General features: G+C 35.6%; 4 protein-coding genes, 1 long non-coding RNA gene and 3 pseudogenes across 14 annotated transcripts; 4 read left to right on the top strand and 4 right to left on the bottom strand.

The window, feature by feature from the left end:
• LOC120275738 overlaps positions 1–5097 on the bottom strand; it is a 6163-nt pseudogene extending 1066 nt beyond the window's left edge.
• LOC120275737 (flap endonuclease 1-A-like) lies at positions 1513–3072 on the bottom strand. Its single transcript, XM_039282422.1, has 5 exons — positions 2230–3072; positions 2036–2094; positions 1868–1927; positions 1695–1748; positions 1513–1585 (listed from the first exon to the last, which is right to left on the bottom strand). Exons 1-5 carry the CDS (start codon positions 2485–2487, stop codon positions 1513–1515), a joined length of 504 nt encoding a protein of 167 aa, XP_039138356.1. The 5' UTR covers positions 2488–3072.
• Positions 5098–34815: 29718 nt separating the features above from the next.
• On the bottom strand, positions 34816–38507 carry LOC120276425 (serine/arginine-rich splicing factor SR45a-like). Of its 10 annotated transcripts, none has more exons than XM_039283163.1 (7): positions 38073–38506; positions 37946–37987; positions 36718–36835; positions 36528–36639; positions 35978–36342; positions 35761–35824; positions 34816–35271 (listed from the first exon to the last, which is right to left on the bottom strand). In XM_039283163.1, exons 1-5 carry the CDS (start codon positions 38341–38343, stop codon positions 36268–36270), a joined length of 618 nt encoding a protein of 205 aa, XP_039139097.1. In that variant the 5' UTR covers positions 38344–38506; the 3' UTR covers positions 34816–35271; positions 35761–35824; positions 35978–36267. The 10 variants fall into 10 exon arrangements, 7 of the variants coding, with proteins under 7 accessions (XP_039139097.1, XP_039139099.1, XP_039139096.1 ...); XM_039283165.1 differs by having other exon boundaries at positions 36194–36342; XM_039283162.1 differs by having other exon boundaries at positions 35215–35525.
• A 3158-nt stretch (positions 38508–41665) lies between these two features.
• On the top strand, positions 41666–42629 carry LOC120275882 (NDR1/HIN1-like protein 10). The gene has a single exon (XM_039282605.1). The coding sequence runs from the start codon at positions 41697–41699 to the stop codon at positions 42393–42395; it is 699 nt and encodes a 232-aa protein (XP_039138539.1). The 5' UTR covers positions 41666–41696; the 3' UTR covers positions 42396–42629.
• A 2959-nt stretch (positions 42630–45588) lies between these two features.
• Positions 45589–46558, top strand: LOC120275872 (NDR1/HIN1-like protein 10). Its single transcript, XM_039282596.1, has one exon. The coding sequence runs from the start codon at positions 45719–45721 to the stop codon at positions 46421–46423; it is 705 nt and encodes a 234-aa protein (XP_039138530.1). The 5' UTR covers positions 45589–45718; the 3' UTR covers positions 46424–46558.
• A 2005-nt stretch (positions 46559–48563) lies between these two features.
• Positions 48564–49318, top strand: LOC120275972. The gene is made up of 2 exons (XR_005541183.1): positions 48564–48749; positions 48821–49318. It is a non-coding gene; the product is annotated as an uncharacterized LOC120275972 (long non-coding RNA).
• An 11894-nt stretch (positions 49319–61212) lies between these two features.
• On the top strand, positions 61213–62502 carry LOC120276069 (annotated as a pseudogene).
• Positions 62503–71519: 9017 nt separating this feature from the next.
• Positions 71520–72089, bottom strand: part of LOC120276068 — a 1274-nt pseudogene continuing 704 nt past the window's right edge.

Raw genomic sequence — 72089 nt, 5'->3', positions numbered from 1 at the left:
AATGATCAATACTGTTAACCTCTGGTCATTATTTTATATGAGATAGCATAAAAGATGTATTCTATTTTCAACAAAGACGAGTATCCAATTGTAAGAAACAGCTACAACAAGATCATGTATGTGTAATGTAACATAAAGCAAGATGAAAAAAAAAATGACATCTAGATGGGCCAGAGTTTAAAAGGGGAGTCTTAAGTAAATATGAGACGGATAAATTTGCATGGTCTGGAATCATATTGATATTTATTAACCCCTAGGTTATGAGATAGGGACCTCATGGTTAATTAAAACACTCCAAAAGATTTAACCAGTGACTAATAATAACAGCCTGGTAGTCAAGCATTCCAGAAATAGCATGTAGAAATTTGACTGCAAATGGATAACCATGTAAATAAAGTATACTATGTAAAGTTCTAGTCCAATATTCAGTTAACTAAGACATATCCTGCAAAGCTTAATGGGGAATTGACAAATAAAAATCAATCAGCCATAAAATAATCAGTTTATCCATACCTGTTGTGCGACCACTAGCATAAAGAGAAAGAACAGACTGAATGACAACATACATAGCAGGAGTGTTGAAGGTTTCAAACATAATCTGAATAAGATAGGGCTTGACTACTTTATCTAACTGTTGATATGGTTAAAAAGCAAATATCAAACCACATGAACTAAATAAAGTTTACAGGTTGCCATTAACATATAGCAATAGAACTGTTTATTCAATATAAGATCCATTTAGAAGATAATATTCAACTGTATCACATCAATCACTGTAATATCCAATGTTCAAATAACATCAAGCTTTTCTTCAGACTAACATGCTGTTGATATATCATATGGACATAGCACCAACCCGAACCCGCTAGTGTTGGTACTGTTGATATATCATATGGAAACACACACATATTGGCAGGCATTGATATATCATATCCTTTTTACAAAATGACACTTCCTTGAACGTAATTTAATACACTAACATGTCATATCCATTGAAAACCTTTCACCATCATTCACATTTTGTTAAGGAATGGCAGAAGGCCAACTTCAATAGGCAAACACATCAATCTGAGAGAGAAATTAATCATGACAAAATTATCATATATCTTAAATCACAATTTGATATAATGCAAAGACACACTACCAAAACTAGGAACCATAAAAAACTGATTGTCTGGGTGACACAATATGATACAAATCCACTTATCCTAGTCACTCATTAATCGCTAAAAGCATCTTTGTCAGCACATGAGTTTGAATCCAGGAATTTGTGCACATTAACATTTGTCTTTAGCAAGCACCATAATAAGGTTAGCGTACCTTTAATACTGTCACAGTAGTCACATCCAGAAATAATGCACAAGATAATCTTATCTTAATTTTGGCAGTAAACCACACAACCTAAGAATTATTGTGATGAGCAATCATAATATCATTGAGGAATGGGATATGCTAGTATGTCATCAATAAGATAGACAATTCAATCATACTAACAAAAAAACATGCACACCTCTAAGAACAGTAGAGTAAAGCTACCTCTATAGCTGCTGTCAACTCCTTGCTAGCATCTTCCGTCTTTGAGTACCTAAAGGATAAAAAAGTGATCGGATGAAAATACTGCACCTATTGGTTTATTCTGAGCTTGGACAAATCAAATTATTAAACTTTCATAAAGAGAGTCACTTAGGGAGAACCTCTTTGCTAGTTCTTGCTTCTTGAGATCAGGTGGCTGACCATCGAAAACATACCTGAATCAAGACAGAAACCTTAAGATTAAGAAGAAAAATAGAAAACAACAGATGACACATGTATGATTCCCAAGCGAATGAGATAATAAGAATAGAAGTGTTGTCAAGGTTAAGTTTACACTGGTTTGATTCCAGCCTCTAACAATCTTATTGTCCTGTTGAACATACCCTGCAGATGACTACACAGGAACAGCAATGAGAGATAAATGACAGCAGAGAAAACACAACAGCATAGAATTACAACAGCTTAGTTACTTTGACAAGGGGAAAAGGAGTTCTTTATAAACCTTGTGACTTCGCCAGCCTCGTTGGTAGGTGTCTCAGTGCCAATTCTCCCCACTATAATCTACATAACAAAAAAAATCCCAAAAAAAGAAAATAAAAGAGGATTATACAAAAGGAAGTTCCTGATGACATAAAGAAGATGAGAGTTGAAGACTCTAATAAATTGATCAAAACAAAAACAAGAACCCTTCCCCACATTAAGCAGGGACAAAGACAAGTTCTTCGAGATCCAAACCCTCACGCTTCCGCCGGATCCTACAACCCCAGTTTCCTCATCATCGCCGCCATCCTCATCTTCGTCATCGCCGCCTCCGCCTCCATCCACCTCCTCCTCCGTCTCTTCTCCCGGTTCCCCTCTCCCTCCTTTCCACCCATCCCAAACCCTAACCCTAACCCTAATCCAGCTCCGGCTCCATCTCAACAACCGATCACGATGCAAAGGCTTTGATCGCATCACTCCTGATCTCCACCGCTGTAGCAGCACGTCTCTCTGGCGACTGCGCGGTGTGCCTCTCCCACCTCCGTCCTCAGGATCGGCTCCGCATCCTCCCCGCCTGCCGCCACCCCTTCCACGTCTCCTGCATCAATGCCTGGCTCCGATCTTCCCCTTCCTACCCTCTCTGTCGTTCTCCGATCACCACCTCCGGCCTCGAGATCCCAACTCCACCAATCCCTTATCCACTTCCTAGATCCTTCTCGATCGGATCCGAAGAAGAGGGCATTGAATCCGTGGTCGCAAGAGTGAGACGAGACCTCGAGAACGCCATGAAGGAGGAGACGCCGCCACCTCTGGAATCCACCGGCGGGAGGGGAGGATGGCTCAAGGACTACGTCGATCGCTTCGCCTCATCGACATCTTCATCTTTCTCCTCGATGCGGCGGGGGAGCCACCAGAGCTGTGCCGGCGGTGAGCGCGAGGGTTTGGATCTCGAAGACGGAAGCATCTACAACGCTACGCTATACCGATGGCTTGCAGACGGAGATGGAGACAGAGATGAAGACGGAGAGAAACTCAGAAACTGAGAGAAGAGAGCGTGAGATGGGCAGAGAAAGGAGTAACGAAAGAGAGAGGGAATCAAAAGAGGCAAACTTCGAAATGGGCTGGGCCGCATCGGCATAGCCCCAACCCGAACCAGCTAGTGTTGGTAGTGTTTACATAGACTCATCTGGATTTGGGGTGGGAAGTAGTACTTGCTTTCTTTCTTTAGTGTTTTTGATTAAGGAAATATTTTGAAGGTCAAAACTGTCATGATATTCATTCTTTAATTTATGCATATATTAAAAAAATATCTATTTATAAAAATTATAAATAATATATAATTAAGAAATATATCATTTCAAAGTTATAAAATCAGGGTAATCAATTTTTTTTATATTGTTTTTAAATCAATAATTAATTAATATGGATGAATCACATGAAATGATGGTTATCAAATCATGAAATTAACTGAAAATAAATAATAACAATATATTCATTTAAATTCCCAATTATCTAATGGTTATCATAATATTCATATATTTATTTTATTTAATGATTATAAAAAAATAAATCTTTCATATAATAATTTTTAATATTTAATAATATTTAAATAAAATATTAATATTTAGAACCGTTTCTAGTCCCTTTCTATTAGCAACGGATTAGAAACGGATATTTTCTAATATGTAATATTATTTAAATAAAATATTAATTTTTAATTCCGTTTCTAGTCCGTTTCTATTTGAAACGGATTAGAAACGGATATTTCTAATATTTAAATAAAATATTAATTGTTAAGTCCGTTTCTAGTCCCTTTCTATTTGAAACGGATTAGAAACGGATATTTTGTAATATATAATTATATTTAAATAAAATATTAATTCTATTTGAAATGGATTAGAAACGGATATTTTGTAATATATAATAATATTTAAATAAAATATTAATTTTTAAATATGTTTCTAGTCCCTTTCTATTGGAAACGAATTAGAAACGGATATTTTGTAATATATAATAATATTTAAATAAAATATTAATTTTTATTTCTGTTTCTAGTCCCTTTCTAGTTGAAACGGATTAGAAACGGATATTTTTTAATATTTAATAATATTTAAATAAAATATTAATTGTTAAATCCGTTTCTAGTCCCTTTCTATTAGAAACAGATTAGAAACGGAATTTTTTAATATTTCATAATATTTAAATAAAATATTAATTCTTAAATCCGTTTCTAGTCCCTTTCTATTTGAAACGGATTAGAAACGGATATTTTGTAATATATAATAATATTTAAATAAAATATTAATTTTTAATTCCGTTTCTAGTCCCTTTCTATTGGAAACGGATTAGAAACGAATATTTTTTAATATTTAAATAAATGATATTTTAAATGGGTCATTTGTAAGCCGTTGTTATTTAGATTATATTTAAAACGATTGCTTGTCCGTTGCTAATCGGTTGCAAGTAGAAACGAAATAAATTTCGTTTGTAATATTCCGTTTTTAAACAATAACTTTCTTGTAGTGAAGGCTGATACTAAACACATAACTGACATACTAATTATTTTGATATGAACCATGTCCAATTATCATTAGTTTCATTATCGACAATAGCGAATGATAAATGGAATAATCCTTTATTGCCATCCTTGCTGCTTTCACCCAACAAAATACCACCATATTCGCCTAGCAAATGCGTCTCATCTAGAAATAACATGGGCCTGAAACCCCGCTTGAAGTTATCCAATGAAGAGCGGAACAGAAAAAACCATCCTGAAACCGATCAGCGTTACTGTTAATGATAATAATGTACCTGGATTTGTTTCAGCAACCTTACCTGTATACCATATCAACATATCGTAGCTTGCTATATTACTTCCGTTTATAACTCCCCTTGCTACCTTTTTACCCATCCAGGCTTGTTTGTATGACAGATGAACACCATGATCTAGCAATATATCTCATTGTATATCCACTGCTCAATACAGAGGTCAATCCCTTGATTTCTTCATCACTTGCCCGTTAACCCATTTCTTTGAAGCTCTAGGGTGTGATCATGTGGCAATACCCCCGCTACATGTGTGATCTTCTTCTGGTGTTTTTATTCTAAACGTGGGGAGAGTACCATCTTTTGAGGCATGAATACACCATTGACATCCATCAGCGGCACATGAAACAGTAACCCTACTGCGGTCATTTTTAATGAACTAGAAGTTGAAATTCCGTTTGATGGCAATGTCAGACAGTGTATTATTGAAATCATTGGTGTCTTGGAAATGTTGCCCGACGATGAGAATGTCACCTTCTATATCTTGATAGAACATGGATACTGTCAATCCTTCATTTACCCCAACCTAGGCTTCAGATAATCGATTGGATGAAGCATGTTGTGATAATAATGGTTTGCTCACCAAATTGATAATAAATAACCACTTAGTGTAATAAGTAAACAGTTAGGGCGGATAAATTAATACTTTCATAAAGAAACTAAACACTTTCATGTCAAAACTAAACATTTCCATGCAATAAATAAACACTTATGACATACGAATAATAGAAACAAATCAAATCACTATCAATGGAAACTAATGCTAGGACGCGGTCATTAACTAAAGTAATAGTCATCATGTGCAGAACATTAACATACAACTGTGGTGCATCAACCATTTATCAACCAAAGTTTTACTGAATATTTAGTGAATACTGCACATTCTCTGGAATTCATCTTCTGTTGTGAACTTAGTGTCTTATGTTCATCTCGAATAACGTACTTTAATTGTGGTTCCATACTCCAGTATGTACAAATGTTCTTCAATACAATCTCTCAGTCAGTCAGTACAGTAAAGTCCAACACATAGACCTCCCGGTTGTACTTTACAATACTGTAAAACATTTTCATTTTGAATTTGCAACATCAAAAGAAGGGTTAGGTTGGGAACCCATGCAAGTCAGACGTAAACTCCACCACAGTAACATGTATCTTAGTGTTGAGTTTCTTCCAAATGCTACCTTGGCCTCTAGGCAGAAGCTCCAACAAATCGGAAGCTCTCCGCGGACGAGGGAAATTAGGGAAGGTGATGAAGAGAGGACCAGTTATGCTTCGTTAGAAGCTCCACAAAAAAAATAAGAAAAACAAGGAAATTACCCACATAAAGAAGAACTCCTTTCATATGAAGAATGAGGAAAAGAGAACTCTAGTGCCTAGTGTCTTCTCTAAGAAGACAAATGGTGAAGAAAGGTCCTCTTTGCGCATTGAAAAGAAAGGGCTGCCATGCCTTGAAATTGCAAAGGGACAATCTTGGCATTTCTCAAAAATCCTCACGTCCATGACTAACGGAGGGAGATGGAAAGGACTAAAAGATGATACTTTGAAAAATGAAGGACTGCAGAGAAATGTGTTTTGTCAGAGGGTCTATCCGACCATTTTCAAAACGTACAAAGGATCAATAAATAATTTACCCTTAAAAAAATTATATTATTAATTTTTTTATATAATTTATATTATTTTTATAATATTTTTTTTTATACAGTGCCGTGACGTTAGCATAGGTTTTCACAATAGTTATAATTAAAAAAAGATGGAGTTTGGTTTTGGAAGTATGTTATTTTAAGGCATGTGATGTCATTGAAAAAGGTGGTGCTGCTGTTTTTCATTAATTTTTTTTCTTTATTTCTTTCTTCAAGCACGTGGTTCATGAATATCGATCGCAATATGTGACACAGACACGTAACAACTTTGATTTCTTCTCCATGAAACTATTTATTTATGTAATTCACCCCATCGTTTGCAAATCAAATTCAATTACTTACAAACTTATCTTTCTGTAAATTTGGTTTCTTAAAATAAATATATTTAATAATTAATTTTAAAAAATATTAAGTAGTATTTATAGAAATAAACTTTAAATTTTAAAATATTTTACTTGCAATGCTTAAATTAAATATTGATTATCTCAAATTAAATTTATTTTTCAACTCAATATTTGGAAAAAAAAAGTTTAACCTCATCTTCTTTGCTTAATCAAATAAAAACCAAAAAGGCTTTCATCCTTTGTAGTTCCTATCACATCAAATATCTTCTTTTAGCTAAACAAATAAAATAAAATTAGAGTTACGTGGGGGGAAAAACAACTGAATGAATAAAGATGAAAATGTTTGGATCGGTCTCCTGGCCAAATAGATTGGAGGGCTCCTTTTCGCCTTAATCTTTTATAAAGCATTATATGCACAGGAAATAAGATGAATTATCAAAAGGAGAAAATCTATTGATATATAAATTTATTTTGGGAAAATTGCTTGCATACTCCTGCAAAACTATGAAATTGCTTAAATACTCCCATAAAAATACTATTTGCTTGCATACCCCATAAAACTAACATTTTTACTTATATATCCCTGTTGTTAGTTACAGTTAGCCATCGTTAGGGTTTATGGAATTAACCATAGTTCCCACTTAACCCAACTTAACAAAATTACCCAATTTCCTTTAACATCATCCAACCTAAGCATTTGAGAAAAGTTCCCAAACTTCTCAACCACTCAGCCACCATCTTTTGAGGTTCCCTTCTCACCAATCCCTTCAAGCCAAACCATCTCACTCGCCGGCTTTTTCAAATCGGCGTTAGAGACGTCTACGCCATCCCCGGAGGTTTCAACCTAACCCTACTGGACCATTTCATCACCAGCTATGCCCGAGCAGAGGCATCTGTGCATGTGCCGTTACGTTCACCGTCAGAGGTCTTTGCGTGATCAATGCCGTCGCCGGAGCTTACTAGGAGAACCTCCCAATTTTAAAGAATTTTGTGGGGAACTTGTTTGTTCAAAAAAATTGATGTCCTTTAGAGAACTTGATGGTAAAAAACTTGATATTGGATAGATGTTCAAAAAACAATTATCGGACTTCTTTCTTATAAATTTCATATTTGATTATATTTTGAGTAGATGTATGAAATTATTTGTTATATATTGTTACATGTCATAATTTTTACCTATTTTTAGGTTGTGTTTGTAAAGAGCATGTGATAATATAAATTTTTTTAGAGACGTTTATAAAAACCTTAAAATATCAATTTACTCAAAAAATCATGATTTTTAATAATTTTAAAAAATAATTATAGTGTATATAAAAAAATTATAGTGGTTATCTATAATTTAAATAATTTAAAGTCTATAAAATATAATAAAAAAATTTGATCGGTATATTAACGAACCTATAATGATTATTTGTTGAATGAAATGAATAATGTCTACAAAATAAGAAGAAGAAAAATTTAGAGGGGCATATAAGCAAACCCATTTTGGTAATTTACCCTTATTCCATCCATTGATTTAATACCATTAAAAGTCAACTTAACCATAGGGGCATATAAGCAAATAGAATTAATTTGTAGGGTTACACGAACAAATATCATTTTTATGAGGGTATTTAAGAAAATTCATGATTTTACAGGGGTATGCAAGTAAAAATCCCATTTTTTTATTACCTTTTGGAGCACTTGAAGTGTCATATGCAAAATGTTAACTGTAAAAAAAAGTATTCTCAAGCCAAACACCGCCCACTATAATGCAAATTCATGTCTATGAACGTAAGTGGGGAGACAGAGGGATTAGGGGAGGAGTAGTGGAGGAACGAATCCCTCTACCATTTATACAATAATAGTATTGTGCAATATTGTAAAAATATTGATAGTGCGTTATCATTGGGTCATCTGTGGGAGGAGTCATATTCTCCACTCCTCCAGGGTTGTAAAACAGGAGAGATTTAGCATTGTGGGATTATGGGACTACGGTCCCTGATATATCATCTTGGGTGCAAGCGACGGTGATCATTGCCTAATCTGTTGTTAAGCCATAGTAACTAATTCACCAATATATCTACCTGTCCCTTTTAAAACCCCCATGTGGAGTGGTGCTTGTCGCTTTTGTCAATATATATATTATCGATCTTTGAGTATTATGAATATCCATGGACTCACAAGCCCTGTTTAATCAAGAAATTTAAATTATGAATTACTTTTTTTTTATCTCATTTCACTTTTCTTTCTAAAATAAATGGATCGCTCTTTTTCTTGTTGCACATCATCTACCTAAAATGGAACTTTAATTTCCAACCATTAGCATCAGAGGAGCATCACTTGGCCCAGGGATACTAACATCTTGGTGAAGGTCTTCAATATGAGAATTCAGTTTGGTGCAAACACACACTTTATAACTTTTCAACCACGTACATCTTCTTCCTTTGACTATTGTTCATCTTCCCTTAGTCGCTATGGCAAGTGGAGAACCGACCCCTTCCCTGGTTAAAGATAACTTTAACAGTTCATTGGTGGATATATACATCCACTCTTTAGATGGTCCTTCTTTTGCTGAAGATTAAGGAAAATACTATAGATTTTGTTCTCATGGATTTTGACGTTACTTCTAGAGCCAAGATGCATTTCCAAAATTCTCTGTATCATAATTTTTTTTGGAAACCTCCTCCTTTTGACCAAGTGAAGATTATTGTTCAAGCTAAATGGAGTGACCTTGGCGCAGTACATATTTCTAACCTTCCAAATGGCTTTCTCCTAATTCATTGTGAGACCAATGAAGTTATACAAAAGATCTTGTTTGATGGCATGTAGGCTGTTAACAGAATCATTTTACAGCTAGCCCCTTGGCACCCTTTCTTTCAATGGACATGGAGCAAACTCTTGTAATCCTCAGCAACCCGATGCTCACAGGAGATCCTCCTCACCTTTGTGGTTTGACCTTGGTGGTCATCATATGTCAGAGGCCAAGGTTTCTTATGAGCCACTTGGATCTGACCAGGTTGCAAAGGATGGTTCAAGGTCACGAACCTACCAGAGGAGATAAACAAACTGGTGGACTTCTCTGAAGTAAGGATGTTGATATCCCTACGGGGAATCCAGGTGAGTGGTCAGAGCTGGGCTAGTCCTCACGTACTCCACGCGTGACCATGGGTGGGCAACCATATGAGACCTCCAAAGAACATGTGGCACCGACTATAGCTTCTCATATGGCACGTGGCAGAGGGAGAGGGAGATGACGAGGGTGTGGTATCACATCATTTCCTATGCTCGTTACTCTGTTCTAGAAACAACTAAAAAGACTCCTTTCATTACTCCCCAAGACTTGCTTATTGAGAATTTTAATTCTATACCACCTACTAATCCAATGTCTCAGAACCTATCAATATCATCAACTAATCCAAAGGGCAAGAATCCATCTAACAGATCTCTTCGTAGCGTCCTCCACAAGTCTTCACCTAACGCTAGCTTAAGGGTTTCCTCCCTTTCTAAAACCCAAGTCCTTGCACCTCTTACGAAGGAAAAGATAGGGGAAAGTAGCCATTCAAAATCTCCTCACCTTATCTTGTTGATTTCCAACTCGTCCACCTTGGATATATCAAATGCCGCCTCAGAAGATGCCCATGCAATTATAGTTAAGATGGTCTCTATAGCCTTTCATTGTCCTCACCAAACTTCTGAGGATGGCAATCTAGACATGAGTGATACGGATGATTTGGAGGATGATGATATGTCCAAAGTAGATGAGACAGATGATTCTATGACGCTGGACCAATTCCAACAAGCACAAAAGTGTGAATCATTGATCTATAAGGTTCTTCAAGATTTAAGAACTTCTTATAAAAAGTTAAAAGTTGACAAAACTGGTGTTGGATCTTAGGATCTTTTCTTTTTAATTCAGTCATTCCAGTCTCCCATTTCTCTCAAGGAAGTTTCTATCCTTTATTGGTTTTTTCATTCCTATTTCATCTATGAATGTGACTAACATAATTTGTTGGATTATAAGGGGGTAACAAGTCGTGATACCATCACCCACATCTTTAACTTGATTGGAAGGCATAACCAGTTCTTCTCTACCTAGTTGAGACTAGAGCAGATGAAGCCTGTCTCACTCACTTTTGTTCGAAACAAAATTAGAATTGGGGTTGGGCGACCATTTTTTCTAATAGATATTCAGGGGGTATCATTGTTCTCTAGTGGAGTTGTATTGACTTCTCTAGTTGTATCTAGAAGGGCTCTTTATTTGGTAATATCCACTAACTCATCTGATGATTAGATCATCTCTATTATTTATAATGCCTCTAGAATTCAATCTCAAACTTAGTTCTAGCAAGAGCTCTCTGGTACGCCTTTTCTTAATCTTCTTTGGATCATTATTGATGGTTTCAATGTTGTTGTCTCCATTATGGAACATAAAGGTGGTCATCACTCTTACTATTCTCAAAAGGTTCATTTGTTTTCTAATTTTATTGCTTCGTATGAGTTGTTAGATATAGGCTACATTGGCTCTGATTTCACTTGGTGCAATAACCAAATTGATCTAGCTCGGCAATGGGCCAGATTGGATATGTGCTTGGTGAATCTAGTTTGTACTTGTAAATTCGATTCTTACTCTCTTAAACATTTGCCTAGAATTTTCTCAGATCATGCTCCTCTTTTTTTATTTGTTTCTTTGAGGCATTTCCATAAAAACAAGATCCTTTGTTTTGATAATTTCTAGTTAAACTATCTAGATTATCACTTAGCTGTTGGAAACACCTCGAACTTTAAACCTCATGCTAATCTGATGCATGCCTTTTATCATTAACTTGCTCATACTCACTCTAATCTTATTGAATGGCCGGTTAATAGTTTGAATACTATTGAAGCTGATTTAAAAAGCACTGAATTAGAAATCCATTCTCTTGAGCATGCTGATTCCTTTAATGTCTCTGATTATTGTATCCACAATAATCTTTTAGCTTTGTATAATAAATTTGTTGCCCTCCAAAGATAGAATGCTATCAAATGGGCTAAGAGGGCCCAATTAATGTGGTTTTAGTAAGGGGACTACAATACTGGTTTTTTTCACAATTGTGTTCACATTTGCAAGCATTTTAATTCCATTTATATCTCTTATTCCAATGGAGCTATTTCTACTGATAGATAGGGTTTTGAGCACGCTTTCCTTAATTTTATTCCAATCTTTGGTCTGATAATTCTGAAAATACCTTTACAGACTTTTTTAATGCTCTTCTGAATGACCATCCTACTATTTCTATTGGTGATCCGAATTTTCTTATTCACAAAGTTACCAAAAGCCCGGGCCCTGACTGCTTTAATGTTGAGTTTTATCATTTCTTTTGGAATGAAATTGGAGATAACCTTTGTAAGGCTATGCATTATTTTACACTAATTTTATTATGCCTAGATCTTTGGGTAGAAATTATATTGCTTTAATTTCTAAAAAAGACAACCCCAAGCTAGTTTCTGATTTCCTTTTGATTTCTCTCTGCAATTTTGTTATAAAATTATTTCTAAAATTTTGGCTAATCATCTTAAGCATGTTTTGCCTCGTCTCATTAGTAGAGAGCAATGTTGTTTCGTTCCTGGTCGTAGCACTTTTGACAATATTATCACTCTCCAAAAAGTGGCCCGTTCCATCAATCGAGAGTTTAATAACCCCTTTTGGATATTAGTTAAAATCGACATTGATAAAACTTATGATACTTTAAGTTGGGTAGTTATTCTTGCTACTATTACTAAAATGAACTTCCCTAATATTTGGATCTCTTGGATAAAAATATGTCTTAACACTGCTTCCTTTTCCTCCTTGATTAATGGTCAACCTACTTCTTGGATTTCCTCTTCTAGGGGTATTATTCTTGTGTCTTAGTATTTAATGGCTATTCTTAATTTTGTCCTAAAGCAAATATGGTTCCTATTTTTAACAACGATCCTCACTACAATTTTAATCACCTCATGTATACCGATGACTTAATTCTTATCTCTCATGAATTCAAAAAAGCTTCCCATCATATTAAGCTTTGTCTTTCAATTTATGGGCAGCTAACTGGTTAGCATTCCAAAAATTCTAAATATGCTATTTTCTTTCCTACCTAGTTTAATAGCATAATTTTTAGAATTATCTGTAGCATCCTTAACTTTAATTTTGGCTCCTTTCCATTTACTTATCTTGTCATTTTAATTTCCCATCCCTAATTTAGTGTTAGATAGCATCACTCGAATTTCTAGGAAGTTTTATTTTTTGGTCCAAGAAGGCAATCGAAGTGGCATCCATTTAGTCAATTGGACAGATATTATACTTGATCATACAAAAGGGGCTTATCCATTAAAAAGCTTAAAATTACCAAGGTTTCTTTGATAGCTAAAAATGTCTTTGGTTATCTTAATTCCAAAATTGCTATTTGGGTTGATATCCTTCATCACAAAAATGGCATTATTACTTTATGGATGGATTCCATCCTAGCTAAGTATTCTTGGTTTTTAGTGGTTTTTGCCATGATTAATTCTTTCAATCCTAATGCCACTTCCTTACTTTATGAGTCCTGGCTTTTTGAAATCCCTCTAGCCTTCAAACCTACTTATTTAAATATGGAGTTGGATCTCCATTATTTGCATTTATTTGATTTTATTATTGGCATTCATTGGAACCTGCACTTGATTATAATTGATTTTGGAAATCATTTAAACTCTTATATCATCTAATATAGGGTTATTGGTCATAATGATCTCCTCTATTGGGTCTGGTTGCCTATTTCTCAAAGTCATAGTATTTTCACAATGGTTGTAATCAGCTTAATCACATTTCTAGCTCCTTTGACCCTTGGGCTTGCTATAGAAAACTTTGGAGTCTCAAAGTTGTCCCTATAGTCAAGCACTTCACTTGGTTACTTCTCTAGGGCAAAATCAAGGGATATGACTACTTATGTTTCTTGAACTTAGGTCCCCAAACTCAATGTGTTTCTGTGGCTAGGAATTTGAAATTGCTTATGTTTCTTAAATTTAGGCCCCAAACTCTGTGTGTTTTTTGTGGCTTGGAATTTGAAACTAGATTGCATATTATCTCTCACTGCTCAAGATATCAACTTATCTGTTCATTGGTTGGTAACTTAACTGGAAATGATATATCCTTTCCTAATGGCCTTCTAAATGGTTTGTGGTTAGTTCCCAATCACAACTCTAATTCTAGCTTTATTAATGTTGTTATTGTTGTCATTGTCTAGTTCGTTTGGCAAGCCAGATGTAATTTTATTTTCAATAATGAATGTCCAGATCTAAATCTCATTGCCTGATGATTCTTTGGTTAAACTAAAGAATATGCCTCTATTTATAAGTCCCTATCTGGCAAGAATCTTATTAAATAATTTTTTGGATATAGATGCTTTATTCTTGTTTTCCTCGGCCTTCTAGAATAACACCACTTCTGGAGGTGGAGCAAGTTTTTATGTTTCCAACGCTAACTATACTATCTTTTGTGTATGAAGTTGCCACGCTTAGGAAATATCGCAAAATTAAATAACACTATCAGAGGTATGTGGATGTAAGAATAAAATTGTGATATGATCTAATTATTTTGATGAACACTCTAATTTAATTGAAGGTCAAGAAAATTACCTCTTGATGTTCCAAAACCTTTCTTTTGATGTGCAAAATTTGTCCCTAGGATTGTCGTAGATCTTCTAGTGCCGAACATAAGTCCCATGCCGGAATTGAGAATAGTCTCCTCTTTTTTTCCAAATAGCGGCTAGGATTACAGAGGAAGAGAGAGATTAGGGATTTTTCTCACCAGAGAATTAATTGATGTTGTCTAGGGTTAGAGAGGAGTCATATTTATAGAGACTTTATAAAATATGATAAATACTATTCTATTATGATGTCCTATTAGAAATATGAAAGTTCATAACATGATAAATATTATCATATGAAGTTCTATTAGAAATATGAGTCGTAATGTAACTAAAACAACTTTTGTCTTTAAGACCTTATAATTTTGATTAATTATTTGACTCCATCAAATTTTAATCAAAATTTAAACTTAAGACAAAAACCCCTAAACCAATTTATAATTTTCCTCAAGGCCTGTTTGGTTACAAAATAAAAAAAAATGGCATAAATTTATTATGTAGGAAGTACAAGTGATTATTACAGAAATTATGATATATTTTATTCTTACAGAATAAGTGTTTAGTTAACAAAATAAAAAAAAATTACGAAGACTGGGCGACCGACGGACGGACCACAGATGAACCAATGGCTGATAGTTGAAGGCCAATCGGACTGTTGGTGGACCTCTAGTGGACTGGTGGCTAGTCGTCGGAGGCTAGTTGGACCGCCAGTGGGTCACCGTAGGCCGGCCGGATGATGGCCGGATAGTCGGTGGACTAGTAACCGATGGTTGAATTGAGAAAGAGAGATAGACTTTTACAATGAGAAATTGTTCCTCTTAGTGGAATATTTTTTATGCCATAATTTTATACTATTAATTAAGTAGCCAAACAACCCATATGGCATAATTCTCAAAAAATGTAAATTATGGCATATTGTACGGATTATGCCATAATTTTAGCCTACCCAAATAGGCCCTCATCTTATGAAGAAAAATGGTAAATTGACAATTTTACTTCTATACTAAAAACAAGACTGTTTCTTAATTTTTCTAAACGTGACTATCTAGGTTCATTTCGATTAGCAACTGGAGGATACCAAAAGACGTGGTAACACCTAGCCAGCTCCGTGGCCCCATGTCATAGCCCAATTAAACACGAATAATTAGATCATTATGAACATTTCCCATTATGATTGCCATATGTGTATAAGCCCTTCGTTCTTGTATCCCAACCAAGTGAAAGCCATGGTAATTGTCAAACTCAATCATATGCAAATAACCATAGTACAGTAAGATTACCAAACTATCCTTTGTGTCCCACACAATTAATTTTGGCTAGCTTGGCCAAGGTCTTATAATCTTATATACTTATAATCACATAGGATAGTAACTCATTTACTTCTGAGATAATGAATTTCTTCTTGGTGATCACTCATAACTGCTACTTGCCCGGCATCGCCGTAATTCAAGGCTGGCTCTACCAAAAGGTAAACTGAGCCCAACAACTCTAGTAATAAACTAGACATCATAAGCACATTGTGATTATGATACCTCAAGTCTAAGGTCCACTCATATGATTAAACCAACCATCCTAATCATTGACTGTCAAAGAGTAAAACCCCTGTGATTGGATTATTGCGAGTCATGTTCGAATATACCAATCCCAATGATGTATTTATAACATATGCTCCTACTATCCTATAGTGTTTAACTAGCACTCTTTGTCAAAGTATATGTTATACAAATCCTTACGAATCTTCAACCCCCAATTAAAGATTCTCTGATTTGCGAACTATTTAAATGTATAAGCATTAAACCCATTTAGTGCCTTCCTCTTTATCCACCAAAGAGTAGAAGGTTTAGCTTAATACATACAGACTATGATGTTCAAAACTAATTAAAAATGTCATCACAAGATTTATATGAACATCAAAATAAATTCCTATTAATAACAATAAGAATGTATAATACAAATGAAATACCTTAATACAAGTATCCTCATTGGTATTTAAGGGCCTAACCCTAACAGCCACATCCTTGCTGAATCTGAATTGGAAGCTGAAACAAAAATCCTCATTGAAGCTCTGCATACTATCATTGATCATAACTTCATAATTCAGCACATTGTTTTAGCCAGCGCCAACCTCTATTCTACAATCAACACTAGCAATCCTCATCATAATTGGATAGCTACCCAGTGGCTTAGTCTTTTAGGGCATTTGGCCAATAATATTGGAGCTTCAAAATTTCATCTCATTCCTAGAGATTAGATAAGGATTGCCTCCAGACTTGCTAGTCATGGTGTTACTTTACATTGTCTATCTTTGTTTCATCAGGTAGGGATTTTCCAAGATGGCTAATAAAGACTCTTCATGATAATGGCTATTCTTGGCATTAGCTTATTTTGACTATTTGTGGCTGATAGTTTATGTCTCATTCTTTTAGCCTGGGACAATATTTCCACTCAAATATTCAACGCAAAACACCAAGATAAAACCTCTTGCTAGGTTTGCAAAAATTATTTTGACTATTTGTGGCTGATAGTTTATGTCTCATTCTTTTAGCTTTTCCGCTATTTCTCTTGCTTCTTCTCCTCCACGTGCAATGGTGACTGAAAATGGAAATGCGTCCAAAACTTGGAAGTGCCATCTCACAACTATCATTTGTGGTCCTTTGATTAGATGTTGTTTTGGAAGTGCCATGTTAGTGATGTATAGTAAATTGGTTAGCCATGTAAATATTCTTTTTTGGGTCATGTTTGCTAGATTTTATATTTTATTTTCTTAAAACTTGAGAATTCATAAAATAAGATCTTCTCAAGCCATCCTCAAACATATATGGTTTTGTGAATCGACAATACATCAGCTTGTTCCATCTGTATTAAATCTCCAAATTAAACTTCTCTTTATTCGTTTCCTTCACTGTTCCACAATAAGCATCAACATGTTTCTACTTATGATGAAATACTGGTGCAAATGCAAGTGCAAGTTTTCAATTAATAACATATAATATCGAGTGCTAGTAAATATACGTAGGGGTGGCAATACTATGTCCGGGCCTACCGACCAGGTTATATTCGAGCCAGCTAACTAGGTTTTGCTTGACCCGGAATAAAATGAGTTTGGGAAAAAAATGTGCTAATCTAGGCCTGGTCCAGACATGGCTTGGTTGTCCATATTTAAATCTTGGACGGTTAGGATATGAAAATTTGAACAACTGGGCCCTTTTACCTCTAAAATTTTTAAACCCACAATCTTCAACTCAACTGTTTTAAGCCCAATCTTCCAAAAACTTCAAACATATATTGTTTTTTTTATTAAAACTTGGATTTTTGTATTATTTGAGTTGGGTTTTGTATTTTTTGATATTGTTTTTTTACATTTAATGTGAATTAAATTATTTTTGTATAATTTAATATTTCAGTGAACTTAAAGGTAGCTTATAGAATTTGGACAAAATTTGGACATCCGAACAACTTGGTTTTAAAAGAAACTAGGTTTGGACAAGTTAGGTTTGTTCTAGTGTAAAACCAGGCTGGGTTAGGACAATAAGGTTAACTATTTATAATAATACTTGCCCGAACCCAGTTTTGGCAAGACCAGGATTTTTCCCACTCCTAAATGTACTGAAGACCTCTCTTATTATCTCTTTCTCTTTTCTAATATATTCTTTTATCTTTTTATATGGTCTTAATGCTAGCTTTGGTTCTCTACAGTCTCATTACTTCATGGATTACAAAACACACCACTTCCAATTCCCATCCCCAAACACAAACTCTTTCTCTCCAACTAATAATTTATTTTTTGTCAATACTCACTGATAAATTGATGCAAATCTCACCCATACTTAAGTAGCACTAGTTATGGGAGCATTGTTCGTGATTTCTATCTACCTTTCTCAATTAACTATGCATTTTAACCACATGACAAGTTCCCTCAAATTTTATTTTTTTAATTTCTTATTTTTACAGAGTGGAAAAACTATATGTCAAGGCGTGTGCACCACCGGAAATTGATTGTTAGTCTCCTACGCACTCACCTAACGGATGCATGAATTACACTGTAAGCCCACTACCATAGCCAGAGACCCTTTTTTGGCACCATTGCGTCTGGCATGTTTTGAACCCAGGGCAATGAAAGCCCCATAAGACATCTTTCATAGTGGGGCCAATACCACTAAACTAAAAACCCTTTGGTAAGTGCCCTAGAAAATAGTTACCAAATACTTAACATCTATCTTGGCTTTTTAAGGAGGTGTTTTCTCACAAGGTGGACCGATCTCCACTATTGCTTTTGTTTGGACCATTTTCAATGATGTAATTGGTTTTTCCTCACAAACACATTTATGTAGCCCTTAGTTAGATGTAGTTGAAAATACAGTGGATTTCCAATTACAGTGTAGTTGAAAGTTCTGTATTTTAAAATACATGAGAGTCAAATTCAGTGTTTGGTTGGATGTTTTTACATTTGCCGATTATAAAATTTGCGTTTGCTTGGAAGGATTTAGAAATCTTGATTTCAAAAGTTTATGTTTGATTTTATGTATTTAGAGTTTATTGATACCTATGGTGAGCTTACCGCCACCTTGGATGACCATAGGTTTTATTAAGTGTAAAATACCCTATTAAATTTTGTTGATTATAAAATAAATAATTAGGTAAATACTTATTTAATTTATATATGATTAATGTAATATATGATTATGCCTTTTGTTTCATTAAAACTTGTTTTATGTCAAATATATATATATATATATGAAAACTAGTTTTATAGATGAAAGAAAAATAAAATAAATCTTAGCCAAATAAAACTCATGGCTAATTAAAAAAAAAAAGAGTTTCTATCAATTTAAAGAGAATAATCATATGCAAGAAATAATATGCTCACTATCCATTCAAAGAGTTGAACATAACAACGTTTTCCATTCAAAGAGCTAAAACATAACAATGTTATGACATTGTAGTTGAAAATGGGAAAATAGGAAAGGGGTATGTTTTTGATAAGGATCCGATGACCCCCTATCCAAATCCTAATGTGACGACGTCGTTGGAGTCTAAAAATTGAATTTGGAACTATGCCCAATTTGGGTGCAGTTCCAAATTCACCCAAATCCAAAACATGAGCACTTCCAAATCCAATTGCTTTTTAAAATCCACCAAACCAAACAAGTTATGTGGAGGAATTTTGTAATTCCAACTACAAGGACTTTCAAATTTTACCAAAACAAACACTACCCTAGTTTAATTTCATATGCAATTTTAAGGTGTCACGAGTAGTGAATATGGCATTATATATCTTTAGCAAGCCAAGAGTAATGTCAACAATATTATCAAAATTTTCAAGGCCTCTCCTCTATAGATTTCAATGCAATTATCTTTCAAAATATTAGACAAAAATACCAGGTGGCACCAATAGAAGCAGCTTAGAGCCTAGGCACTACACTAACTTGGAACTAGAGAATTTGGTGCCTAAGCATTACCAACATAATCCTAGGCGCTACCCCGATATTCAATCTATAAATGTAGTTATGGTTTTATGAAAGAGAAGAAAGGAGGAGAAAGAGAGGAAGTAGGAGAGCGGATTCAACGACAACTCATCTTCAAGCTTGAGTTCTTTTTTTTTTTTTCATCTTTTCTAGATAATGAACCTTGTTAATGAGATGATCATTGAACTAATAATGTTGTAATTTTTTTTTCAAGGGCTACAATGTAGCCAAATTATGAAAACTTAAATTTGTGTTCTTTTAATTTTATTGATATTTATTTCTAAATTGGGTTGAATATTTTAATTTGAATTTAATGCTTGTGACTGCTTGATCAATAATTACATGATTAGGGATTCAATTTGAGACTGAGAGGTAATAATTTGATTCGATATTAATTGAAATTAATGTCATAAGATCATTATAAGATAGAGATATTTATGAGATTGTGTGCATCTATATAAATTTCAAGAGCTTGATTCATAGGTTCATGGTTATCACAGAGATGTATTAACTTTCCTAATGGGATATGCTATTAATGTTTAAGAAAGATTAATAATTACTTAAGAGAAATTTGATGACAACACAAGAAACAAACATCAATTGATTAAACTAGAAGATTTAGGTGGGATTAATCTTAGTGGACTCGGAAACTCTAGAGCTTGGATATTGAGTTCTTCTCTCCTAGATAATTCCATATTCTTCCAAGTTTAGTGTTAGTTAGCTTTCGTTAATTGGGCTCAATTTAATTATCCAAATATAATTAGAGTTAGATTAATTTTAGTGCTTGATAAGCATAATCTTTTTAGAACAATATTCTCTTCATCATTATATTACTTGTTCACGATAGTGTATACATGCATTAGGAAAATTTACAACAAAAATTCCATAAATTTTCCATTCTCAAAGACCATCTAAGAGCACACCTTCTCTTTCTTTCTTCTTCTTCTTCTTTGTTACACTGCAAACTCGATGCGGCAAGCCCTAGAGGCGGACAAACAGCCCTACACCCAAGAGGCCAAAACCCAGGAGGCATACAAGGCCTCACAACCTATACAGAGAAAAATTATACAAAATACACAAATAGCAAAATAACAAAAGTCTCCATAAGGGCAATGACCAAGAGTTTCATGTTTAGGATATAAGGGTAGTCTACAACACCACCACCACCACCACCAACAACAACAACAATAACAAACGGGGGTTAGAACAACCACAACCCATAAGGAAATACGCGCTCTACTTGATGACCAAGCTAGGTTGACCCTTGCAAGACCTTACTCTTGATCTGGAAAAGATAATCAACAAATTGAAAATAACTTTATAATCCAACCTTGTAAAGAACATAAAGAGTTTAATATATGTTCTCCAAGTTTCCCTCATCTTGATAAGTTCTTGTTTCTTGTTCAAGATGACGGTTTGTCTAGCTTAGTGAAGGAAGAGATGCCAATCAAGTGTAACACATAAGAAGCAAATAAGTGACAATTGGTATTAGAGCCTCAGTTAACCTCGGTTCCATAAGGTTAGTGTTTGTAGCCTTTCTTAAAGAAGATGTTAGGATTTGAGATTACACACCTTGCTAAGGATCCCAAGCAATCTAAGAAAGAATGGGAAAGGTCGAGCAACGTGATGGTCGAGATTAACACATGATTCTTAAAGGAGGAGCTAGCTATGGTCTAAAGGCAAGATAGATTTAAGGGGATGTTGCATCATATCACCATCAAAAGTAGGATAGAAAATTCTGGGGAAAGATATAAGCACCCTTAGCATTGCCTCTTCAAAAATCTCAATTATATCAAGATTTTTGGAGAAGTTCTTTAACTGAAGGTTACAACCCCTAGAGAGGATCTTATAAGGATCGTTATCGAGCTAAGGAGACTCGAGAGGAATTAGTATTACACAAGAAAGTAATTGCTCAAGGGAGAGGCATTGTAGCACTAATGGTTATCTTGATGTCCTCAAAAATGGACATTCCGAAGCCAATATTTGGGTGAGGAATGTCACCAAGGAGATTGACAATTTCTTATGCGGCTTGGAGTAATACATCAAGGCTCTTGGAGTGGAGGACACAAAGAAAATAGACTATGCCACCTTTTACCTAACCAACACCTCGATGGTTTGGTGGAGACAGAGAGATGGCAATATTAAGAGAAATATGTGCACTATCAACACTTAAAAAAAAATGCAATACAAACAACAAGAAATAGTTCTACCACCAAAATGCCAAGAATAAGGCAAGAGCGAAGCTTCAATGATTCAGCCATATATAAAGGAAGCGTTCATGAGGTAGCATGTGTTAATGGGTGAGAGTGAAATTTTGATAAGCATCCTTCTATTTGAATAAGGAGGCCTTATTTACCTTCATGGATGTCCTACAAGGATGGGAAAATCTAGAAGTCCAACAATGAGGTACCCTAGATCTTGCCACCGTTATTTCTATTGCCAAATCTTTAATTGAGTTCAAAATGTGGGAGAAAGTCTCTTTAAGGATAAGGATGGCAAAGAAAAAAGTCGGGTAGAAGACCATCCAAGCAAGAAGTGAAGATCTAAGAAGTACGAGGAACACCACTAGGCAAGACACTATCAAACGAAAAGCAAACTCACTATCTTAGTAGAGGAAAAATAACAAGACGATGAGAAACATTAATAAAAAAATACGATCTTTGAAAATCTTGGATACTATCAAGGTTAAAGTGGAGAGACTGAAACTGAAGTGAAATTGACACTTATTTATTAGGGGGAACAAATGGTGAAGGACTTGATCGACATCGGCATCTCCAATAACGTCGTCGAGGTAAAGGGAGTTGAGAAATATATATCTCTAACAAAAAAAATAAAGGTGGCTCAAAGCCATAAATTATGAGTTACGGTTTTTCTTTAGGGTAACTTAAGGTATGGAAGTTGGTATTGGAGAATGGAGGGGGCTAATTGAATTCTTGGTTGTCCCAATGGATGACTTACCCAATTGTGCTTGGCATGGACTTTTATGGACACTGTGAAGGCTATGCCGATCCTCTTCTTCAAAATAATGTGTATCATAGGGGAAACAAGATAAAGTATGTATGGTACTTTTAGTGATGGAGTTAAGCAAGCTAAGCAACTCACCTCCATAAAACTTTCAAGAGCCTTGAAAAAGCTTGTCCTACATATCTCTCATACTTAGAGAAGAAGCTGAGGACACCTTATGTGGTATGCTTTGTGAGATTGCATCAATCTTTAAAAAGTTCAAGGATATCATGACACCAAAGTTGCCAAGGAGAAAGATGGATCACAAGATTGCATCAATCTTATCATATGATGCCTCTAAAGCTTGAAGAATTGCGCAATTGAAGGAGCTACTCAACGTCAGCTATGTTTGACCCTCTCAGGGGCTATATAATTCTCTTGTTTATTTCCAAAAGATGCACAACAAATTATTAAGGATCTATATATTCTATCAAGTGTTCAACAAAATCATGGTCAAAGACAAATATCCTACTTCTCTCATTGAGGATTTATTTGATCAACTTGAGGATTCTAGGTGGTTTACCAAGTTTAATTTAATATCAAGATAGTACCAAGTACATATCACAAAGGAAGATGTGCCACAAAAAAATAATCATGCATGACTAGATATGGTTTCTTTGAATTTCTTACCATTATTTTCAGTCTCACTAATGCCCACAAAACATTTTGCACGCTCATTAGCTCAATAACTGAATCTTCTATCCTTTTTGTATAAGTTCTTCATGGTGTATTTGGATGATATAGTAGTCTATAGTAAAACCGTGGACAAACACACCCAACATTAACACCAAGTTTCCAAGTTTTAAGAGAAAATGAGCTCTATGTCAAGAAGGAGAAATGTGAATTTGAGAAGACAAAGGCATCATTTTTACAGCATGAAGTGGGAGATAGCATGCTAATGATGGACACAACCAAGGTTCAAGCAATCAAGAGTAAGAGGCACTAAGGTAGGTGTCCGAGCCACAAAATTTCCTTGGCTTTCTGAATTATTACTACAAATTCATAGGAGGTTACTTTGCCATAGCTTCAGTTTTCACTGACTTGTTGAAAAGGAACAAGACACGGGAGTGGAATGTGGATTTCTAAAGAGTGTTTAAGTTATTAAAGCAAGCCATTATGGAGGGGCCCATATTAGCTCTTTCAGATCATAGTTAAAGATAGGAGGTGTACATTGATGCCTCCGACTTTTCCATTGAAGAAATATTAATTCAAGAGTAGCATCTTATTTCCTTTGAGAGTAAAAGGCTCAATGCAATAGTGAGATGATACACTGTCCAAGAGAAGGAGATAACCACAATGGACCATTGTCTCTATACTTGAAGGTATTATTATTAGGAGTTAGGTTTATAGTGAAGACTACCAATATAGCAACAAGCTACTTGCTCACCTAAAAAAATGAAAAAACAAATGATGCCCAAGTAGGCTAGATTGTAGATTTTCTTGGCTTAGTTCTAATTTATGGTGGAGTTCAAGCCAAACAAAGCAAACTTAGTAGAATATGTTATCAGCTAGAAGGGTAAAGTTTATCTCCATTACTTGTAAAAATTTTCTTTTGGCGAATCACATCAAGGAAGAACTTGAGCATGACCAATAAGCCAAGTGTTTGGTAGATCCCAAAAGTAGTGGGAAGACTCATTGGTTTTAGCTAAAAGATGGGTTGTTGATTACCAAGGGAAATGGGGTCTATGTTCCCAAATGGTAAGGCTTAAGGAAAGAAATCCTCAAAAGTGCCATGAGTACTCAAAATAGTTGGAATATCGAGGAGTTCAAAACATATTAGCTCTTATAGAATGGGTATATTATTGGCCTCAAATATTTAAAGATATTGAACTATTTCTTGTGTTCTAATAAGATAAGATGGAAAAACACCAATCCATAGGATTACTGGAACCCTACCCATTCCATAGAAGCCTTGAGAGAGTATCTCCATGGACTTCATCACATGCCTACTAAGGTCTGAAGGATGCAACAACATTATGTTTGTAGTAGATCAGTTCAATAGCTACAAGGTGTTTATTCTCTTACCAACAAAGTTCACAGCTAATCTTTAAATGTATGGTGAAGTATTGGGAATGCTAAAGACAATAACAAGTGACATACATACCAACTTTATCAAGATATGATGGTTGGAATTATTTAAGTGATGGGGATCAAGCTCAACTTTCTACAAGTTCTCACCCTCAAACTCATGGCCTATCTAAGAGTTAGTTTGGGACTACAAAGAAAAGATTTTATAAAAATAGTGATCAGAACATATTAGAGTTAGTTTGGGAATTGGTTGGAATCAAATATAAGCCATTGGATCAAGTTGTTCCTGGTTGCCAAAATCTTTAGGCAGAGGGTTATAAATACTCTTAGAATCCATCCTTTTGAAGAGTATAGAAATCTTATAAGAAAATGTCCAAATTTTCCTCATCTATCAAAGTACTTGTTTCTTGTTCAAACTAGAAGAAGTTTGTCTAGATTAATGGAGGAAGGTTGATTTGATCGAGAGGAATGTCGATTAAGTAATGTAGTCAAACCCGGACAGCCTCGGCTGGTTTGACAAAAAAAATAAGGAACTGACCATGAGGCCAGTCTAGCTACACCCTTTTACTCGGCTTTAAAATAGCCCAGCCAAAAACCGGGTGACTCAGTCAGTTTACCCGGGAACTTGTTTATGGTTAAATCTAATGGGTTAAAAAGATAATTTTTTTTAAAAAAAAAAAAAGAAAATGCCGGTGGAAAGGGGAAGTGAGGGAGCGACAGTGAGAGATATGCTTGTGGTGAGAGGAAAAAAAAGAGAGAAAGAATGTTGGTGGTGAGAGGAAGTGTGGAGGCAGCCGAATGAAGTGAGGAAGAAGAAAGAAAGAGAGTGAGTGAGTGCAAGTGTATGTGTGGACATGATTTTTTTTTATTATTCTTTTTTAGTCCCTAGAGAAGCTAAGGGGTGGGAGTAGAATTATTATGTTTTTTTAATATTTTATATATCTTTTAAAATCAATGGCCCCGCCTATCGTGCTGCTAATTCTTTTAATACATGATCATTTCTCATCATTTTTTGTAAATGTAATTTTCAAAATGACCATTTAGGGCTATATATAAGCTATTTTCTATATATTTTATTTGTCTTTAAAGTATATCCTGGCATATTAAATCCATGAATAGTCATCTGGCATTATCTCATATGATTATATATTGTTTATATAATTATTGTGTTCAATTTCCCTTCTTATTTCTTCTCATTTTTCCAAGTGATTCCTATGTTTATGAGCTAAACCTCTTAATCTTCTTACTTCCATATAGGCATATGGTGTAGAGATCTTTTTCCCAATATTCATTTTCTACTTTGATAAGTTATGTATATTCTCCTATGGGCCAAGCGAAAAGGTAAGGAGAAGTCGTCCGATTTTCTGCAGATTGTTATTGTGTGCTTTTCATGTGTATTTTTTGGGTTTCCTCTATAAAATCGGACTTTTGGTGGTGTTTAGAACTATAATGGGTTTCAGGCTTTCCTATGTATAATTTAGGGGTTTCTAGTTTTTATGTGTAATATACATTTCTTCCTGTGTAAAATACCCTCTTTATGTGTATTATCGGATGATTTTGTACAATTTCCATTGAATACAGAAATGGCTCCCACTCTGGTCAATGCTAGGTGTTACCTAGCCCCTGTCGTTGAGACGATAGAGAAATTGAAAAAGGAGATGAACAAGACGCACTAGCAGATCCTCCATGGGGCCCCTTTTGCGCACCTGATGGACTTGGCGCCCGTGGTCCGAGAAAGTGGTGCTGGATGCGCTGCTCCATATATACGATGACCGAACCCAACAGTTCAAGATTGGAAACAACATGCTGTCATTTAGGATTGAGGACGTCGCGGTCGTTATGGGCGTCTCTTGCGTGGGAGACATTATCTGCTTCAGGCACGAGGGGGACTCATCTGACTTGAGTATGCCTACCTAAACAAAATGCACAACTGGCATCTCGATGCCATCAAGGATAACCTATTTAGACTTGTTTGAGACAAGTCCAAAATGGAGAGGACTTTCATGAAGCTTCTTGTCGTATTATTCATGACCACCATCTTCTTCCTGAACAACTCCCTGAATACACCCATCTTCGTGGCCAAGTATGCCGACAACTTAGAGACTATCAGCAACTAAGCCTGGGTGCATGCCATCCACAGGTGGATGATAGACGATCTTCTCAAAACGGCCGCACGGGTGCAGCTACGCTATGAAGGAAAGTACCACACCCGCCGAATACTTGAAAGGGTACGCAGTTGCCCTTATTGTCTAGTTCTATAAATTATTCGGAAGTGTGAAGAATCAACACGTTGGTCAGACACCCCTTATATTATGTTATGGGGAGAGTACATTCATGAATGCGGCATCAATCGGTCCGCTTTTAAAATCCCTGGAAGGGAAAGAGGTGAGTTTCCTTTAATCTTGTATAATGTTCTAGCTTTCTGTGTAAATTGCTTTTATTATTGTGTAATATCCTAATTTCTTGTACAATATATTAACTTCCTGTGTAATCTTCTACCTGTTCTGTGTAATACAATATAGTCATGTGTAATATACTAGCTTTCTGTGTAATATATATTGTTAATATATTGTCTTATCTCATGCATCCTTTACAGTTCTCTGGTCTTGTTCTAGCCAATGATGAAGAAATTACACTGGTTGGCCATGGAATAGGAGAGGCCAAGGAAACCTCTGTGAGTTCATCCCAATCGGGCGACTTCAAACAGAGGGCCCGACTGCCTTCCCCGCCAATGAGAGCAACAAAGAATAAACCAGGCCAAATAGCGGAAGAAGAAGTAGAGGATCCAAAATAAAAGAAGTTGATGACCTGTCAAAAAACAAGGTGGGGACCATTTCCCCAAAGTTAACCCCTGAAAAAGGTCTCACTGGCAGTCGTCGGGCGACAGGCCTGACAGAGCTACTGATGCCCCGTACAGTGACAATGATGTACGGAGGTTACTTTAATGCTTCCTCGTCGAGTTCGATGCTCTACACGTCCGAATGGACTAGCGCGACGCCAAAGATGGTGGTGATGAAGACTGTTGTCCAGCATAGTGTAGACAAATCCATGGACGAGGGAACTCCTTCAATGGCGAACAAAACTGAGTACCCGAATTCTGTGGTGCCACTAAAAGGTCCACCAGAAGTCGAGGGACAGAAGTTGACGGCCGAGGCAGAAGGGTAACAAGCGTTTCAAGGGCCGCCGTCACCGAGGTCGGGAAAATGGGAAGCTCCAACCCAGTGGGAGTCGTCGTCATTAGCCTCGCGGCAGGCGTTGGAGGCCCCCCACCCCCGATGAGGTTCCCATTCATTTTACTTCCGCTGATGTTGTTTCCATTTATTCTAGTTCCCAGGAGAAGCTATCACTGAAGAAGGCCCCAGTAAAGAGGGCCCCGATGAAAACGTCACTACAAGCGAATCCCTTGCCGAGGAAAGCACCCCCAAGTAGAGGCCAGTAAGTGAGGCCCCCATCCCCGGTCGGCACAGTCATCCGACGAGTCAGACGACATATTCCCAGTGGTCATCCAAGCCATTGACAATCTCCTTTACACACTCTCAGTGAGCCCGAGTGTTAGAAAGGAAGAAGCACTTGTGCTAATAAGTACCATATGAACATAAAGAGGAAGCTTAGCCATATAGTGAGTTACAAATCCTTGTTCATACTAATTTCCCGCCAACAAAAAAGACATACCCCAACTTTACAAGGCTGAACAAAATTGAACAGGAAGCTCTTAAGCTTTACCTACACATACGCATCGACAAGTAACTTCTTTCTTGTGTAGCATATTGGGGTTTTAGTGTTAATGTTATGTAGATAATTTAGATATGTCATTTCTCTATACATTACCATCTCTGTGTAATATACATAGTTCTGTGTGACAAAATGCCCTTCATGTGTAAAATATGTAGTTATTGTGTAATCTATTCTATTTCCTGTGTAATTATATCTTCTATGTAACATCGGTACTTTTGGTGTAATATCTGTAGTTTTTGTGTAATCATTTATATTTCTTGTGTAATATATTCAGATTAAGTTTGACCATAGTCTTTTTTTTTTTATGTCGCACAGCTCTATCAACAAGAGGAATAACTATGGATTCACTACCCATGACCATCTCTTTATCCTGCTTGAAGGGGAGGAACAGGTGCCCAATGATGTGGTCAACATTCTAGTCCTAATGCTGCATGAGGAGTTGCTATTAGATACCCACGGGCATAGGAGGTGTGCTATTATTACTCATCCACTGGCCCTTTCAATGTGGAAGCAAGAATACATCACCGATTAGGCACTGTGCATGATGGAGGATGTTATCTACGGCCACAAAACTGAGGAGTTGATTATTATACCCATCATCTTTCATGTCCATTACCATCTGTTGGTTCTCAACATTGCAGGGCAGATATATCTGCATTACTCTACCCTTCAATCGCACACATACGATGAAGACGCTGTCGAAATGGTAAGTTCAATCCCTATTGTACACACAACAACAATTGTACTATGTAATATACAACAATGGTAAATTAATGCTAACAATGACTATCTTTCTCGCATTATAGCGGGATCTCTTTGTGTTCGTCATTGAAGTTAACACAGGCGAGAAGCCATTCAAGAACCTACCGATGATGCATGTCTATTCCTGCCCGCAACAAGAATCTTGCAGTACAGACTACCCATTCTTCTTCATGCACTTCATGGAGAAAATCATAGATGACGAAGCACTCAACGTGCCGTGAGCAGAAGTCCATTTCATACACCTAAGATATGTCACATGGATACTGGCTTACAGCATGCAGAAGAAGATCATTGTAGTGCCAAGGATGACACAGTCGAAGAGAAAGGCTAGGAGGGTGATGTACCAGTAGCCAGGGAGGACACTGGCGCTCCCATGATCGAGGTAACCGCCGAAAAGGTTGACGCTGCTGAAGTGAACGCCCAGGGGTGACGAATTGGTCGTCGAGGACAGTATCGGTGACTCTGCTAAAGTGCACGCCCAGGTGGAGGACAAACTAGCCGAGATGTAGGAGACCCCCCCACCCTGGCGAGGTCGAAAAACAAAACAAAGGAGTCCAAGTCAAAGCCATCGAACAGGTTCACATGCGGGCGAGGAAGAGGCAATGAAGGCGGTTACTACCGTAAAACCCAACGAAGGAGTCCAAGTCCAAGCCGTCGAACTGATTCACATGTGGGCGAGGAAGAGGCAAGGAAGGTGGTCGCTGCCTTCGATGCCATGGAAGACAGCGAGGAGGATCCCCATCATGTTGCGTATGTACCAAGTACTTTTTCAGACAATTAGCATATCATATGTAAGTACGGCTAACAAATGTAGCTTTTTGAAAATGAGAAAGTGAAGTCACAAGATAAGCAAAAAGCAAAGCACATAATACACATAAATACTCATATAATACATAAAATTGACAAATAACACACATAAGCCTAATATATTACATAGGCATGCATATATAATACACTAGAAAGGGTCCATAATAAATAGTAAACTGCTTATGAGACAATATTTCCTTTTTACCCTCATTCCTTACAACAACATTCTTTGCATTACGATAACATATATAAATATAAAAGAAATATAATACAAAACATCCCAAAACCCCTCTGAATGTAGCAACATAATACACAAAAGTAGTAGTATAACACAGAGAACCACTTATATATTACACAAAATAAAAAAGTGAAACACATAAACTCAGAAATTGATCACAAATTAACACATAAGTTGTCTAATTGTTCAGCCCGCTATGACCGCATTACACCATCGACGGTTATGCCCATGTTCATGGCACCAACTATAATGTAACTCGCGGACTTTGAATCCTTGTGACTTGATTCTCATTCTTCATGGACAGACGGGTCATTTTTTGTGATCGGGGACCAGATTCGCAGTTCTTAGTTGTCACCGTATGGCTTGTTAGTGTCAAGGATTGGGTATATAGGTTCAGCATACGCACGATGGTACCATTCCACTGTGAAGTAATCGGGTACATAACTGTGCACATTTGTGTCTATTTGCATGATCGCTGCACATGCATGTTTGCACGGGAGCCTATGGACTTCCCATTTTCTGCAAGAACAGTTTCGGTTCCATAAACTGATAGCACTGTTGTGATCATCAACTATTTTGTATGTGTCAACTGCTGATCGGCCCACCCTCAAGAACCCACTATCTTCAATAATCAGTTTAACCTTTTTGTGTATCTCAGGACAAAAATGTGTATCCCACTTGTTTGATTATGCACATCTATCGGCCATCAATTCATAAGTTTGAACCTGTGACCATACCCGTTCAGTCAATATAATTCATGTGTGCAGAAAAGGATTACACAGAAAATAGCTGAATAATACACAAAAACCGACAATAATACAAAGGAAATAAGTATAATACGCAGAAATAGCAGAATATTACATAGAAAAATATAGTAATACACGAGAAAGTGTTGGGATTACACACGAAAGATGGCGCGCCTCTTTGATCTAGGCATTGAATGACTCCACCACATTGGAGTACATCTCATACCAGCGCATACCCTTAAATAAATAATTAGACTAGTGATTAACGTCTGACTTTTTCAGTAACCAATCGTGTGTATCTGGCATGTCATCACAAGTTCAGTAACCGATCATCAAACACTTTGGTTGTGTAAACATACGCAATTTTGACAACTATAGCCCAATATTGCTCTCGCAATGTTTTGCCAAGTTTAACGTTTACTTTCATGAAGTTTGCCTCCAAATGTCGTAGGCAAAAACTATGCTACGATGAAGGGAAAACTCTAATGATGGCGTTTACAAGGTCTTTCGACCGATCTGATATGAAAGTAATAATTTCGCAGTAGTCGCCTTCACCGTATATTGCCTCATTGAGCGCAGCGAGAAACCAGGTCCAATTATTATCTGTTTCATTGTCGACAATAGCAAATACCACATGGAACATATCCTCGTTCTGGTCTTTGCCAGTTTCCCCCAATAAAATCCCACCGTACGTTCCCATCAAATAAGTTCTATCAACAAATAGCAATGGTATGCACGCCTATTTGAAACCAACCAAAGAAGCTCGAAAAGAAAAGAAATCATGTTTAAATCGCTTCCCGTCATACTCAATCGTGATAATGCTTTCGAGATTCGTCTCCGCCATCTTATCGGTGTACCACAGCAGCAAATCATAGCTTCTCACCTTACTATCGTGAATGGCAGACCGAGCAACCTCCCTACCCATCCATGCAAGCTTGTATGGTAATCGAACATCGTGTTCTCTCAGGATGTCTTTTTGTATATCAATTGCTTGATACAAAGGTTGTTCCTTCAGTCTCTGTATAATACGGTCATCGACTCACTTCTTACTTGTTTTCGGGTGGACTGTCGTATCGATTCCCTCCACCACAAGTATGCGTCGCTTGCATTATCTTCACTCAGAACGTCTCATCGTTCTTCTCTTTAGATGCATGGACACACCACTGGTAATCCGGAGAAACACACCTCAAAGTTAACTAAAGTTTGTCTTTTTTTATGAATGTGAAGTTGAAATCGTGCCACATAGAGTGGCTACCAAAGGCATCTTTAAACTTATTCACATTCTCAAACCGTTGTCCTACATGTAATATCGATCCATCAGATGTTTGTGAACATGAAGCAATACTGAACGCACTTATAGGAGGATGTTAGGAAAGAAACGTCTCCATGTTTGCATTCATGTTTTCTGAGATTGACTCCCTGTGAATGCCAACCCATGACAGAGATGGGGAACAAGTCATGAACAATATACAAAAAGACAAAGTAATACATAGGAAATTAATAAAATACACAGAACACGTACATAATACACATGAAATGCATATAACACATAGGAAGTAAGTATAATACACAGAAATGAGATTATAATACACAAAATGTATACAACTACACAGAAAAGTGGTGATAATGCACATGACGGCACACAACATAATTAGAGCTATCTTTGTTAGTGAATTACAATGGTGGTAAGGAGCTATTAATGTTAGCAACTTCTGCCCCATTGACTTCTTCAACGATGATATCCACCACACTCTTCTTAAAAGTGTGGTGAATGTGGCACATGCATTGGAAATTTGCATCTGACTCAATTGGGCAAACCGTTCCATATGAGTCAGGTGTCACAAACTTCACAGTTATTCAAGAAGCGTTCAGTGACCACCGCTCTTCGTCTTTGAAATGAGCCACAACACAAAATGTATCCATGATGACTAACACCTGCGTAAACATTATACAAACCAATAGGTTAAAAAAACCCCCCCAAAAAGGAAGTACACCGGTTTACCTGAAAGTGAACTATATCCCAAACAAAACTGAACGATAGGTACAAAGTGGCAAAAATATAATAAGACTGAATAGAGATGTTGCTTACTTGAACGACAAAAAGAAGGAGACAAAGAAGAAGAACAACGATAAGGAGAAGAAGAAGAAGAAGAAGAGACAGAGGTCGGATGAAGATGAAGTTCAGTAAAAGAGGTGGCAGGTGAAGCTTCTCAAGATATGCTACCAGAAAGGTGATGTGACTGGGCGGGTGGAAAAGAAAAGAGAGTAACGGATATCACGGCAAGGATTCAAAAGGAAATTGTCTAAAAAGGAAGGACTATATGGGTAGTGAAAATGTCAGAGGGATTACAGAGGAAAAATAAAACTTTGTAGGGACTTATAAGCAATTTTCCCTAAATATAATTGTATTTTAGATATTTTGAAAATCTAGAAAATATATAAATTAAAGTTTTAAATATCATATTTAATTAATTATGTTTTTTATTTATTAAAATATAGATTATATTATTTTAATATATTTTATTTTTATCCCAGTTTAACCCAATCAAATCCATCAACCCTTAGGGTTGACCAAATCAATGCCTGAGCCGGGGTCTCATTACCTTGCTATTAAGTATCGCATGGAAAAGCAAATCTGTGATAGTGGGCACGCTTGTTCATGCATGCGTGGGCAAACGGAGGCAAGCACGCCTCCAATTCAACGCGTGCTGCCCAGCCTGGGCAAGCTCTCACAAGTACAAACACTATCACTACAACAACAAAAAAAACACGATTTGCAACACATTTTTGCGACACAATCAATCCAAAATATGTCGCATATCACAATTTACAATATAATTTACGACACAGTAGAATGTGACGCGTTTTAGATGTCGCAAATTTTTGCAACACAATAAATCCAAAATGTGTCACAGATCACAATTTGCAACATAATCTGCGACACAGTAGAATGTGTCGCGTTTCAAATTTTGCAAATTTTTGTGACACTTTTAAAGAATGTGTCCCAAATTTGCGTTATAAAATGAAACGGTTCCAAATTTCATCGCAATTCATGGGTCTTCTAAGATAATATTTGCAATTTAATTTGCATTGATATGCGACATTGTTTGTGACACATTTTGTGTCGCAAATTGTGTTGCAAATGTGGGATTTTTTGCAACAAAACTTGCGATACATTTTGATTGTCGCAAAACTTTTTGTGTCGCAGCTTGTGTTGCAGCTGTGTGACAATTTTTGCTACAAATCTTGCAACACATTTATATTGTCGCAATTGTGTTGCAAATTATGTTGCAACTTTTTGAAACATTTTGCGACACATTTTTATTGTCACAAATTATGTTGCAAATTAATTATTTATAACAAAAAAACTGTGACACGGTTTGTGGTTTTTTATAATAATTTTTTAAATATTTTTTACAAACATGTTTTAAATTCAAACTTACAATCCTCAACAATAACTTCTATAATATTTTACAAAATAAGCATTCCGATTTATAAGTATCCATAACAACAATTCAATACAAAATATAATAATCCAAACATATAATACAACAAACCAATACAAAATGTAACAGTCCAAACATCTAATAAGACAATCCAATACAAAATATAATAGTCTAAACATCTAATATAACAACAAAAAGTTATAAAAATATTTAATGTAATAATCCAAAATATTACATTCATTATGTTGTAATTTCATCGACACCCTTATCTTCCTATTGGGCTGAAGGTTGAGGCTATTTAATATCCTCTGAAGTATGAGGGGCATGGGAAGAAAACTTCCCCCGTCCTGATTGCAGCATGTGAAGTACGAGGAGCTGTCTCAAAATTTACTTGAATACCTTGAGATTGTGAGAGCGAAAGGATGTACTGGTTCTGTTGGTTCTGCTCTTTCATTCCAGCTTACTTATAACCTTTGGAGGGATAGAAGCAACAAGTTGCTGAGTAGTTTGTTTTTCTGAATTATATTTTCTCAATGTCGAGCATTGTGTCTCCATATTCATGTTCATTCCACCCTTCTAATGGAGAAATTTTCCTTACCAAAAAATTGAACTCAAACACCATGTGCATACGAGAAACATAAAAAACGAAAAAGAAAAGAATAGTGTCTATTCCCTTGCATGCGCATATGGGACATACAAACAAATAGTTGATCATGGATAATAAAATATAGAAAAGTGATGCAGTCAAAATTGAAGCAAATGATTGCAAATCTATGTTCACATGTATAGCTTGATGATCTGTAACGGCTTCTATAATATGGCGAAGCACTTGGAGACCGACGTCGAGCTTTTAAAACACAAACACCATTAGCATATGTTCAAATTTATATAAGAAAACCAACATAGTTCTAGTATACTTGGTGGAATAATAACATCTATGTCCACAAATAGAACTATAGAAGAGGTTGACAGTAAGAAAAGAACCAAAATTTCCAACACAAGTATCTTCAACTTTATATCTATACATGCATATCTATCCAGATAAAACCAACAAATTATCTAAAGGTGCAAGAAGTGCTTACAATGGAAGGTCCTCGCACCAAGATATTGGCTTAGAGTGGGTATTCGACCACGTCTCCTCCTAGCCTGAAAGGAGAAAATTGGGAAATAAGATAAATGGTACCAATCTAAAAACCCGATCACATGCAAAAGAATAAAGCACAAAACTGAGGCTTGCATTGCCGCATGATATTGAAGTAGAACCAATGCAAGTTAAAATAAAATTGTTAATTGCACAACCCTTGGTTATATTGTCTGGTTTTGCTTGATCAGGTTTGATTTGATTGTTAGGATAAAGCTTTTGAAGTTTGATGAAGAGTGGCTACGCACAGCTAGCTTGTTTCCAAAAACACTTCAAAGGAACAACACCTCTCAAAAATCACTCAAAGCATCAATCGCCTCAATCAACTTAATAATGGAATGAACTAAATCATAATATTTGAAATGCTGGTTTACCTTTTCAACAGTGATAACCCGACCTTCAAGCACAGACCATGAAGATACTTAAGGCAACTGTTTGAATCTTCAATTCACTCCATGGTAACAAATCCAAAGCCAAGAGACTCTCTTAACCATGGATCCACCACAAGACATACATCAATCACCTGTAGACATGCATGACAAAAGAGAAAGACATAAAAAATCCTCATATACACCAAAACATTGATAACAGACATGAAAACTTGTTAAGAAGAACTATGATGGCTAAACTCATGGAGACACGTCTTTCTTTATTTATTTTTATTTTTTTTATATTTTTTTAAAACAAACAAAGCTAAGACATATATACCTTTCCTTCAGTGGCAAAATACTTCTCTAGTTCATCCTTTGTAACATGAGAAGACAACCCTCTCACATACAAGTTATTTTCAGGATTTTCAACATCACTGAAATCTGGGCTCCTGACAGTGTCCCAAGTGTGCCATCAGCAAAAGTAGAAAATTTTAGAACAGAATTAGAAAAATGTTGGGCCACAATACCTAGAGCAAGATCTGGACAAAGACCTAGAGCCAGATGTAGCATCTCCATAAGGGGAAGGGAAGCGTGATGCATATATTGGGAACAAGTTTGCCATTTCATCCAACTTCACTCCCTTCACTTCCAAAGCAGAGCCAATTTGGAAAAAGAACACATTTAGATAAATATAAGAATAGAACTATGCACATTCCAAAATTTGCCTAATTCCTATTCAGACATTCTTGAACCAAATTTAAGCTACTAAATTTAATTATTCAGATTTTCATATAAGGATGTTTCAGTACTCTGATTAACTAATCTACTTTTCTAAAGAACACATTCATGTTTAATGTAACGTCAACTCTTTCTAATAATATTAATTTTATTCACAGAATAATTAGCATGCAAATGGATGAGAGTACAAGTTGGCATCATTCTTATGTTGAAAGCAAACCTTACAACAGCAGACACATGAAGAAGAGAGATAGATAGAGATCAAAGGTGATAGATATATGTGTCTTCTATTTTTCTCCTTTGGCATATTAGTTAATATGTCAAACTTGATCATAAGTACTTGAGGAGTGTTAATTCATTTGATGATTCAAAGTGTTCCATTTGCCAACTTTGTCTTCCTAATGTGATGTCTAGGTTAGGCAGCTTCTTCTGTGAGCTGGACTAGATATTCTCTGATTGTGAGACTCTTGTGTTCTATTAAGCAATGGAGATGAACACACACACACACATACATACATATATATATATATATATATAACAAATAAAATATGATTAACTGCAAAATCAATATTCATTTCAAAGGTTAAAAAAGAAATCAAATGGCAAAACAAATGCATCTTTCAAGTACTAAGCAGACATAATATGAGACAAGAAATCAGTCTGACCACAACCCCCAACAATTAAACTATTCATCTAGTATAAGCATTGGTAAAATGTCCATCAACATCCAAACTATTCATTTATCATTCCCATAGCCCTTCTCATTAAATCTTCTAAAACCAACAAAAATGAACCCAAACAATAATCACATCATCTTAACAACATTTATATGAAGAATTCCATACATAATCAATAATAATTACAAATAGTTTCTATGATCGACCACAGCATCAACATTAAGAACTATGATCAGAAATAGCAATGCACTTGAAAACACCCACAAAAATCACACAAATGATAAAAAAAAAATGCAGCACTGATTTAGAATGGTTTAAAATTGCATAAAAAAGGGTTTACCTAATCTTCTTTGAATCCAGAAATCGACAAAGGTCCAAAGCACTTTTAGAGAGGGAACAATGAGATTTGATTTCCAAAATAGCTTCAGATTTAAATCGAAATAGCTTGAGATTAGGGAAAACCGGACATGATTTGGAGGTGATTGAGGCCTTGACGCTCGAAATGGGTGATAATCTCATATGTGCGCTGCTGCTCAGCGAGAGGCCAAGTCTCAAAGTGGTGGAGGATGTCAATGCTGCTGGTGGGGTTGCCGGAGCAGAGAGAAGCATGGTGTGGTACATGGCCGGGAAGTCGATGACCGACACCATCAAGGTGCCATCGATGTCGAAGCCCACACCCATCAAGGAGGCCTTTGGGGTGGCAGCGAAGGTGAGGTGTCTCACCGGAGATTCCACCATGGTTGTGTAGCGCTGGTGATGAACAGAGGCGGTGGAGAATGGATGCGTGATGGATGACGTCTAGCTAGACTCGGATTCTAGGGTTAGGATTCTGTCATTTTTGTTTTTAAGAAGAGTTTTTGTTTATGTTTTTGTGTTTTTGGGTAAATGTAAGGTTTTTTTCTATTTGTAGGGTTTTGAGTTTGGGGAAATTGTGGTTTGTTTTCGCTTCTTTAGAAAGTTTAAATTTTGTTATATAATTTTTGGATTTTTTTATTATTATTTTTATGCGTTTATCTTAATCAAATTCATGCTTTTGGTATATCTTGGTTGTGAATTTAAATATCATAAACTCTACTTTGCTTGCCATTGTGATTATGACTATTATATTGTTTTGGATCCCAATAGGATGAAGAAAAGGGTTCTGAGTGCTATTTTTGTTTCAGTGCTGGGTATTAATTTCACAATGTGTTTTTCTCTTTTTTTATTTTTTATTTATTTTGGTGTGGCAATTATAATATATGGAGAGGTCACGGAACAATAAACATAATAATTTCACTTGATATAATTTTTATTTTTATAATTTTAAAGAAACATAACTGTCACATTGCATGATTTATAGGATGAAAAAAAAAAACCACTAAGGATTTTAGAGTAAAGTGAGCGAATATATAAAAATTGGTAATTGTGTTATTCCAAAAAAATTATTTTCATGCATAAATATAAATATATTTACTTCCAAAATAAGGAAATTATATTAATATAAACAAGGAAATTATATTAATGTAAATTATATTTTATTTTTATGTAGAATATAATTTTTTATTGTTAAATTTGTGACACATTTTGCGACGCGAATAAATCGTTGCAAATAATGTGTCACAATTTATGTCGCAAACCAATTATATGCTAAGTCCTAAAAAATTGCGACACATTTGTCTTTTTTTATAATGCAATTTGGTTCTTTCTGCAACATTATTGATTTTTTGTCGCACATTATTGTAATTTGTATCACAAATATGTGACATTTTTATGTGTCGCAAATTTATATGTTGCAAATAGTATTTTTTTCCTTGTAGTGTATAAAGACATTGAAGAGTGATGAAGTTGGTCACGGATTATGCTTTTTGTTCATTTTCCCAATGTTATATCAACGGCTATTGGCTATTGGCTATTGGCCTGTTTTCTAATTTTTAAGGATTGCCATAAATTTATATGATTATTATATGTTGCTTTTTGTTCAAAAGCCTATCTATATCAGCATAGTTTGAAAAGCTTTTAGTTGCCACTTCTACCAAAGCAATCCAATGATTCAAATCAGATCATTAGTGTTGTGCGTTTTTGGTTTGGTTTGGGTCAGGCGATTACTGCTGAGAGTTACAAACAATTAGGCACAACTGGTAGGGGTTTATGCAAAATTTGATTTAAATCGAAATAAATGACCTCAATCTGTTAGCATTAACATTAATAAAATATGCACATTCACACATAATTGAGATCCAAAATTAAAAATCTGGCGAAACCTTAAGAATCATAATTCATGGCATTTAAATATGTGGAAGCTTACCTGATTCATAACTAATGATCGTTAATGTGTTATGATCTTTTAATTTTTTACGTTTTTCCAAATCTAAAAGGCTCTCGTTCTCTTTTATGGGAATGAAGAAAATTCTCTTATGTAAATGGAGAAATTTGGATAAAAAATTCACCTATAAATTTGGGATAAGAACCCTTTTAGTATCACTTTATTTAATTTGGTTCCAGATCAAATTGAAAATTATATTGGGTCTCTACACGTAAATCCCTTCTTGAACTTAATAAAAAAAACTTAATTAGAGCACTATAATTGGGTTTAATTAAAAATAACAAACATTTAATTTACATGTGTGCCCCTTTAAATTGAAATTTTCCAGCACAACCAACTGGTGGTCAATTCATTTTTATATAAAATTAATTCAATTTAGATGAGATTTTAATAGGATAAATGATTCGCGCCATCCTATTTAGTTTCTTTAATTTAAACCCGAACTGACCAAATCAACCGAACTAGTTTTTGATGCCCCCTATTCATAGAAGTCTTATTGCTCTCTCTAAGATCCATAACTAAAAGACTGAGCACATTGAATGTGCCCGGCCCTCCTCCGCAGCAAATTATTAACTGCGCCATGCTTTATTCTTAACATGAACAAAATTACTTTGAGTATTTATGTATTTTGTTAAAATAGTTTGTGGGGTCCTTTCTTTTGATCTTCCTGTTTTGTATATGAACTACTTCAACCATCTATGTATAATGTATACTACCCACACCAGAAATTATAAGGTAGGATGACCAATTGCACAAAACAAAAAAAACAAAAACAAAAACAAAAACAAAAAACAAAAAAAACAAGAAAAAAATTATAATTTTTTTAAAAAAATTTATTTATATGTTAATTTATAGTTTAGTTTATAAAAATCTTATATCAAACAATAAATTTATAAAAAAACTTTGCTAAACCTATAATTTTATATATTATATAAACTAATTTGTAAAAAACCAAAAACAAAAACATAGATTTTTGAGAAAAAAAAAACTATACTAAATAAACTAATTTATAACATATCAATTGATCAAATAATAAATTTTTGTAAATATTTTTTAAAATATTTATTATGTTTTAGATTATAGGTATTAATTTGTAAATAAAATAAATTATTAAAAATGAAAAACCCTAAAGAAAGGGAGATATTTTTTAAAAAATAAAAATAAAAAACCAAGAGAGATGTAAATGATGATTATTTTTCTTATTTATTTATTTTGCCTCTGCATGCACAAATCTGACTTTATTATTGAGTGACGCAATTATGAATTTTTTACGGGTATAGATGCAAATTCCTCAATTTCAACTGAATATAATTCTAACAACAAAAAACAAAATCCAAATGAATTCTTGACCCTTGATAAGTTCCTTTTCTATATATTTCGTACTCATATAAACTTGCATCTCCACAGGCAATTCCTCTTAATTAATGACAACCTTAAATTAAAAACAACTGATTGGGATGCTTCCGTTACAAATCAGCTATCTAATTCAGCCTGCTTTCCAATGACTATTTAATTAAAACTTACGTGATCTCAACCCAACAATTTGACAATTAGGTACACAAGACACTTTCTTTGACCGAAACATCAAGTAATTCAATGCAAACATGGATATGATCAAATTTGTAATCTCCAAATATTTCTTCACCTGCAACGCGTTTGTATGCGTCCATAAGCAACAAGAGGAAACTTCATCTTCCGTTCTAAATTCTTCTTCTATCTATATATATATATATATATATATATATGCATAGACTCATTTTCATAACCCACAAACACACACAAAAACATCATGGCAGACTACAAGCAATCAAACCTGAACGGAGCCTACTATGGTCCAGCAATCCCTCCTTCAAGAACTCACCGGAGCATCGGACGTGGCGGTTGTGACTGTTGTTGCTTTCCATGCTGCCTCCTCTCCACTCTCCTTAAGCTCATATTCTCCATCATCATCATTCTCGGCATCATCGTCCTCATCCTCTGGCTCGTCCTCCGCCCTAATGAGATCAAAGCTTACGTCGAAACTGCCACCCTCTCCAACTTTAGCCTTTCCAGCAACACCACCAACTCCAACTTCCTAACCTCCAACCTCACCATGGACCTCAGCATCCGTAACCCTAACAAAAGGATCAGCTTCTACTACGATTACATTGAAACTCAAGCTTGGTATGATGACACTCGGATTGGTTTCAAGACCCTTGACCCGTTTTACCAAGGAAAAAAGAACACCACTGTGTTGCACCCTGAGTTCAGCAGCCGCACTGCTGTCCTTAGTGACTCGGTTGTGACTACTTATAATAGAGAGAAGGGTGAGGGTTTCTTTTATGTGGATGTTAAGGTTTACATGAAGATGAGGTTGAAGGTTGGTATTTTTAAGATTCATGGATTTAAGCCGGAGATTGATTGCACGTTGAAGCTGCCGGCGACGACAAGCAGTGGGAGCGCTGTGTCCACCTTTGAGAGGACCAAGTGCGATGTTAATTACTTTTGATGGATTGATGTGGAGCTTGGAGAGGATCATTTTTTGATTCTTTGTTTATTGTCTCTTGAGTTGTTGCTCCTTTGTTTCTTTCTTGGTGATTGATTGTCATAGATTTAGTACCCAGTACTATTATATGATTTATTTTTATTTTTATTTTTTTGGCGGTTTATATATGTTTATTGGGCATGGTTATCTATGTATTCTCTTTTGTATATAAATAAATCTGTGGGAGATTTAATAGTTATTATAATGATTTTTTTTTTTAATAGAGTGAAAATAATAATCAAAGGGTTCTTGGTGCAATGATATTTGTTTAGGTTTTAAAATGTGTTGTTGCGGAGCCATTGAGAGCGCATAAAAAAATAATTAATTTCAGAAGTGCGCACGTCTGTAATTTGTTTATTTTATTTTTAAAAAAAATAAAAAATAAAAATAATGATGAAAAGATTTTTGAGGTCTTAATCATCAATGTTGACTAGCTACGCATATATATATATATATATATATATATTGCAGTGTATAATTAACATCTAGAAGCAACTGAGAAACTTGTACCCCCGGATGATGTTATGGGCCTTAAATCGGTTATTATATTTAAAAATTATTTTAAATTCATTATTTTATAACAATGATATTTCCAGCCTTTTGATTTGATGTAAATAAAAAGGAAAGAAAAGCTGACGAACTTATTTTTTCGTTGTAAAGACCAACTTCTTTTCATACATACGATCCCAAATAATGGAGATTGGGTTTGGTATAATTCTCTAAATTATTAACAACTCATACTTTAAGTTGTTTGTGTAGACAACCAATTTAAAGTTGTTTGTGCATGTTAATTGTTACCAACTCATACTTTAAGTTTTGAATTTTTACTTCATTTTTTTTAAATTAAATCTATAATTATTGATATTTTCTTTTTTTACTTATTGTAGGAGAAAATAAAGCTGCATGATCAGAAAATACTGTGATAATACATCTAATCATCCTGAGTTCGACCTAGAAGAATGGGCACAATCAATTGGGTTTGGTATAATTCTCTAAATAATCCCTCTATTTTTTCATACTTACCCTTTCAGTCTTTTACTTCAAATTATAACTTTTTAGTCCCTCTACTACTTTTAAGTGAGTCATGTTAGTCCTCCTTAGGATTAGGGTTTAGGATTTATGGGGACTCATGACATGACTCACTTAAATGTTGTAGAGGGATTAAAAGGTTATAATTTGAAGTAACGGACTAAAATGGTACGGTTAAAAAAGTAGATGGACTGTTAAGGGAATTATACCATTGGGTTTCTAAAGCATTATTTGATACTACTTTAAGTGCACACACATGGGTAAATATCTTGAGTGAGTACTGTAATATGGCCAATTTTCACTTTGAGCATCAAATTTCAATTTATATTATTTTGATTACCCAATTTAATTTTAGTTTCACCGAGAGGGTACTAAGTAGTTTCCTAGAGGAATTTGATGATGTGGATGTCAGATTTATATTGGCTCGTCAGTAGTAATTCGCCTTGTCATCTACTAATGCGTACATGCCACATCATCAACAATGTTAACGTGGTGATCGTTGATTTGCATTATAAGTGGCCACGTGGACATCGTTAATGATGTGACATGGAAGCATCAATAGATGATGTGGCATATTTAGCGCACGTAACTTATTACCATCGCTAATGTCTATAATAGTAGACATTATAAATTAAAGTTTGATACTAAAAATGAAAATTGAGTAACTTACTTCAATCACCAATGTCTATTGATAATGATGGAAAATTTTCATAGCAATGTTTTGCAATAGAAATTCCTGGCAAATTTAACGAACGTAAGTTCTAACAATTGAATAGCAACGCAAATATTCCGTAGTTAAATTTTTATTGCTATTCAACTATATTTCATTCCTATTCATTAAAATTCCGTTGATAAATTAACTAATACAAGGTAAACATATGAAGTCTTATTCAGTCGGTGATTCCATTGCCAGCGTTTACAAATATTTATTACTTCTGACATCTCCACCATTTGTATTTCAAATATATAAGAATATAAATATATTAGTAAAATTCCCTGATTAGCCTCTCTTTTTTTTCCAAATTTATCATTTTAATCTTTTTACTTTAAATTGTAATTTTTTTTTGTCCCTATGCTATTTTAATTGAGCCATATTAATCCCCCTAAACACTAAACCCTAAATCCTACAAAATAGTACTAACACAACTTAATTAAAATAGTAAAGGGATAAAAAAATTATATTTTCAAATAAAGAGATTAAAAAATAAGTATGAAAAAATAAAAGTACTGTTAACAGAATTATATTTAATATATTTATTTCCCATTTCTGTGATAATTTATACTTGAGTGTTCAAAGTGTTTGTTGATCTGACTCTAACTATTCAAATATTGCAACCCATGTGTGTACAAGAATGATAGGTGTTTTGTGTCATCCCACCCCTTTCACCCACTTTGCGATTCGACCCAGCTACTTATATTTCCCCTCTTATCCCTCAAGCAACACATAAGGAAAGGAAGAATAAGATGAGCAACGGCATTATAAAAAAAATATTTAAGTGAATGCAACCATACCTTAAACAAAAATTTCAAAACGTTGCCCTTTCTTTGTAAATTCGTAAAAAGGGTAAATTGGTCTTTGCAACATGAGAGGACTTCTTGGATATTATCAATGTTTGAGGTTTTATTGATCTAAGCGCAACTCTCACAGAAACTTCCATATCCTTTTCGCTCAATGTAAACATTTCCATGGTCACATGGTGCATGTCACGGTCAACCGGGGAATGTGGGTGCCGTGGAAACCCAAAAGGGCCAAGAGCATCTTGTTTGTAATGCATGTATATTAATAACATAATTTCTTTTTTTAAAGGAAAAAAATACTATTATTAGTAGTTAGGATCTCCCATCAACCATTCAACAATTTAGACTAGGTCAAACCATCAGAGGTAAAGTTGCCAATTCACTAACCCAACAACTCCAATGTAGACAAAGTTAACAAAAGAAAAACACATATATCACACCATATTCATTCACATCTACAAACCCATTTGTCAAAATCCACACCCCCAAGTACACAACTTCTAAGAAACCCCCTCCCCCACAAGGGCCACAACCAAACTCAGTATCCTTCACGCGTGAAAGGGAAAACACAATAAGAAGGAAAGAAAAATCCCCACTGTTACTCTATAGCTTCATCTCCCCTTCCTTCCAAACACACCTATCTCCACATCATTCTATATATACACACACAAGTCACACACCATTAGTCCTCATCATTCACTCAAACACACACACACACACACACACACACACACAAAAGCATGGCAGACTACAAGCAATCAAACCTAAACGGAGCCTACTACGGTCCGGTAATCCCTCCATCAAGAACTCACCGAAGCGTCGGACGTGGTGACTGTGACTGCTGTTGCTTCCCATGCTGTCTCATCTCCACTCTCCTCAAGTTCATATTCTCCATCATCATCACTCTAGGCATCATCGTCCTCGTCCTCTGGCTCGTCCTCCGCCCTAACAAGATCAAACCCTACGTCGAAACCGCCACCCTCTCCACCTTCAACATCTCCACCAACACCAATAACAATTCCACCAACTACCTCACCTACAACCTCACCATGGACCTCAGCATCCGCAACCCCAACAAAAGAATCAGCTTCTACTACGATTACATTGAAACTCAAGCTTGGTATGATAACTCTCGGATTGGTTTCAAGATCCTTGACCCGTTTTACCAGGGAAAAAAGAACACCACTGTGTTGCACCCGGAGTTCAGCAGCCGCACCGCTGTGCTTGGTGACTCGGTTGTGACTACTTATAATAGAGAGAAGGGTGAGGGTTTCTTTTATGTAAATGTTAAGGTTTATAATAGGATGAGGTTGAAGGTTTGGATATTTAAGATTAGTGGGTTTAAGCCGGAGTTTGATTGCTCGTTGAAGCTGCCGGCGCCGACGAGCAGTGGGAGTGCTGTGTCCACCTTTGAGAGGACCGAGTGTGATGTTCATTACTTTTGATCATATAGGTTGCTGCGGAAGATGGAGAGGCTAATTCTTTGATTATTGTTTTTTATTTTTAGTTTCAATATTATTATATTATATTGCTTTTCGTTTTGCTGTATTTTTATGATGCTTTTATTTTGATTTTTGGGATATGACTAGCTATGTATTTCTTTTTATTGTTTATAAATAAAATGTGTTGGAGGTTTTGTAGTTATTAAATTAAGATTTGTTTGATTAATAAGTTTCCAAGTGGCGGGCAGATTTCACGTCCTAATCACAAAAGGTTGACGATTTTTTTTTTTTACAACAAAGTTAACATCTAGACGCAATTGAGACAATGTGACGTGGGGGTGATATAATTGTAATTGGACTTATTTATTTTTTTTATTATATATTTATATCCATAAATATGGACAAATGAAAACACATCTGACGAATTGAAATGTTTCAACACTCCTGTTTTTCAATTGCATAAGTTAAACACTTAAACCCATTTTTATAAAAAACCGGGAGATCCGCCATTCATTAAACTCAAGTCTTATATCTTTTAAAGCCGTTCAAAATTTAAATTCTTATTTTATTTATATTAAATAATATTGTAACAAAGAAACAGTTCCCTCTTTAAGTAAAGGAAAAACGAAAGCTGTCCGAGTATTTCACTTCCATATTTAAAAACCCAAAAATAATGTAAATTTTTTTAACGTGAAGGGATATACATATATTCGAAATAGTATGATATTTTTTATTTTTTTAATTCAAAATAGATAACATTCTTTGTCTTTTGCTTTAATGACGAAAGAATTGTAGGTTCTACAATTATTCCTTATGATTATTAAATGCTTTTAAAAAAAATTAACTACTCTTTTAGTCCTGAATTAATTAAATTATTTTAACATTAATTGTATTTTATTTAAGGTAGTCTATAGTCCCAATATTTTGCAAACTTAGTTTATTTCCAATAGTAGCAATCAAGATTTTGAAGTCTTAAAAAAATTATCATAATTAACCTTAATTGCTCAAATCAGAAAAATAGGAACAGTTAGTTTGTTAATGGTTGCCTGGTATTTGAATTACTTCCACAACAAATAAATGGTCCTCTATGGCCAATGGTAAATTTCATTGACCAAGATTAGAGCATAAACATATCTAAAAACATATAGCTATATATTAATCTTAGGTAGTGTTTGTTTCAAGGGATTTGGAGTTACATGTAACTCCAAATCCCTTATTTTTTTAAAATCCGGTGTTTGTTTTAAAATCCTTCCAAACAAACATAAAATCTTATAATACAGTAATTCCAGTTACATCCAACCAAACACAAGATTTGACTGCACTGTATTTTGAAAGCCAAGTATTTCCAGTTACATTGTAACTGGAAATCCACTGCATTTAGAATTACATCCAACCAAACGCTACCTTAGTGGATAGTTGCTTACAACCGCCTCCAGCCGACATTTGGACTCCCCAGATTGGTTTCACATAACATATAAAACATACTCCCTCCATTCTTTTTTAGTTGTCATGTTTCCTTTTTACTTGTCACATTAGAAACTTTATGAAACATTAAATAATTTTTTTCCCAAATTTACTCTTTAATTTAATGCACATGTACAATTTTCAATAAATCAAAATTAATTAAACATTAAATTATATTCTTCACTAGTGAGTTTTAGATAATTTTAAAAAGTAATGATTTTTTTATAAAATATAGACAATCAATTAATTTAACAAATTTTTTTTAGTCAGTGTCATAACTAAAAAATAGAAAGGAAGAGAATAATAAATTTGATAGCTTCTTCTGCAGACATTTGGCCTTAACGATTGGTTTTGTTTTTGTTTTTTAATTATTTTTAAATCTTAATTTCTGACATTTGGGCTCTCCAAGTTTGGTTTCACAAAACATATAAAACATAATTAATTTGATAGCTTCTTCAGCAGACATTCGGCCTTAAAGATTGTTTTTAAATCTTAATTTATATAATAATAGCAAGAAACACATCCAGTTGAAGGAAACACAATTTTTTTTAAAATATTCTTATAACTATCACACATGTCACCTATCTATTGGTTTTTTCTAAATTTTTGGGATCATAATAAAATCCTATCAATTATTAGGTTTTTTTAATTTTCAATAAATAAAATGAATGATTAATTATCTTTAGGTTTAACCCTACCCGTTTCATAATCTAATCTTGCTCAATTTGGTTTTATCCATTTCTCGATCTTGAGCTCCTTCATTGTTCTCTCTGATCGAACTTCTCCATGACCTGATTGTTGTTTCCGATGTGGAATTTAGATCATTTTCATGCATGGATTTATGAAGCTCCACCACACCACGAAGGTCCTCCTCCTAAGTCCTCTCTGAATCTCCAATCATTTTCCCTAATTTTTCAAATTTTTTTATTTCATCAGGAGCACATGCTAGGCCTCATCGAAACGCTAGATCTAATTTCTCCTACCAGATCAACGATCTAGCAAGGCAGCGGCGCACCGACCCATAGACTGCAGATGCTGGTTGATTAGTTGCAGAGAGACATGAAGGGCATCGGATGGGGATCATGCCATGTGGCAGCACTTGACTGGCGGAATGATGTCTCTATAGTGGTCAGGAAGAAGATATCAGGTCTGGAGCGGAGGGGGAGACCTCCAAAGAATAAGAAGGCCCAAATCATTCAGTGTGATGGACAATGGAAGGGAGAGCATCTACACAAATGTGAGAATATAACTCTTGGTCTTGTTTTATAGTGTGACGTAACACAATAGAATTTGAACTTATGTTTGTGCATATTCATGGCAATTTTTTTATTTTTTTGTGGATATTGGTAGGTTTTCTTTATTCATTCTATGTAATCCATCTAATCATGGTGATCAACTTAAGGTATGCAAATATGATAGATCTTTCTTGGTGAATTGGTGTCATCGTTCATCATCAGTCTATGAGTTTCATGATCTGGGCATTTAACTTTGTAGTTGGGTGCTAGAATTTCAGAAGATGCTGCTAGATGGATTAGATCCTTGATGGAAGTTGCTTCAAAGTTAGAATAGTGGGAGTTAATTGAGGGTTTTTTTTTTAAAATTATTAATCATTTATAAATTATATAAACTATATATCCTAATTTTTCTTTTTCTTTTTTGTGTTTTTTTAATTTTTTTAATTTTTTTAATTTGATGTTAATACTCCTTATTGTTGTTCATAAACGTATAGACATAATTTTTTTTTTTTGTATATATATATATAGATTTTGTTTGTTTTATGAATTTTTATTTTATTTTATTTTTTTTGGGTTTTGGTTTTCAAACTAAAGATATCCAAATCTCCTTTAATTTAGAAAACTCATCCTATTAAGTGAACAATTATTTAGTTTTGCAATCTATTTAGATTACATGCAAGAACACAAGTTACAAATTCAAACAAGAACACATTTAATCAAGTTACAAATTCAAACAAGAGCACATTTGTGAGGCCATGCAAGAAAAATTCATTGGAAAAATTCAAAAGAGCCCTCCTTTCTTTAATTCAAGTCTATTTATAATTTGTCTCTCGCATTTGTTTATAAAATCTCATTATGACTATGCCACACCCTCTATCCTACAAGTGAAAAACAAATTCGGTGTTTTTGATATGTTTTGAATGAAGGATCCCCATATTTAATTAAAAAATGGATATGGATGTCAAGATCCACAACTAATCATTTAAGCATGGTATGAAATAGCAAGATTCCTTCTTGGTATTTGAGCTTCATTTCTTGGTCTTTGCCCATTATACGTTATAACGCAATATATGTAGTTTATTATTCCCATCCAATCCAGAAGACAATTGGGTGCTGATCTGCACATTAATAATCAGGATCCAAAATTTTAGGCCTTGCTAGCGTTTGGTTGGATTGGAGTGCAATTTATTTAATCATCGGGATCTAAAATTATTTCTTTGACTAATTTACATACATCTACACATCTAACATTTGTCACAACTCCTATTCTTCAATTGATCTCAATTCACATATATTTTTTTTAAAAAAAACCTTACAAAATACTAAATTGATGACTACCAACAATAATTCGATGAAGAAAAACAACACAATTGAATATATATATATATCGATAAATATTTTTTCATTCAATTTATAGTTCTTTGACGTCATTTTATTGACAAACTATAATGCAACATCAATTTGTCATATTCAAATATTTATTAACAATTGTATAAAAATCTCATTGTGACACCAGATGCCCTTGTTACTAGAATTTTCAAGTCCAAATATTCCAACTGTCACGCCCCGTCCCTAGCTGGGCATGTGGCAATCGCCACAACAACAAGGAGTAGACCCTACAGTGTCCCACCTCCTAGTCACCGTAAGGCTCACAACAAATTCCTAACACAACTTACTAAAGAAGGAGACGATATCCACATCAGAACCAACCAGGGTTCCAAATACAACAAGAAAGTACAAATACAAAATACGGGAACAACACACAAAAGCCCAAGTCTACTAGATCCATAGAGTTTACATGTTTACTGCAACTAACCTAGACAAGGGGAATAGATAAGTCAGTCTATTGCTTGCCCAACACAATCTATTCCAACGTCATAGTTTGAGAAAAAAGAAAGGAGAGTGGTGAGTGACATATGTTACCTAGTGAGTGGTGACAGTATAGATATAACAAAGTAGTAAAGCATTTCAAATATTAGATACCACAATAATAATATAAAAGTAGTTCCAAGTATTCGACATATTACCAAATAACACAATGATTTATAAATAGTACAAGTAAGTAAGATTTTTCAACACATTGAGCACAGCTCAAAATACAGGCTGATCTCAAACAATTCTCAAGCTAATTGTGGCCGCGACTAGCTATGGGACTACCAAGGTGTTTTAAAACTTTAAAAAAAAAAATTCAAAATGTTGCTTTCCTTGGTGTTGGCCACTAAGATCATCGTGTGGTGACCTTGGGTTTATCACATATTAGAACCCCCTATCAATGGCTCCACGCACCTCTTGACCAGGGTAAACTCAGGGTTAATCACACTGCCTCCCATCAGGTCGAACCGTGGAACACCCATTGCAGTGTCGGACTAAAGTCCGTAGTCACAATCAAAACCAAATGCCACAATGCAATTCTTTCAAATTCCAACTCAAGGAATCCATCATACAATGTTTAAATACGGAAATGTACATTAAACCATATTCCATTTGCATGCAAATACATATACATGTAAACATGTTTCTTTCAAGATAAATATGCTTAAGTATACTAGAATCATCTTTGCCAAATAACTCCATGCTCAAAATATCTATATATATATATATATCAAATGAATTCTAATTTATCATCAAATTTATGTTATGAATCACATAAAGAAATACCATAATACTCTTATTAAATCTATGCAATTATGAATTGAACCACTCACGGAACCAGTCGTCTCGCCTCGAGACGCGCTCACTGGTCGGCAATTTCCTTCCCCTTGGAGGATATTTTGCCACCTAGAATCAAGCAGAGAATCGAAGAACTAATGAATATAAAAATGGAAACTAAAATGCATGATAATGCAATGTTACATGTCAAACATGTAACTCTAGGGTTTTAGAGAAAAATGACGTTATTTTGGACCCAAACGACCTCGAACTAGAGTAAACCTAGTTCTAATGAATTCCAAGTAAGAAGGGCTCCAATTTGGACTAAAGAAATACAAGAAAAGGTCAAAAATGTCGGTGCTACAGTAACCGAGAAATTGCTACAGTACCGGCCCTTAAACAATACTTTATTGCCGATTTACATTACCAAATCATGAAATTTCTTTGCAAATATTCACACAAATGAATAACAATGACACTAGCTTCGATTTGAGCCTAAAAACAACCCAATCCATAGGGTATTTCTAGGTTTTCCAAGATTTTCTAAAACGATTAAATACGAGGAAAATACAAAAGAAAAACCTTGGATCGAAGCCTTACCAAGCTCAAAGGGATGAGAGCCTAAAACCTTCGATTTGAGCCTAAAAGCTTTGATTCGTTGGAAAAGCTCGCTGAAGAATTTTTTTTTTATAACGGGTGCTCGGCTGAATGAAAGAAGAATGAAAACAAAAAGAAGAAAGGAAGGATGAGAAGAAAGAGAAGCAACCACGTTGCTTCTTATCCTCTCTTTTTTTTTAAAGAAGAAAAGGGGAAATGACCAAAATGCCCTTCTAATAGAAAATAAAAAGAAAAGGGTCCAAAAGACTAATTCGCCACTGGTTTTCAGCTGGTTTTCACACACAACCTACTGTGCAATCATGGAAGGATGCCACTAATGCTAAATGACTATTTTACCCCTAATGCATGCACAAGAATCAAAAAAGGCCTGAGGTCAAAAATCAGGACAGGGTACCACACTCTACCCTCCTTAGAGAAATTTTGTCCTCAAAATTTTAGCTTACTAGACTCATTGAATAAATAAGGAAAGTTCTCTCTCATGAACTGCTTAGGTTCGCAAGATAACTCCTCAATTCGATCACTTTTCCAGAGAACTTTTACAACTGGCACCACCTTTCCTCGAAGCACTTTTTCTAATTGATCAAGGTTACGAACGGGTCTCACTTCAAACGTCAAATCTTCTTGAAGTTCCACTGGGGGTGTCTCAAGTGTGTGATACGGATTAGGCGTGTACTTCTTCAGCAAAGAGACGTGGAAAACATCGTAGATCTTCTCTAACTCTGATGGCAATTCTAGTTTATAAGCCACTGGCTGAATTCTTTTAAGTATCAGGAATGTTCCAATATAGCAAGGATTTACCTTTCCCCTACTATGATACAATATTACTCCTTTCCAAGGTGATATCTTCAGGAAAACTTTATCACCCACTTGGAACTCTAAATCTCTTCTTCTATTGTCAGCATAACTCTTTTGTCGATCTTGGGTCACTCTTAGCCTGTCTTGAATTACCTTCACTTTTTCTATGGTTACTTTAATTAGTTCCACACTTTGCAACTTTCTTTCACTGACTTCACTCCAATAGAGAGGAGTTTAGGACTTACGCCCATACAAAGCTTCGTAAGGAGCCATACCAATACTTGCGTGAAAACTATTATTGTAAGCGAATTCCATAAGAGGTAGATGTTTGTCCCAACTTCCTTGAAAATCAATATATCCTCAAGTGTCTGGATTGTACGCTCTAATTGGCCATCTGTCTGAGGATGGTATGCAGTACTGAATCTCAAAGTTATCCCTAGAGCTTGATGAAACTTTAGCCAAAACTGAGATGTAAATCTCGTGACACAATTGAAAAAGGTACCTCATGGAGTTTAACAACTTCGCTTATAAATAGTTTCGCTAAACTTTCCAAAGAATATTTGGTATGAATGGCCAAAAAATGGGTTGATTTCATCAAACGGTCCACAGTTACCCACACAACATCATGCACCTGCAGAGTACATGGTAACCAAACCACAAAATCCATAGTAATATGCTCCCATTTCCACTTTCGGATAGGCAACAGTTGCAATAGTCCCGCTGGTTGCTGATGCTCTGCTTTTACTTGCTAGAAAACTAAGTGTCTTGCTACAACTCTGTGATCTCGCACTTTATTCTAGACCGCCAATAATTTTCCCTGATTGTACAATATAGCTTAGTGCTGCCCGGATGTACTGCATAGGTTGAGGAGTGAGATTCCTCTAAAATAGCACTTCTGAGTCCTGCATCTTTTGGAATACAAACTCTTCGTTGGAATACAAAACTACCATCACTGTGAAGCCCAAATTCACTAGGTTCACCTTTTTCCAACCTCTGCATTTCTTTCATTAACTCTTCATTTGATCTATGAGATTCTTGAATCTTCTCAAGTAATGACGATCTTACTACAAAAGTTACCAATAGAAATCCTATTGGCTCAATCTTAAGTCTCACATCCATGTCTCGAAGAACTATAAGTTGAGATCGATAAGATGCTGTAGCAGAAGGTAGAGAAGTTGAAGTTTTCCTGCTTAGAACATCTGCTACCACATTGGCATTCTCTCGATATTAGTCAATTAGCAGATCATAATCCTTGATCAACTCTAGCCATTTATGCTGCCTCAAGTTAAGTTCCTTTTGAGTAAACAAATATTTCAAGCTCTTATGATCAGTATAAATCAAACATCTCTCTCCATAGAGATAATATAGCCAGATCTTCAGGGTAAAACCCACTACCGCTAACTCCAAATCGTGGGTAGGATAATTCAACTCATGTTTCTTCAACTGCCGAGAAGCATAAGCTATCACCCTCCCATCTTGCATCAATACACAGCCAAGACCCTGTCGTGAAACATCGCTGAACACTATGAACTCTTTATCATTGGTGGACAGAGTGAGCACTGGTGCTGAAGTCAGGCGGTTCTTCAACTCTTAGAAACTGTTCTCATATTTCTCATCCCAATAAAACTTTATCTCCTTTTGAGTCAATTGTGACAAGGGTGTAGCAATATGAGAAAACTTCTTAATAAAACGTCGATAATAACTTGCCAATCCAAGGAAACTTTGAACTTCAAATACACTCTTTGGTTGTTCCCAATTAATGATTGCTTCTACTTTCTTTCGATCGGCACGAATTCCTTCTCCAGACACCACATGTCCAAGAAAGAATACTTCTTGCAACCAAAACTCACACTTCGAGAATTTAGCATACAATTTCTCTTCTTGAAGGATCTGTAATACTGTATGCAAATGTTGAGCATGCTCTTCTTCAGTTGTTGTGTAGATCAAAATATTGTTGATGAAGACAATCACAAACTTGTCAAGATATGGAATGAAGAATATGTTCATAGGTCCATAAAAGCGGCTGGGGCATTAATCAAACTGAAAGGTATGCGTAGAAATTCATAATGCCCATATCGCGTATGGAACGCTATCTTTGGCACATCACTCTTCTTGATCTTCAACTGATGGTAACCCGACCTAAGGTCAATCTTCAAAAATACTCTTGCCCTACGCAACTGGTCAAACAAATCATCTATTCCTCAAGAAATACATCCTCAAACTCCTGAACAATGGGAACATCCTTGGAGTTTGGTCCATCAATTCTTGTATCCACTATATGGGCTAGGTATGCCTCACATCCCTTACGCACCAGTTTCCTTGCTTCCACAGAGGATATCACACACCTCAAAAGAACCTTCTTTTCACCCTCAAGTACAATGCCAGATCCATGAGAGGTTTGTAGGGTCACTTCTTTCCTGAAGCAATCAATGGCAGCTTTATGCTTGTTCAACCAATCCATACTGAGTCTGGCATCAAAATCACGCATCTCTAATGGAATCAGATCTGCCTCAAAGTCTATACCCTTCACCTTGATAGGACATCCCTGAAAACTACCTCTCTGAGAATCTCTTCGCCTAGAGGTGTTTGAATCAAGAGCTCAAAGTCTAAAGGAGAAGCTACCCTATCGTCATGACATGAGAATGCAGTGCTAACATAAGATCTCTCTAACCCTAAGTCTATCAAAACATATGGATCATGCTGAAAGATGGATATAGTACCTATAATCATGTTGGGGCTATCCTCGGCTTTCTCATTGGTCATGGCATAAACTATGGTCTGAGAACGGGTCTGTAATCGCTGTGTTTCACCTTATGGAATATTACTAGTAGCATCTAATCTGGCTAGGGCAGCGAATACAGACCCAGTAGGTGGTACACCCTTAGACTGACTCTGTCGTCCTTCCAGAGAAGGTACTGACCCTGGTGCTCCACGGCCTAACTCTAGATATGCTAACTTTAGGTGGGCTTCTTGCCCACACTGATAGCATCTGCGTTTCTCACGGCATGGACTAGGATGAAGTATGTTGCAGTTCCGGTAATTGAGAACATTTACTATTGACTTTCCTCTAAAACTGCCACTCGCTAATGTAGTACCCTTCTGACTGTCAACTTGCCCTGATGACTATTTGACTGAGCTAGATCGTGAAAAGCCTAAAGAAGTGTCTTTACTCTTGCTGTGCTTAGACGCCCTTGAAAAATCTGGGTTCTTCTCTTGGCTAGATTTTCACGAAGGCGCTTACGTTCAATGACCAATTCCTCAGCCCTTAAAGCCAATTGAACTACTTCCTTCAGTAACTTGGACAAAGTTAAGCTATGGCTGATCTTGTTGTCTTTTATCGGTGCTTGTTAAACTGGAGGGATTGGAGGTGATGGTGGTGGTAGCACGAATACTGGCTCAGTATAGGGTTGTCCCCAAACAGACTCCAATAACCAAGGAAGTCGCTGTATTCCTGGTATGTCGGCTGACGACCCTGGGCATCCCAATATGCCTTAAAGCTTAGGAGAGCTTCCAGTTGTAGTGCTACTCCTGGAGTTGTAATATTAGGCACAGGGTCTGGGACTCCGGGAGCATGTACTGATGATACCACAGGAGGCTCATGTCCTGAACTGACCTCTTGCCTAGGGAGAAAAGGAGGTTGTAAAGGAGGGGTTCCTCAGAAGGAACTTCAGCTCCTCAACGTATACGCGGATGTTGTGTTGGCATTACTAAATGAAAGGAACAAGGAAAGACAAATTTCAAACTTAACTCCTATATGCACTTATGCTAAATGCAAATCAGTAATTGGATCCATTAATTATTAGCGACAAATCAACATGTTTAGGATTTGGACTAAGATCAACCTAAATCTCTAGTTCTAATACTACTAAAATTATTACGCCCCGTCCTTACCCGGGCATGTAGCAATCGCCACAACAACAAGGAGTGGACCCTACAGTGTCCCACGTCCTAGTCACCGTAAGACTCACAACAAATTGCTAACACAAATTACTAAAGAAGGAGACCATATCCACAATAGAACCAGCCAGGGTTCCAAATACAACCAGAAAATACAAATACAAAATACGGGAACAACACACAAATGCTCAAGTCTAGTACTTCCATAGAGTTTATATGTGCACTATAACTAACCTAGACAAGTGGAATAGATAAGTCAGTCTATTGCCTGCCCAACACAACCCAGTAAAATGTTGCAGTCTAAGAAAAAAGAAAGAAGAGTTGTGAGTAATAGATGTTACTCATTAAGTGGTGGCAACATAGATATAATAGAGTAGTAAAGCATTTAAAATATTAGTTACCACAATAATAATATAAAAGTAGTTCCAAGTATTCAACAGATTAACAGATAACATAATGTTTTATAAATAGTACAAGTAAGTAACATTTTCCAACACATTGAGCACAGCTCAAAATACATGCTGGCCTCAAACAAATCCCGAGCTAATCGTGGCTACGACTAGCTATGGGACCACCAAGGTATTTTAAAACTTTTTTTTAATTCAAATTACCGCCATCCTTGGTGTTGGCCACTAAGATCCCCATGTGGTAACCCCGGGTTTCTTACATATAAGAACCCCTGTCAATGGCTCCACACATCTCTTGACCAAGGTAAACTCAGGGTTGATCACACCGCCTCCCATCAGGTCGGACCGTGGAACCACCACTTCAGTGTCAGACTAAAGTCCGTAGTCACAATCAAAACCAAATGCCACAATGCAATTCTTTCCAATTCCAACTCAAGAAATCCACCATACAATGTTTAAATACGGAAATGTACGTTAAACCATATTCCATTTACATGCAAATACATATACATGTAAACATGCTTCTTTCAAGATAAATACGAATAAGTATACTAGAATCATCTTTGCCAAATAACTCCATGCTCAAAATATCTATATATAAATCAAATGAAATCTAATTTATCATCAAATTTATGTTATCAAACACATAAAGGAATACTATAATACTCTTATTAAATCATGTAATTATGAATTAAACTACTCACAGAACCAGTCATCTCTCCTCGAGACACGCTCACTAGTCGGCAATTTCCTTCCCCTTGGAGTATATTTCACCACATAGAATCAAGCAGAGAATCGAAGAACCAATGAATACAAAAATGGAAACTAAACGCATGACAATGCAATGTTACATGTCTAATATGTAACTCTAGGGTTTTAGGGGAAAACGATGTCATTTTGGACCCAAATGGCCTCGAATTGGAGTAAACCTAGTTTCAATAAATTTCAAGTAAGAAGGGCTCCAATTTGGACCAAAGAAATACAAGAAAAGGGCAAAAATTTATGGTGTTACAGTAACCTCAGGATTACTGCAGTAACCAAGAAATTACTACAGTAAAACCAGCCCTTAAACAATGGTTTCTTGCCGATTTACATCACTAAATCACAAAATTTCTTTACAAACCTTCACACAACTGAATAACAATGACACTAGCTTCGATTTGAGGCTAAAAACAACCCAATCCATGGGGTATTTCTAGGGTTTCCATGATTTCCAAAAATGATTAAATACAAGAAAAATACAAAAGAAAAACCTTCGATCGAAGCCTTACCAAGCTCAAGAAGATGAGATGAAGAGAGTAGAAGCTTTGATTCACTGGAAAAGCTCGCTAAAGAATTTTTTTTTCAAAATGGGTGCTCGGCCGAATTAAACAAGAATGAAAACAAAACGAAGAAAGGAAGGATGAGGGAAAGAGAAGCAGCGACGTTGCTTCTTATCCTCTCATTTTTTAAGAAGAAAAAGGGAAATGACCAAAATGCCCTTCTAATAAAAAATATAAAGAAAAGGGTCCAAAAGACTGATTCGCCCCCTGGTTTTCGGCTGGTTTTCACACACAACCTACTGTGTAATCACACAAGGATGCCACTAGTACTAAATGATGATTTTACTCCTAATGCATGCACAAAAAAGGCTTGAGGTCAAAAATCAGGACAGGGTACCACACCAACTATTCTAGCTTTTTGCAGGCTGATGCTGGGAGCAATCCAAGTTTTGTTTGGCGAAGCATTATAGCAGCAAAAGATATTATCCGCCGGGGGATGCATTGGAGAATTGGATAGGGGAATAAGGTCCTAGTTTCCTAAGACCCTTGGTTACTGGATAGCCATTATGGTAAAATTGAGACTGTTATTCCGACCCATTTAAAGGATATTACAGTTGATAGTTGATGCTTTACTAGCAAATGACAATCAGGGATGGGGTGTGGATTTAATTACAAAACTATTCAACTCAAGGGATCAACAATTTATTTTGAGAATCCCTCCTCCTAATAGAGAGCATGAGGATGTTTTAATGTGGCAGTCTAATCCTAAAGGCCTTTTCTCTGTAAAGAGCTGCTATAGAAGTATGCAAACTGCTCTTGATGTGTAGACCCACTCTTCTACCTACCCTTGGTTTCGACTTTGGAAGATGAAAATCCCTTCTAAGCGCAAGGTGTTCTTTTGGAGGACATGTTACAATCTCCTTCCTACGGTAGATAATCTCCATCTAAAGGGCGTCGAGGTCAATCTTATTTGCCTTGTGTGCGGCAAAAGTGAAGAGAATGTATTGCACTCTTTGATCAAATGTGATTTAGCTCATAACTACTAGACAACTCTTAATGTTCCAAGGTGGTATCATAGGCATACATCTTTCATGACCCTCATGGATCAAATGATGCACACTCTTGCTAGTGATTTATGTGAGCTCATTGTAATGACTTGTTGGAGTCTTTGGTGTACATGAAATGACAAGGTATGGCACTCAAAAACCCTTATTTTCAAACAGGTGTTGAACAGAGAAGGTGGTTTCCTATATCAATTGCAACAGGCTCAATTTGGGTTGCATTTGAGTGAGAGTGGCAAAGGTGTTGGAGCTGTAGCTTAGGAACCTCCAAGTAGGGGCACTTTGAAGATTAATGTGGATGCTGCATTGTTTAGAGACATACAATGTACATGTATTGCTGCTGTGGCAAGGAACTCACAAGGTAAATGTGTTGGTGCCGTGTCTAATCTCTTTCCTAGTTTGTTCCAAGTACAGGAGGCTGAGGCTTAGAGCATCAAGGTGGCTTTATTGTGGCTGAAGTCTAAGGGATGGCAAAATGTTATTCTTGAATCTGATTGTGCCCAAGTTGTTCATGCCTTGAAGGAGAATAATGCTCTAATATCTTATTTCCTTTGCTTGGTAGAGGATTGTAATCAGATTCTGCAAGAGGTTAGGAATGTGCATGTTTCCTTTATGTTTTGATTTGCGAATATGGTTGCGCATAGTTTGTCTAGAGCAACTTATTCTATGCCAGGTCGATGGGAATGGGACTCTGCTTCCGAGTGTTTATCCGATGTAATCTTTTCTGATTTAAGTTAATCTTATCAGGGTTTTTCAAAAAAAAATTAAGAATTATATAAAAACCTTGCAAATTAGTAAAATTATTTCCGGTAGATCTATCAACATGCTTTCCAACAGTAAAGAAGTAGACAAAAAGTTAACAATATATTAACAATATATTGATTTATTTATTAATAAAAAAAAGTGTTAAAAATATAAAGCAAATCTACTCTTCTTTTAAAAAAATCCAACAAGACATGATCACTATCTCTGAGAAAATAATATATATATATATATATATATATATATATATATATATATATATATAATGCATTTTCAAAACATAACAATAACCAAAGAAAAACAAGACAAAACAACTATGTTTCTCTATACAAACATTTGTGAGGTAGTAATGGCTATTCTAACAAAACTTGATAAAGTCACAGTAATCTTCCTAAACAACACTCCAACATCACTTTGTTAGATCTAACACCGTATACAATGGCATCAATCTTTGTTGAGATATATTTGTCATGTTCTTCAAAGTGTTCAAGCATATGTTTTGTTAAGGAAAAAAAAATTGGATATCATTCTTCCAATTTTAACTTATTCTTCTTTATTATCATGTTCATATCTCCCACTTAATGTATGATATATAGTTAATGCAATTTGTAGTGTAATTAAAGCTAAAGGAAAACAAAGAGAATGACTACATCAAAATTCACGACAATTTGTGTTTTTTTGTGGTAGCAGCCTAGGAAAGAAAAAGAGTTACCAAGATGTTGCCATTAATCTTGGAAAAGAACTGGTTTGCCTTCTTCTTCTTTTACTTTATGTCAGTTATTATTTGCATCAATCTCTCTTTTCCTTGCTGCCTTCATCCTCTGTTATTGTTCTAAAAAAATGTATAAATGAAAATATTAGAAATAAACTGATAAATGTTCACCCTTCAGGTAATGAGAAACATTGATTTGGTATATGGAGGAGGTAATATCAGATTAATGGGCTTGATATCACAAACTGTCTTGGATGGTGGAAGGTATGTGCTTGGGTATGATTTAGGTTCTTTATATATATATATATATATATATATAAATCATAGTCCACTTAATTAATTAAAAACTTCTTTACATATTAACCAAAGCTTTTATCCATCTACTTAGAGTTATTCCCAAATCTCTAATGTATAAAGAGGTATGGAATAATTTTAAACCCAAAAAAGATTACAATTAATGCATTATGTGTTTTTTTTATATATTGTTTGTTATAGCTGATCACTGGTGTCACTATAGGAGAAATAAAACCAGTTGAAACTATGCACCAGAGGAAAGCAGAAATGAGCCTACATGCTGATGCATTTATTGCTACGCCTGGTTTGTATTTTGCATGTGATAATATTTGGTTATACCTAATTTGGATCACAAAAAATAAAAAAAAACGTTGTTCACTATGCAATGTTTCATTTTGTTATCACTCTTGGATAACTATTATGGCTTTCCCCCTTTAAATAAATAACAAAAAAAACCACTCATGTCAAGTGTAATTATTATGCAGGAGGTTATAGGACTCTTGAGGAACTTTTTGAAGTAATTACCTGGGCACAATTAGGCATACATAACAAGCCGGTAATATGATTCCAATTATACACTTACACAATGAAAATTACAAAAAACAAAATGACTAAACTATGCTTTGTTGCAGATCGGATTGCTGAACATTGATGAATACTACAACTCATTACTTTCCTTCATTGAGCAAGCTGTATAGAAAGGCTTCATAAAACAAAGTGCACACCATATCATTGTCTCCGCTTCAAATACAAAGGAGCTAATTGACAAACTCGTGGTAATTTTTACAAATGTTTTTGAAAAATTTTTACTAAATATGAATTTCTTGATATTTATTGCTAATGTGTGAAAATTTCTACTGAAATGACAAGACTACTACCCATGTCATAAATAAGTGTCACCAAAACTAAATTGGAACTCTGAGTAGCTGGAAGTGTAATTCCTAGTTAAATATAAAGATATAATTAAAAACAACATTATAGACAAATATGACCGATTGTAAACTTCAACCTACATGTGAAAATATCAAGTTAACTGCAAATGCATCTTGGGCTAACCATTATTTATGAAAAAAATAATCACATATAACGATAATACTTGCATATCAATTAATAAATACAGAACAAAATACATAACTAATTGATTTAGTTTGATTATCATTTAAAAACAAACGTAACACTAAATTATCAATGCATTAGTGACTATAGCATATTTTTTTTATTATATCTTCCCAATTAACAACTTCACATGATCACTTAATGAAAAAATATTAACTAAGAAATTATTCTTTTACAGGTTGACTCATCAAAGAACAATGCCGAAAGACCTCTCAAATCCAATTCATCTCCCTCGGTAATGACTCAGATCGACCTCATCCTGCCTGCTGCCATAGATGACGATGTTGAACACACAACTGTGTCTGATGCACATCCATAATAATAACCATGAATGAAGTATAGATATTTCATTTTGTACACTTTTGTTTTGCTATTTTAAGTGGACAATAAAAAATTGAACAACTTTTTCTTATGTTTAATGCATGAATAAATGCTTACAAAGTAGATGGTATTTTTCCAAAACTTACAATGCCGATCTCGCAGTCAGTCCCGTCTATGATATAGACGTCATTTGTTTAGTTCCTTCTTATCGAAAATCTATAGGCCTCCGACGAGTTTTATCTCAACGACGTGATTTGATAATTCACCGACGAGTTTTGTCTCACCGAATCTTTGCCCAAATCATTGCCGGATATCTGTCCGGTTTTTACGGTTGATGTTTGTTTGGTCTTTTATTGTCGGTGTCGACGTTTGCTTGTTTCTTCCAGTCATCGTCGTCTGTGCTCGCTCGTCGTCGTGATCCCGCAACAGACCATCAGTCCTTTGTCGCTGCTTGTTCTTCTCTCGCCATTGTTTAGTCAAGCACCGTCATCCAAGCTCTATCATATTTCGGTCATGAAGAAGCTGTCATCGTCGCCACTCGGCTCCTGTTCATTACAACAACTACCTTCACGTGGCTGCAAGATCCAAAACCTTCACATTTTCCAAGCTTCGACATTTCTTGGTGGCAAGCATCATCAATCAAAGGCAGCATCTCTTAGTGGCTTGATTAAATTATTATCAAGTTATTGCTATTTTAATATATCTATATATATAAATATATATTAAAAAAAACAAACACAAAAAAGGGAATTCTCTTACACATCGCCAGTAGACCTGTCCATGGGCCGGGTCGGGTTCAGGCCGGGCTTTATCCATAATTACTAAAATTCACGCTTGTCCAAGCCCGGCCCGGACTGAAAATCTGGGCCTTAACCCTTGCCAAAACCCGCCCAAATTTAATGACCTCTACCCAAGGTCCACCCAAGCCCGCCCAAATAGGTTTTTCATCAAATAATATATAAGTTATATAAAAAACTTAACAATAATATTAATATGTGAATATAACCAAATATTATTCTACAAAACACTTAAAAATTAAAATACCAAATACAAATATTTATACAATTACAACAACTAAAATTCAAACCATTATAATCAATGACAATCAACAATAAATATATATTATATAAGTATATATAAAACTAATTAATAAATAATCAATGGAAATTCAAACCATTATATACATAAGTATATACAAAACTAATTAATAAATATATTTTAAAATTCGGGTCGGGCAGGGCTTTTAACAATGAAAACCAAACTCGGCCCATTTTTAAAATGAACTTCTTTATTTGTCCAAGGCCCAGACATCAGGCCTTATATATTTGTCCAAGCCCTCCCATTTTTCAAGCGGGCCTTCGGGCTTGGGCTGGTAGCCCGGCCCTTGGACAGGTCTAATCGCCAGCTTACATCCCTGCATTGTTTTAGCATTTACTTTCTCTCTCCTGACTCTTTCTTCTTTCTATTATTATTTATTATATATATATATATATATCTATAACTCAAAAACACACACACACACACACACAAACACACACCAAAAATGGCATCATCTTCTCCACATTTTCTAGCTTCACTTGATATCAAATTAAATGGTTCCAACTATAAAGAGTGGTTTACTACCATTCGCATTGCTTTACATAGTATGGTTTTGTTTAGCCATGTCGATGGTACCTCTCCCCAACCGGCTACACCCGATGCATCGTGGACACTTAGTGATCACTGTACTATGACCATTATCTGTCATTCTTGTGAAACTGATATTCGTATAGAAATTAGACATCTTCCCACTGCTCATGCAATGTGGGAACACTTGGGGCGTATGTTTGAGCATTCTAGCTTTGCTCGTTAGTATGCCATTTTACAGGATCTTACGCACGTACAACAACGTGAGCATTCTGTTCGGGAGTATGTTAGTGATTTGTGATCCTTATAGCATCATCTTGATTCTTTAGAAGGGTCTACCTGTTTGACATGAACATGTTGTAAAACACAGCGTATCTTCGAATTTCTGATGCGTCTTCATCCTGATTTTGAGGCTGTTAGAAGTCAACTGCTCAATCGGGACCCTATTCCGTCCTTTGGAGATGTTATTCGTAGTTTTATTGCTGAAGAAACTTGTCTCAGCACATTATCTCCACGGCTTATCCCTACCGACACAGTTCTCGCTGTGACCTCTTTACGTTCCACTCGAGTACACTCCATCCTTTCTGGGCGACCAGCTCTTGCTTTATCGACCTCTGTTATCTGTCATTATTACAAGCGTCCTGGTCATATGAAGAGTAAGTGTCTGAAGCTTCAGCAATGACAATAGCAACAATCATCCCAGCCTCGCCCTTTGCCTTGATCTCCTACTTCCACCCTTCATGCTGCTTCTGTCTTAGCCTTAGATTCTCCTTCTTCTATTGATCTTCTTTCCCAAGTTGCTCAGCTTACTGAACAAATTCGTGCCATGCAGCGCGCTCTGCCCTCTAGCGTTTCCTATGCTATATCTGTTGCCTCTGGTATGTCTTCCTCTTCTTGGATTTTAGATTCTAGTGCCACTCATCATATGACTGCTGATACTTCTAGCCTAGTCTAACTTACTATGCCTCATACCTTTTTCAATGTTGGCACTTCTGATGGGAGTTTCCATCCTATCATGCAGTGTGGACGTCTTCAGTCCACTTCATTTGACATTCCTGACGTCCATCATGTCCCTGGCCTAGCTCTCAACTTTCTTTCTGTTAGTCAGCTCACTGATCATGGTCTTATAGTTACCTTTTCTTCCTCTACTTGTACGGTGCAGGACCATCTTACAGCCCAGAGGATTGGGATCGGGTGTAGAGTTGGTAACCTCTATCACTTAGACTCTCTTCATCTTCCCGCTCTTCCATCTTCTAACATTGTCGCCTCTGTATGTTCTCTTGATCGTTGGCACAGTTGCCTTGGTTACTTGTCTAGTTCTGGCCTGAAACTCTTAGCCAGTTCAGGTACTCTTGACTCTGTTTCTTTCCTTCCCTCACATCTATGTCTGGGTTGTAAACTTGCTAAACCTACTGCTCTTCCTTTCTCTTCAAGAGAATCTATTTCTGAATCTACTTTTGATCTAGTTCATTCTGATATTTGGGGTCTTGCACCATTCTCCTCTCGTGGTGGTTACTTCTATTACATATCTTTTATTGATGATTTCTCGTGTTATACTTGGTTTGATTTAATGCGTTCCCGATCTAAGGTTTTTGCCATTTACTCTCAATTTGTGCAAATGGTATATACTCAATTTGGTAAACGCATCAATCCTGGTGTCACTGAGCGCAATCATCGTCATATCTTAGACACTGCACGTGCACTTCTTTTTACCTCTTCTGTCCCTCAATCCTTTTGGGCTGAAGCCATCCTTACATCTATCTATCTAATTAATCACACTCCTACTGCCACTCTCTCTGGTATCACATCTTATGAGTATCTGTACTATATTCCTCCCTCCTATGGACATCTTCGCACGTTCGGTTTCACCTGTTTTGTTCTCTTACCCATTGTCGAGAGAAACAAACGTTCTCCTCGTTCTGCCATGTGTATTTTTCTTGGATATAGCTCTGAACATAAGGGTTATCGCTGTTATGATCCTCATTCTCACCGTCTTCGTATTTCCCGTCAAGTTACTTTTCTAGAAAATACTCCTTATGTCTCTTTATCTTTCCCAAATCTTTCCTTTCTTCAGTCTTCCGCTACTACATCCTCTTCTCTCTCCTTCATAGTTCTTCCGAGTTCCACCACCACTGCCAATTCTATGCCCCTTCTAGACGTCTCCATAGACACTTCCTACGTTCATCTTTCCTCTTCTTCTGGGTGTATTGATAATTCTGGTAATTCGTCTCCTCTCTCTGCCGACCCATCTTCTCCTAAAGATGTCCCTACTGTCCCTCGTCGTTACCCAGACCGTTCTCACCGCCCTCCTGCTCGTTATGCCCTTTCTTTCTCATCTACTTATTCTTCTGATTTCCAAGCCTTTCTTGCTTCTATTCACTCGCTATGTGGCAACAGGCTATGTCAAACATCCCTAGTGGCAATAGGCTATGTCAGAGGAACTTGATGGTTTTCAGCGCATGCATACATGGGATCTTGTTCCTCTTCCATCTGGTGTTACTCCTATTAGTTGTCTGTGGGTCTATCGAGTCAAGACCAGAGCCGATGGTAGTATTGAGCGCCACAAAGCGCGTCTTGTTGTTTATGGTTTTAATCAGGAGTATGGCATTGATTATGAGGAGACATTTGCTCCTATGGCCAAGTTGACTACTGTTTATCTTCTTTTCGCTATTTCTGCTGCTCGTCATTGACCACTTCATCAGTTAGATGTGACCAATACCTTCTTACATGGAGACCTTTCTGAGGACGTTTATATGACTCCTTCTCTTGGTTTCTCTCATCCTTCTCAGCATGTCTCTTGTCTTCGATTTATGGACTCAAACAGGCTCCTCGTGCCTGGTTTGAGCGATTTCGCAATGTGGTTCTTACTCTTGGTTTTACTGAAAGCTCTCATGATTCTGCCCTCTTCACTCGGCAGACTACTCGTGGCATCACTATTCTTCTTCTTTATGTTGATGATATGGTTATCACTGGTGATGATGTTGATACTATTCTTTCATTGAAACAACAATTACACACCGAGTTTTAGATAAAAGATCTTGGCCCTCTTCGTTACTTTCTGGGTCTTGAGGTTGCTTATTCTCGTCGAGGTTACTTGGTGTCTCAACAGAAGTACATATCAGATATTTTTTGACGAGCTGATATCACCAATCTTCGCACTGCCTCTATTCCTATTGAGCTGCATTACCGACTCTCCTCTTTTGATTGTGAGCTTCTGCCTGATCCTACTCGCTATCATGGACTTGTTGGTGCTCTTGTCTATCTGACCATTAATCTGCCTAATATTGCATATGTTGTTCATGTTCTTAGTCAGTTTGTGAGTGCTCCTCGCTCTATTCATTATACTGCCCTCTTACGAGTTCTTCGTTATCTTCGTGATACTATATCTAGTTCTTTACTTTTCTCTGTCACGTCTTCTCTTGAGTTGCGCGCCTATTGTGATGCTGATTGAGCAGGTGATGCCTCTGATTGACGTTCTACTACTGGTTTCTGCATTTTCCTTGTAGATTCCCTTATCTCTTGGAAAAGCAAGAAACAATCTACTGTTGCTCTTTCTACTGCTGAGGCTGAGTACGGTGCTATGTCCTCCACTGCTAAGGATGTTCTTTGGTTGCGACAAATGTTGATGGACTTTGGTGTTTTTATCTCTGGCCTCACTCCTATCCACTATGATAACCAGAGTGCCATTAAAATCGCTGCCAACCTTGTATTCCATGAATGCACGAAGTATCTTGAGGTCGCTCTTCTCTTTGTTCGTCATCATTATCTTGCTGGTAGTATTCTTCTTCCTTATGTTGCCTCTACACATCAACTTGCTGATCATTTCACTAAGGTACATACTGTCTCTCGATTTCAGTTTTTAGATGACAAACTCTCGGTTTATAATCCACCATGAGTTTGAGGGGGAGTGTTAGAGTAATAATATTATTTGTATATATACTATATACTTATACATATATACCCTTAAGTGTACACACTCCTGTATACATCATTCTTGTATTTATATGGGTTGGTCTAATGAACATACAACTTATTTTTCCTTCTCACATATTTTGTCTATCAATACTGCAGAGTTTCTCTTTTACCTGTAGATTGTTCTCCATATATCTCATGTGCAATTCTTCTTCTTTTTCTCTCCCTTCATTTAATCTTCATTGTTTGTGGGTCTAATTTCCTCATTGTTTAAGCATTAGATTTATTTGATTGTCCAAAATTTTTTTTGTTGAAAAGTTCAATCTGCATAAAACTTGATTTCTTTTACATACAACACTAAATGCAATGATTCAAATTTTTTTGAAAAGTCAGTTTTCTAGACTTTCCAATGATCCCTTGTATGGAAATATTAGGGTAGAAGTAAAGTTCCAAATAAAGCTATTAATCTCTAGTTAAATAATAAATCACGAATATAATCAAGATCAAACTCAAACTTGTAATTAGAATTCATATTAAATTTCAATCATCATCCAAGCATTCAAATTGAAATCTCAATAACTCTTAATCACCAATTATTCATGTTGAATCTAAATTATAAGCATTCACATTGCACTATAACAAAAAACGCAATTTGCGACACATTTTGCAATAAAAATGTGTTACAGATCACAATTTGCAACATAATTTGCGATATAATAAAATGTATCGCGTTTCAGATGTCGCAAATATTTGAGACACTTTTGAAGATTGTGTCGCAAATTTGCGACACAATAAAAACGTTGCAAATTTAATCACCATATATAAATCTTCTGAAACAATATTTGCTATTCAATTTACAACGATATGCGACAATTTATTGCGACACAATTTCTGTGTCGCAATAAATGTTGCAACTATTTTTATACTTTTTGCAACATTCTTTGTGACTTATTTTGATTGTCGAAAAACTTTATGTGTCACAAATTGCGTTGCAAATATTGAGTCTTTTTGCAACAAATTTTGTGACCCATTTTGTTTGTCGCAAAACTTTTTGTGTCGCAAATTATGTTGCAAATGTGTGATGTTTTGCAACAAAATTTGAGGCACATTACGATAATTACAAATTGTGTTGCATCTTGGTGAGATATTCTGCGACACAATTTTATTATCGCAAATTAATTATTCATAATCATGATTATTTATAATAATTTTTTAATTATTTTCACAAACCTGTTTTAAAGCCTAATTTACAATCCACTATGCAAATATAAAAACAATTAGACAACATCAAGAAATTTACTGAATAATTAACAACAAACTCAAGCTTATATTAAAAGTTGTAAGTTGAGTTTTTCTACAAATGAATAAATAAACATTTGTTGTAAACTTATGCCACCAATCCATTGCACAATATTCATAGAACAAGATAGTTCCATGTTTTGTATTATAATATTTGAAGAATTTCCATCATCATCCATGATATTGATAATCCATTCCATTTTTAGTGATTCCAGGGAGCTGTAAAAAAACCATGCAGTCCATGAGAGTTTCAACTTACGCAAATATTTTTCATGATCAGCTTTCCTTTGCTTGTAATATAACATTTTACATGAATACCAAACATCAACAACAAAACCAGACTTTCTCATCACAAAAAATCAGAGAACTCTCAACCTTATCTACACATGACAGTGTTTATAGACTTCATTAACATATCATCTTAGACAGCATCCAGTTACCAGTATATATGTATATGGCCCCAAACAGCTGTTCCAGAACTTACAAGGTTTCCAAATGTCAATGAGGTAGTGTGTGGCTATTGGCGTCGACAAAGCTTTCCTCATGTCCATGCATTGTGCTGCAGGTAATGTGATGTAGCTGAATTACATAGAGATTGTATGGATAAAATTGGTAAAAAGAAATGTTCGGTTGGTCAATGGATCACCTGAGATAGCTTAACGCTGACATTTTGTAGAGACATGCGAAAACCAAGAGGTGTAATCCAATGGAGTAGAAGAATATAAATGTTTGAGCATACCTAGGCGTGAGAGTTATCAGTGAGAGTTATCAATGAGTAGGGAAACAGAAGTAAAATTAAGAATCAGAGTAATGTTGCATTTGTAAAGCATGAGAATGAAAAAAGAAAATGAGTTTGATAAACAAGATAACTTAATGTTTGGAGAAAGATCAAGTTTACAACTTGTCAGACAAATTGGTTTTCAGCCACAGATATGAAAATGAGTACAGCTCAAAGTGGTCTAGAATGCAATTCATGATCAATACATTCAGAAAAGTTCAAGAACAAGCTCCTAAATGTGAGTCACGAGTGTGTCAAGAATAATCATGGGATACATGGTGTGACGGAGACGTTAAGAAGACAACACAGTAAACTTTCCTGTAGATCATGATTTTGTAATTCAGTAACATGAAGCCCCTGTGCTCATATTAAAGTCTTTACTGTAATCTCTTCTATGGAAATGTATACGCGGCTTATGTACCAATATGAGAGAAGCAAACTGAAATTCACAAAAAACTTGTCTGAAAACTTTTAGTTTCTCAATTTTCTGCCATTCAAACTTCAAAGAATAACTCCTACCTTTGTCACTACCTAATGAAGTGGGGAATAAAAGAAAATTCCACCTCAAAACCTCAAGATTATATCTGAGAAAAAAAGAACTAAAATATGGCCATAACATAATCCAAAGACGATTCCATGGGTGACAAAATAAAATCTCACATGTTGTGAAAAGGCATAAGACTTGAAACTGCACTACCTTCATCACACAGATACATTTCAAGAGAGAAAGTAGATATTATTACTCAATTCTTAGTAGTTGCATATAATACCAAAGAAATTTGCACTATTCTCTATTTAGTTGCATGCTATAAGACATGAAAGAGTTAGCATAACAAGAGATAGCAGAATACACCCCATAAACAACACTAACACACACCATCAAAGAAAACTCTAATCCATGCAAAAGTTTATAGGAAATGAACCTGAAAAATTGTTTCCCCAATGACGTTCATCACCTTCAACAGCTGCCGCAATAGCAATGCCCTGCTCTGCAGCCTTCTCCATTCTTGCTATAGCATCGTAAAGGCATTTTGTGATATCTAACATGGTGATAACTTCACCATTATCAACAACAGGAAGATGCCTAAACTTTCCTATCATAGATCAAGTGAAATATCACAGGACAGAAAATAAAAAAAAAGTTAGAACAAGTGGGTTAAGTATAACTGCAAATTACTATAGAACATAAAATTCCAATCTAATATCACATAAAATCAGAATATTACGTTAGAAAATTAAACAAAATATCATTATGATAAATATCAATATCTATATTTTTCCAGCACTGCCCACAAATTACTCAGCACAAATAATAAATCCAGCATATCAAAGAAATATCAGGACGTTGTTCTTACCTTAGAAACTTGACTCAAAATTGTGGGAAATAATACTATTTTCACCGTTTACCTTCCTCTTTAAGTACATCAGTACAGAATATCTCGCTCAATTTAAAAAGCCCAT

The sequence above is a fragment of the Dioscorea cayenensis genome, chromosome 14, assembly GCF_009730915.1.
Source record: "Dioscorea cayenensis subsp. rotundata cultivar TDr96_F1 chromosome 14, TDr96_F1_v2_PseudoChromosome.rev07_lg8_w22 25.fasta, whole genome shotgun sequence".
Lineage (NCBI taxonomy): Eukaryota > Viridiplantae > Streptophyta > Magnoliopsida > Dioscoreales > Dioscoreaceae > Dioscorea > Dioscorea cayenensis.
The sequence above is the reverse complement of the archived record's forward strand: the minus strand, read 5'-3'. Positions and strand labels throughout refer to the sequence as shown.

Excerpts from the sequence above, each read along its gene's own strand:
- LOC120275882 (XM_039282605.1), top strand. The coding sequence starts at position 41,697 with ATGGCAGACTACAAGCAATCAAACCTGAACGGAGCCTACTATGGTCCA.
- LOC120276425 (XM_039283163.1), bottom strand. The coding sequence starts at position 38,343 with ATGGTGGAATCTCCGGTGAGACACCTCACCTTCGCTGCCACCCCAAAG. Across the intron at positions 37,988-38,072 it reads CTCAATCACCTCCAAATCAT|TGCTTTGGACCTTTGTCGAT; the intron begins GTCCGGTTTTCC and ends CCTCTCTAAAAG. Across the intron at positions 36,836-37,945 it reads CTGGATTCAAAGAAGATTAG|TGAAGGGAGTGAAGTTGGAT; the intron begins GTAAACCCTTTT and ends CTGCTTTGGAAG.
- LOC120275737 (XM_039282422.1), bottom strand. The coding sequence starts at position 2,487 with ATGCGATCAAAGCCTTTGCATCGTGATCGGTTGTTGAGATGGAGCCGG. Across the intron at positions 1,928-2,035 it reads GAGGCTGGCGAAGTCACAAG|TCATCTGCAGGGTATGTTCA; the intron begins GTTTATAAAGAA and ends GTTCCTGTGTAG. Across the intron at positions 1,749-1,867 it reads GAGGCTGGAATCAAACCAGT|GTATGTTTTCGATGGTCAGC; the intron begins GTAAACTTAACC and ends GTCTTGATTCAG.
- LOC120275872 (XM_039282596.1), top strand. The coding sequence starts at position 45,719 with ATGGCAGACTACAAGCAATCAAACCTAAACGGAGCCTACTACGGTCCG.